This window comes from Agelaius phoeniceus, chromosome Z (genome assembly GCF_051311805.1).
Source record: "Agelaius phoeniceus isolate bAgePho1 chromosome Z, bAgePho1.hap1, whole genome shotgun sequence".
NCBI lineage: Eukaryota > Metazoa > Chordata > Aves > Passeriformes > Icteridae > Agelaius > Agelaius phoeniceus.
In genome coordinates this window covers 73,461,643-73,516,311 of record NC_135303.1, presented here as the reverse complement: position 1 = coordinate 73,516,311, position 54,669 = coordinate 73,461,643, and the positions used below count along the sequence as shown (strand labels likewise).

Sequence of the window (54,669 nt, the reverse complement as noted above, 5' to 3'; positions counted from 1 at the left end):
TCCGTCAAGAGCTCAGTATCAGTAAAACACCTTTTAAAAAACTTCCAATACTTTTCTTCACTGGATTTCCAACTCTTAGCAGGGGATCTAAAACAGTGAATATAGCAAAAAGAACATACATTGCAAAATCTTTGGCAGGTTATACTCAGTTTAAACAAAGGGTATGTACAAAATCAAAACAGATAATTATGAAATTTCTAGTAAGATCGTTCTTCCATAAATATTTGGCTAAATAATACATTATCTTGTTGAAAGATATCAAGTCAGCTGTAGTTTGAGGTTATCCTAAATGAGAGGCAATGTGTATTAAAAAGCTGTTCAATTTACAGTGATATAGGAGTCAATACCACAAAGATGTATACACATATTCATGTGCAGGAAATAGCCTTAGAAAATTAGGCAAGCATCTTGAGTTAATGACTTTTTATTAAAAAACGTGTTGTTTGATTTTGTAAAATTTTGCACACGTGGGAACGTGGACAAGCCAAATCTCAATCATAATTCCACAATAAAAATGATATAAAGAGAGTAATTAGCTAAGAAGAAGAGGTAATTAGAGATAGAAATACCATCCAAAAATATTGTATATGAAGATTTGTTGATAATTTCATTTTTTAAATAGTTTGGTAGCATTTTGGTTTCAAGCATGTTTGGCAATTACAATTGTCCTGCAGATTCAGTTCAAGCACATAAAAATGTGGGAAATTTATTCTCAAATTGCTTCTTATTTGATTGAGTAATGGAAATAATTCTGGTCTTTTAAGACCAGATCAGGATTTTACCAAGATTTTTGACTCATTACATTACTGCTGTACTTTTACCTAGCATAATTCTTAATTCTGACCATATTTGTTCTACAGAGACCATGTGCTTGATTTCTGTCTTAGATGTGTATTTTAAAATGGAAAAAAATAAGAGAAAACAAGAAAAAAACATAACAAAACAAAAGAAAAAGAAATCCAAAACCAACCAAACAACCCCCCCCACCAACAACAAAAAAACACCAAAAAACCCCCACATAGAGATGTACAGAAAAGTAGATATTTAACTTATAAGACTCACCAATACACTATAACCTATATAGACCAATTTTTAAATTATTTATTGTAAGACTATGTGTTGATTTATACCAATATATTGTTGTACTTCAGTAATAACCTGTAGCAGTTAGCCTATGTGATTAGTTCATGTGTTAACATGCTGATATTTTCAGTATACATATTGATAGACAAAACATTAAGTTTTTCTTTTTTTTTTTGCTAATTTTAAATCCCTAATTTCTTCAGAGGTTTCTTTTAATAGAACTATATTTTAATGCTTCCTTTTGTGTTACAAGTCCCTGACTTCTGGATTTGCTCTTACTCAGATATTTTGGAAGAACTGCTCCAAACTAAATCATTAAGACCCATTTCTAAAGTTAAATATTAATATATTCAGAAGATTTTAGATTTCTAAAAATGTTTTAAATGATGACCTGAAGTAGTTACTGCTATATCAGCATAAGCACCTTCTAGTATGATGCTGGCTATAGAACTTCCTAAAATGCTTTCTACTCTCACAGTGTTGATGACCATCTAGTTCTCTATCAGCTGAGCAAAGGACTACTTCAAAAGGATGATGAATAATAAGATTTTCAATATACACATTTACAGCAAACATTCCTTAATTGGAGAAATATTTTTTTTAAAAAATAGATTCATTTTGTAAGTTTCAGCAGAAATACAAAACCATGAAAAATATGTAGTATCTCTTTAGTCCCATAAATCTGAATAGCCATACAAAGCATCATTAGTTTTGCCCCTAATTAGTGCCAACATTTCTGAAGCCACCTAGCTTATGCTCCTGCTTTTGAGAAATTTAGCAAAACCAGCAAAGCCACAAAGTACATCACTCAAGTTCAAGTTTATCTAAGCAGGGGGGAATTCCAGTCTAGCATTTCTTTTTTGATCCCATGCACGTAATAATAGTAGACAGTAGAAGTGATGAAGACCTGCTGTAAAATGATAAATCCAAGGTATTTCCCCAAGAGTAAAAAATAAAGTTTTATCTATCATTGTACTTAGGAAGAAAGACTGATTGAATGGCAAGAGACAACTTGGAAGATGAATGAACTAGGGGAATTTGTTCTCATGCGGGGAATCGGTTTTGACCTGCAAAGAGTACGTGGGATTTTACTTATGAGCTTTGAAAAGTCAAAATCATCCTTTTTTTTTGTTTGTTTGTTTCATGCTTCCTCTTCAAAAGGAAGGTAAAAGGATTCTAATTATGTTAATGACTCCTATAGAGAAGACTGAAGAATTGAGAATATATGAAAACAGCACATAGTCACGTACATCAAATTAACAGATTGTAGCTTGGTGCTTAAATCCATTCTGGGAACCATCCTCACCCACGAGCATTTCCTGAGCAATTTTCTTAACTATTCTCCCAGTTAAAGGTTCAAAACAAACTCACCTGTGGTAAACAGCAGAAACACTTCTGCAGGTTTAAGATCAGGAACTGCTGACAACTTCACAATCAATCTAACAATCTCAAAGTTTTACTGTAATGCTTGGTGGTTTTTAGCATCCCTTGTGAGTACCAATGATCTAATTTAAACTGTCTTGTGTTCTCCAGAGGCCCCTCTGAGACTCTCTAATATCTGTGAGAGATATAATTCTCTGTATAGAGCATTTGACATGCTAGTCCAGTATGTTTTAGGCATGGGTCTTATAGGAATGTACCTGTGGTAGACTGTGAATGGTATGAGTGCTGTATATCAGAGAAATTCGATTATTTTAAAGTGATATTTTGTAAGAAATATTTTATTCACAGTAAGAATGCACAATGAAACTCAAGAGCAATAACCACATAGGTAATTAAAGTAAAAAGGTCTAGGGATTGGATTATGTGCTACTAATACATAATTATATAAAAAGAAATCCTTATAAATGTTAACCTTTCAATTAGAAAGTCCCTTCATCTATAAAACAGAATGTTATTGGAAGCTGTATTCTTTTACTCTGCCAAATAACAGTCTCCAACTGTTTAATGAGTAACTGTCAAGAATAAATTTCCTCCTATTAATTCATATACTATTCACATAATTCCTATGCCATATAATTCATATGCTCTTATCAACAAATTCTCTCAACAAGTCAGCAAGTAACAGACAGGATACTGATTTTTACTATCTGCTTTCATATATTATGCAGATAAAGTAATAATTTAGAATCAAACTGCATAAATTGCAAGATTTCTGAATCTCATTTTCATAGTTGAGCTTAAGACTCAATTGATGTGATGTTGGCTGGGTGATCACAAACCATATGAAGTTTACCAAGGACATGGACCAGGTTCTGCACTTGGGATGGGACAACCCTGGATGTACAGACAGACTGGGAATGAGAGGCTGGAGAGCAGTGCCATGGAAAGGAGCCCTGGGCAAGCTGATGGCAAGCTGAACATGAGCCAGCAGTGCCCTGGCAGCCAGGAGGGCAACCCGTGTCCTGTGGGGCATCAGGGACAGCATCACCAGCCAGGCAAGGGAGGGGATTGTCCTGCTCTGCTCTGCACTGGGGCAGCCTCACCTCCAGTGCTGGGGGCAGCTCTGGGTGCTCCAGTGTAAGAAGGACAGCACTGGAGAGTGTCCAGCGAGGGCATGGAGGGGTGAAGGGCACTGAGGGGAAGCAGGATGAGGAGTGGCTGAGGTCACTTGGTCTGTTCAGCCTGGAGGAGACTGAGGGGAGACACCATTGCAGTCACAACTTCCTGCTGAGGGGAAGAGGAGGGGCAGGCACTGATCTCTTATCTCTGGCAAGCTGTGACAGGACCTGAGGGAATGTCATCAAGCTGTGTCAGGAGAGGTTTAGGTTAGATATCAGGAAAAGGTTCTTCATCCAGGGGATGTTCAAGCAGTGGAACAGGCTCCTCAGGGTAGTGGTCACATCAACAAACCTGCCAGAACTTAAGAAGCATTTGGCAAGCCTCTCAGGCATGATCACACAAGGTGTGATTTTTGGGGTTGTTTTGTGTAGGGTCAGGAGTTGGACTCAGTGATCATTATGAGATCTTGTGGGCCCCTTTCAGCTCAGGATATTCTATGATTCTGTGGTTTTTAAGGGTAATCAATTCATAAAACCACTTGCATAATGTTCCATTAATTATTAAACTGAAAAAATACATAAATAATAGACTACATTCCTCTGTGGTCCAAGTTTACTGAAGTAAGTCAAGTTGTATTAGGAGACAGTACAGATCTCATTCCAAGATAGACAGGTAAACTAATTCAAATATTCCTGCTAAAAATAAATATAAACTGCTTTAAAAAAGCAGGAGAATCCCAGTACAGTTACTTGCAACTAGAATAATACAGAATATAGGAGTACTTAGGGCTTCCCACCACCTAAATTCATGCTCAGATAAGAAGTCAAGGTATAGATCTTATAAAACTCTACATCCAAGGATATGGAGCTGCTTTGTGGCCCAGTATGCATAGAATCATATAATGTGCTGAGTTGGAAGGGATCCATCAGGATAACTGATCCCAGCTCCTGGCCCTGCACAGGAAACCCCAAGAGTCACACCCATGCCTGGCAGCATTGTTGAAGCACTTCTTGAACTGTCAGGCTTGATGTTGCGACCACTTCCCAGGGGAGCCTGTCCCGGTATTATTGACATGGACTTTTGTGTTTCACAAATCTAAAGGCCGGTTTACTTATGTATGTCATTGCCAAACAAACTAACTTATGCTTTATCATTTCCTGGGTTACTGCACTGCTGTTCTCAACAGCCAGTTCTGTTGGTTACTATTTGTCACATTCTCATTTGTGAATCTGAACACTTTCTGCCTACAATTAAAGCAAAGTCTGTTACAACTAAGACTTAATTACTCTGTTTATTAAAAAGCATTTCTGCACAAAGGCACACTTTATATGGTTTGCTTGTTAATTTCAAAGAAGATTATAGGCCAAAGCAAAAATCTTAGATAGATTCAAATGGTCTTGGATTTATGTCTTCCCTGAAGTAATTGTTCCTGAGAAATGGAAGAGCTACCAAGATGCTGCTACTGTACAACTTGTATGCTTGTCCTGCTGTGACAAGGGCTATTTTGAGAGACCACTAGTTAAAAACAATATATTTTCTACCCATCATGTGAAGTAATTAGGCTGTATTGACACAGAAAATACCATAGACTGCATTAAAGGTAAGAATATAAGGTTATGTTTGAGACAACTTACGAAAGCTACAGATGAAGCCACACACCTGGAATAAACCAACAAACCACAGGTATTATGAAATTCAACTTAGATTTCCTTACTGAAGACAGCAAATGGTAAGTACATCGCAGGAATCATGTGCTGTTGCTACACATAAAGCTGATGAATTTAACCCATCTCTCTAAAACCAGTATGTGCATTCAGGGAATCTAAAACCAGTAAGTGGATTGAGGGAATCAATTGCAAGTCTACAAGAACAACAACAACAACAACAACAAACCCACCAGGGCCATTTGTCATACTCTTCATGCTGCTTATCTGTACTTTTAGCATCCTTTTGATTGATGTTTTGGTAAAGATTTCATTTGGCATTTCCTCAAAATAACTGAAAATATTTACAAACAAAACAGATCAGAATGTTTAGAACACTATATTCTCTTTCAAATGTCAATAGCAGGTGTTCTATAAATAGAAATGGAAGGTAAAATAGAAAAAGGTTACAGGCAATATATGAATTTTCTCTTTTTCTGCAGGGCTTTACCTACCCCTTGATGAATAACTTCTACCAAAGTGCAGAAACTTAAACATTCCCTTACAAGATTTCACAACTTTTTTTAAGATGGTATCTTCAACTTGTCAGGATCACAATGAATTCTCAGCTGAGTTCCAGCAGCTGTCCTTTCACATTTGTGCCATCTAAATTAATAAGTAAATTCCCATCACCACCATCTGGGGAACATGGAAAACACTGAACACTGAGAGCTGGACTCTCAGCAGGCATCTGCTGAGCCCCACTCACATTAGCCTGTGTTAAGAGTAACCCACTGATTACATATGGAGCTGTTGTTTGAACTGTTTTTTCCTCCCTTAACTGTAGCTCTCCCCAGAGACAAGGCAAAGAAATAATATATAGGCAAATATTAACCTATATTATATAGATCCTACATATACGTAGCATATAGTTCACTGGATTTCTCCAGTCTTCTGTGGTTACCTGTGGTGAACAAAGACAGGACTAGGATTCTGGTCCCATTAGTCTGTCATGTAGTGTAGTCTGGGTTTATATATGAATTTTTAATGTAATTTTTAAAGTTAATTTGTATAATAAATCTTCCTCTCTCATCATAAGTTTTAGCCTGTGTAGGGTAAGCTTTGAAATTTGCTCATACTTGGAGGTGTGATGTGCTAATCTCAAAACTATAGTTTCCCTTGTTATCTAAAAGAACAAAATACAAAACTGTTCTTTGATCACGCAGAAAAAACAAATGTAAGTATGGAAAACAGAGAAATGAGTGAGAAACAAAACCAGAAAAATAAGTACAAAACATTTAATGGAAGGATAATGCAAGAATACGTGAAAAAAAAGAAGATGAGAACAGGCCAATTAAAAATATATGACATAAACTGTGAAGAACATAAAGCAAAGAAACAAAAGGACAAAGTTAAAAAGAACAGACAAAAAAGACAAAACAAAGAAAATGCAAGTCCATAAAATAATATTGGAACCAAGGACTTAATTCTTTGCCTCTATACAGTAATTCAGTCCTATATTTTCAGAAGAATAGTCATACATTCTCAGATCTTTAGCTCTTTACTGACAGCACAACAGCCTCATTCAGGATTTTAAAAACAAATTTCAAGAAAAGCATGTGCTATATGTTTCTGAATCACTTCAGGTCCTCCCATATGCTATGTCCTTTTCCCAATCTAAGGAAGACTCATTCAAGCTTAAGATGCTTTGCTTTTTCTTTTTTCTCCTTTGAAATACATTGTCAGAAACATTGGTCTTAGTGAGTATGTCTCCCTAAACCCTACCTCTTCTGAACTCATACTTGTGTTTAATAACTCCTTGATTCTTACAGGGATATTTAATTCATTATCATACAAAGCTCAATGAAGAATTATTAGAAAGGGTTCTTTTTGTTTCCATCACCTGCAAAGAAGAAAGGAGAAGGAGGAATTAGAGGAGAAAGAAGTTGCCAGGCAGAGCCTTCATCCACATGTTTCTCAGTTTCCAAGAAATGCACCTGCCAACACAAACAGAAGGATGCTTTTCTCATTACAAATTTCTCCACATCTCAATAACCAACCACAAAGGTAAATCCAGAAGCCTACACCAGCAAACCAGCACACTCCCAATAATGACTAACAACCTTTCTACATAGGTAAAGGGATAAAATATAAGCAATCTTCAACTGAGTAAAGTTTGGAGACTTGTGCATATAATGAAGCAACACAACTGGAAATTCTGGAGTATTGGAGAGTATTTCTCAGAAGCCACCATTTCACCATACTAATATAATGTGGAGGGGGGCCATAGAGAGAATCTTTTATTTGCTTTCACATGGATGATATGTATGGTTTGGGTTTGTTTGTTTTGGATTGGGTGGGTTTTTTTGTTGTTGTTGGTTTGGGGTTTTTTGGTTGGTTGGCTGGGGTTGAGTTTTTTTAAATTTTATTTCATTTTCATATTGTATTTTTCTGAAATTCCCTAGTTTATTCAGTTCTAGTCTTCCTTAAAATTCTCCCTGCTTCAAGTGAATGTCATTGGAATAACACCAGGCAATACCATCATTGGCCCTCAAAGTTTTTCTAGATTTTTGAAAGAATAATGTAATATCTCAAAGTCAGGCAAACAAGAAAGAAAAGTCCCCATTACTGTCCTTGTATGTCACAATGCACAGCCAGATTCTCAGAAATATATGGTGTTCATCAAGAACAATTACAGGTTTTGCTCCGCGTGTTGAAAATTTTACCCATGTATTAAAAAAATGTCAATTCTGTTGGTTGATGAGCTTAATAAAAGACAATTCATGACTGATTAAGGACAAGTACAACAAAAGCATTTGGCAATATGTATTCTCATCAAGAAAGTCTTGATTTGAGGGCAGTTACTTAGAACAACAAGGCCAAAAAGAGCTCAGCTTTCCCCCGTGGAATCCCCACTGGTCAGTTGATTCAATCCAAACTGCTTTTTCATGTAAAAATGAACTAAGATTAAGTTATGGTGGTGTGCCATAATGACACTTACATGGAAAGAGCATCATTTCCCATGAGATCTAAGCTTTCATTTAAAGAAATTATGAAAATATGATTATTAAAACAAATCTTTCAAATGGGTATTTAACTAGCAGTGTAACAGTCCAGATGATAGTTCTTAACAGGATCTGACCCATTTCTGTTCATTTCAATAACACATTAATTCCAAAGTTGAGTAATGATCACTTCAAAACCTCTTCCAACCAGGTAACAAACATGACAGAATAACTGAAATTGATGTAAAATATTAGTTTGTAGGGCTACAAGATCTTTAAAATGTAGCTAGTGAATAGTTATTAGGAAGAGCAGAGGAGTAGAGATACAAACTGAACCGTAAAGGCTGTTTCACAAGGCTAAATTCAGATGACAAGTAGAAAAGATTTCAGAGCACTGTTGCTTCCAATGAGTTTACCTATTTTGAGTTGTAGTCTCATCTTCGCATAACATAAATAGAAATTTGTCAAAGTTACTAAGCCTGAGTGTCCAGTCTGATTTAGTGTCCAGACTTTCATTAGATCACTTTCTCTGAGACATTACATACATTTGGATTATTCCCTGTAACAGTACAATTCTTGTGCTATATTTACATTAGATACAGTAGCAAAGTTTTACTATCCTTGACTTTTGTTATCTGAAAATATACGTCCTTTTTTAAACGTTATTTGACTTTTACTTTTAAAAATCTTGAAAGAGAACAGTAAAAAATTTATAAAACTACTATTTATTTTAAAAATGTAAACATGTAGCCTACCTGCAAGCTTCCTCTTGTAGGCATAGTTTATGCTGTGTGCTGTTCCATTCCTGAGCTCTGGGATTGTGTGACCAGGAGGTAGGGCAGACAGTGGTAAGACCATTTCTCACACTGAATAAACCAGAGATTTTGTATAGGCCTTTTATTTCTAGAAACCACTACAGAATAGCCATGGACATGACAATGAGCACAAATTTTGCCATCTCTTCCACTTTTATAAAGTACAGGACTTTTTATAATGTTTCTGAAGATGCAGTAGAGGACCTCTGTATTGATCCAGGCTTTTTTCCTGTAGACATAAGCAAGAAGAAAAGTATTTGGGTCTGGTATTTATACTCTCAGATTCTCAAAAGACCATACTTAATTTTTTGAATTAAGTATATGTTCCCTGAATGCATAAATTACTGCAGTTTATACACTTAATATAAAAACACAAACCCCACATATTTCTCTTATTGTATTCATCAAGCACTCTCTAGACCACTATATACCAAACATTGCATTTTCTAAGTAGTAGAGCACTGATACATCTAAAGACTTTAATTACTTAAACATCCATTTGCCTAAAGCTCTATTCTCTTAGTCTCGCTCTAACAGCTCCTCACAAATCCATTGTGTTTTCTTTTTCATATCTCTTTCTATTCTTCTTTAATAACAGTAATCTTTCACTTTGAGTTTAATCTTCAGTCGATTAATAATGTACAGATTCATTGTAAGACTTTATTAAAATATTTTATTCTGCAGTCTTTTATTAAATTGTCATGAGAGTTGTGACTCTTAAGGGATTTTAATAATATCATTAAACTTAGCTTTTAATTGTTAGTTCTTACACATATCTTTTAATAATTTTGGGCTTTGTGTGTTATGACACTAAAGATATTTTTTCTTGGATTTTTAAAGACTTTTACAGGAAGATTAGTGGTCTCTTTTATCTTCCATTTCTTGGGTGGCTTTGTTTTTATGTCAGATTTTCTATGACAATAAAAAAGTAGGTAATATTAAGGCAAAAATGTATTAATTTATTGCATCGTCTACATTATTTATAGTCATTCTCTATTGCATTGACTACACTAGAGCTAAAAGTAAATAATTTGCTTTCATAATTTCATAATGAGAAACTCATCTTAACCTCTTTCATTTCAGAAATGATTTTTCCTTTCTGTAGTTTGAACATTTTCTGTGCTAATGTTTGGGTTTTTAAAGAAGGCTTTTTTGCACCCTATTAATAAGAGACAATATGTTATTAATGATACTGTGTTTTTAAAAAAATATAGAGGTGAAAGCAAAAGGTATCTGGTTCTATGGGCCTTTTTCTTAGACCTCCTTGTAATTAAATCCTATATAGTGCTGGGCAAATGCAGATAAATTTGAAAAATTTAATTGGTTACCTTCCTGAGTGTTCCCACAGATATTTTCCCACAGACTGTTCTTACAGTGTAAGCTCATGTTGGAATTACATATGTAAATATAAGTGGTAAAGAACTAGAGAAGATGGGAACATATCGTGGATTATCCCATTTTGAATTTCTTTCATTTTCTGGTTTAAAGAATGCAATAGTTATTAAGTGCCAAATATCTTACCATAATAATTTCTAGAATCCTGAAGGCATGACTTAAATATTATGAACAATCTTTTGCAACACTTACAGAGAAGGCAAGTAAAGCAGACGTAGCCATTTTTACATTTTTGCTAGCTTAAGCATGTTGTTTCATGCATTCCTAACCAAGAGCAACATGCCTGTACTGAGCTGACAGCTACAGTCTCCCTGGTGATTACATTTTATAAAAATTTGACAGCAAGCAAAGTAAGCCTTTTCCTCAGCATCTCCACTGATAATACACTGCATGGACATAAGCTTCCTAAGTTAACTTAGAAATTATTGAGACTTCTAAGACTACAGAACTTAGGAAAGTGTTCCTGTCCTCTTCACAAGTTAAACGACAGACTGTGTTTGTGGAATTGACTGATTATAAATTTATCAACACAAATACGTTTCTTTGATTTGAAGGGCATCTATATAAATTGTTTTTAGATTCAAAATGCACCTGTAGTCAAAAAACACACACTTCTAAAGGAACTGAATAATATATTTTTCTATATCTTGCTATTAAAGTAGTACTACTGAAAATACACTAACGTTTGTAAACTTTGCTACAAAATAACTTTACTTGATAAGCATTGCACTGAGCACAGGCTAAAGAGAAAGAGTGCTGGGAGCTGTGTCTGCTGGAGGACCTCCGAAGTCAGGAATACATAAAAGACTTTATGGAGTAAGTATGGAATAGTCCCTCTTGTGGCACTCCTTTCCCTAACTCCCCAGTCTTATGAAATTATTTATGAAAACGAAATGGCCATTAAAGTGGTGATTTTCAAATGAATTATTATATATTATTAAATTTTTATTTGTGATAGTTAAACAGTTTTACTCCATAGGAAGCCTGGTGCAAAAATCAAGTGCTTTATCTCCAGACACTGATCTCACCCCCATTTTCAGAGTATAAATCTGTGCACTGTCTTAAATGTCTTTAGAAAGACAGAATTTCTTTAAAAATAAAAATTTCATAGAAATGTAGAAAAGTGTATAATTTTTTGTTTTCATTTTCAATTTAACTCTAAAACTTCTAGTTTATTTTTCTGTCTTATGAAGATCATGCAGAAATACTTTCTAATTTTTTCTTCAGTATCCGGTATCTTCTTGTTTTCCTCTTCTCTCTATGTATCTGTATCTAGAGAAATGGCCTTTTTTCCTCCTAAATTTTACATATCTTTTTCCCTTTTTTTTTCCCCCTACACGGATATTTCCTCACATTTCTCAGAAATTCAGTCTCTCTTTCATAACTTATCTAGTCCATTACATTCTATACTCCCTTGAGAAATATCATCAGAAGCCAACAACCAGAGCAATAAATGGACAAAGATTACAACAAAATGGAATAAGAGAAACCCACAAGTTAAAAAAAAAAAAAACAACAATTCATCTCAGTTGATGTTTTGGAATTACCATACAGGCTAGGCAGAGAAAAGCCCGCATATACACTTTTGGTTCATTATGAGCTATGGAGCTGCAAAGAATTTGACTATAACAGGCCATGCACTTTCTGAACTTACTTCAAGGCCACCTGCCTGTGGTCTTGAGAGGATGCCATAGGAGGGAGAAACAAGTCCCTGCTTCCTGCAATCCATTAAACATCAGGAGATGAAGCTAGAGCAAGGAAAAGATACAGAAACACTAGTTCAGACAAGAAGAATCATGTCTCTCTCTTCAAGAAAGTTTTCAACATACATGCATCTGCTTTCAAGAGAGAGCATTTGTTTCCTGGTGATATATATTTTCAAACCTTGCTGTTTCTTGTTGCTTCCACTGCGTACCCTGCAACAGCCTTGGGTGGCTTAGCTTGGAGCTCTTTCCCCCATCCTCATTCCCAGGATGCCTACAAAAATCATTGTTTCTTATGCATCCCAAACTGAAATGACACTTGTCACTCCAGATACTTATCACTTATATGTTTCTCCAACATAATCCTGGGTTATGCTGATGAAGTACCATCAAATTCACCACATTCCAGAGGTCAGCCAGAACAATTATGAAAACATGGAGTTTTACAAATTACAGAATCACCATATCCACTTCCAAATGTGGACATATTGAATACACCATGTGAAGTGAAGTAAGACACTAGAACTTCAAAAATGTTCCAGATGCTGGCTGACAGACAAAACTCAGCTGTGACTCAGCTTTATACAGGGCAGATATATCACCAGGAACTAAATTCTAATCTTTCTTAAAAGCTAGTGGGACTTGGGTGCTGATTGGGACCAGAACTTCAGCCAAGACAGGTAACATAAAAGTAAACATGCTGGACTCTTTGATAGATTTATTGTTATTGTTGTTTGGTTTAGTATTAGCATTCTTTCATTACTGCTATTGCAGTAGCTCTTAATAAGACTAGAAATAGACTGAAAAAATACTACAACATTTGACTAAAATGATCCTTAAGCAACAAATAAAACACTAGCACTGGTAAAGCACAGTGTTATATTTAATTTCCCTTTACAAATTTATTTTCCCTTACCTATATAGATGTGAGGAGAAGATGTGTTCATTTTGCTTTTTACCAGTATTAAAAATATTTTTCTTGTCGTTAGGAAATGTCTTTTCTCTATATTGTAGCTGCACGATGTTCTGGCGCGAAGAATAATTTCATGCATTTGCTTCCTATAAAAGAATTAACTTAACCATGGAAAATAAAGTGATGTCCTTAAAACTATCAAACTGCAAGTTTTTCTGCACAGAATGCTGAAAATCTAGTATTATGTTTACAAAAGTAAAGTTACAATTACAAGGTCATTTTAGCTTTAACTAAGGTGATGACAGCACTTGCAAGTGCTGCAAATCCATCCAACAACCACATATCCAGTAGCTTACATTTTTGTGAAAATAGCAAAAGTCTAAAGAGAGTTTCAAAGTAGATTCATAGGCCATATCCACATTAAAATGGATATTAGGTTGTCTGTGTTACAGTAATGTTCAGTACAGCCTGAAAAGAGCTCCTCAAGCTGCCAGAGTGCCATTGATGGCATATTCAAGCTCCCTGGCAAGATGGAGGTGACTCTGTGTGATGTGTTTAATGTTGCTTTGGATTCAAGAACATTACCAAAACACAAAAAAGCTCTTATTCAGCTGCCTGAATAAATACAATTATACCAAAAGAGAGCTAAACAGCCATAGCTCCCTGGGTACAGAAAGGAACAAGACCAGCAGAAGCTGAAGCCGGCTCAGGCCATAGCTCGTGCTGGGGCAGTGCAATCCCCAGGAGACCCTGGGAAAGGGAGCTGCAGACACAGAAGGGGCACAGCCCCACAGCATTGGAGGGGCTGTGCCCACGGCTGGGAGCACTGTGAGCATCAGCCTGGTGAACTGCAACTGCACTGCAGGTGCACAGAGTTTCTCCACTCAATTATTATTTAATCTTTCCTACAAGTAACAAATACAATCTTGTTGCATCACAAACACCAAACTTTTTGTTAGAGCCCCAAAATATGAAGTATTTTTACAGACAGAAAGAAAGTCATAGTATCATAGAATATGCTGAGTTGGAAGGAACCTATCAGGACCACTGAATCTGCTCCTGGCCCTGTGCAGGACACCCCAATAATCCCACCATATGAATTGGAGTGTCGTCCAAACACTTGAACTCTGTCAGGCTTGGTGCTGTTACGCTTCCCTAGCAAGCCTGTTCCAGCGTTCACCACCCTCTGGGTGAAAAATTTTCTGATATCCAACCTAAACCTCCCCAGACTCAGCTTCATGCCATTTCCTCAAATCCTGGCACTGGTTGTGAGAGCGATGGGATAGGCACCTGCCCCTTTGCTTCCCCTCATGAGGATGTTGAAGACCACAGTGAGGTCTCCCCTCAGTGTTTTCTTCTCCAGGCTGAACACACCAGTGACCTCAGCTGCTCCTCACAAGGCTTCCCCTCCAAATCCTCCACCATTTTCGTGTCCCTCGTTGGGACACTATCTAACATTTGACTAAATTTGGTAAATATTGAGCAGCGAACCAAGTCTTTTTTAAAAAGAAAAGCGACGCCTAAGCACGCCTCTTGAAGACCGGTATGAGCTTCGGCAAACGGGAGACGGGCGGTGCCCTACGCTCCCGGGCCGCGCCGGGGCGGCTCCCAGCGGGGCGGCAGCTCCCCGGGCCCGGCCGGTCGCGGCGCTGACCCGGCCCCCTCACGGCGCGGGAGGGCTCGGGGCGCGGCGGGCGCGGGCGCGGCGCTCCCGCCCCGCGGGGGCGGTGCTGCTGACGGCGCCAGCCCCTCCAAACCTTCCGCGCCGCTCCCGGCGGGCGCCTGGCCACACGCGGCGGGTCTGGCGTCCCCGCCGGGAGCACCGGGCGGTGCATGGGCGCTCTTCCTCAGCGGGCAGGGTCGCGCTCCCCGCACTCCCCCCGCCGGCTGCGCGAAGGAGGACGGCGGAGCATGCCACCGGCGGGGCGGTTCCGCGGGGACTGACACGCTTCTAAAGGAGGGCACGCGCCAGCCCCTCCGCCTCTCCCCGCGGTAGCGGAGGCGATGCTGCAGGGCGCTCCCCGGGCTCTCCCGCAGCCGCCAGGCTATCGCCCACAGCAGCCGCGCTCGCTGCCGTGAGCGGCGCGGCTTCGGCCCGGCCGAGGCGACGAGCGGCGCGGGCCCGCACCCGTGTCCGGGGCGGCGGCGGCGGGGAAGGCGCTGCCCGCGCCCGCGGGCGGCTCCGCGCGGCGGATGCGTGTGCATGAGCGCTGCACCGAGCGGGCGCAGGAAGCGCCCCCGCTCCGCCGCTTCCATCTTCCAGGGCAGCAGGACCTCGCCGCACGGCCGCGACAGCGAACGCCGGGGCAGCGGCTCCGATAGCGCCTACCAGATCCAGAGAACCCTGGACGACTGTAAGATGGTGGGTACCCCGGGCGGGCTTGCCGTAGTTTTTTACCTTTTCCGAGCTCTCCCGGCGCAGGCAGCGGTGCCGTTCCTCCCGCCACCTTGGCTATTCCCATCACGTGCAGTTGCACTGTTTTTTAAACCGCAGTCCCCGCCGGGGTGCTGCCCTGCGCCCCAACTCGCCGCGGTTCCAAAGCGGAGCCGGGAGGTTCGAGGAGACTTGCGGGAGCCGGCTGCGGGACAGGGAGCGGAGCCGGGCGCCTGGACAGTCCTGAGGGAGCAGGAGTCCTCGCCCCAGTACACACACCGCAAAGCAGCTGGAGTTGCTTTTTTGGTAGACCCGTCCAAATCTGTACCCAGGCTTGGGCGCACTGAAGCCTGAATGGGTAAATAGTTGCCTCCAATGAATCACTGCACTACTTGCTATCTTGTGCAGCAATCGCTTGTTTGCCCTAATATCCTTAGAGCATTAGGGCATCCTATTTAAAAAATAAGGAGACCCAGAATTAGAAGCCCTGAAATGCTGTTCCTGATATATATGGTACCTGTTACCAGTCTTCCCAGAGTAGCTGGTTGCAGTTGTAAAACCTCAGGTGAAACACCTGTGTCTGTGTTATTATGGACTGTCACATTCTGGCATGAGATTTTTCCTCAGTCATGTTCAAAATGCTTGGATTCTGACACTTTCCTCCAAATCAGCACCGTATGCCCCCTTTCAGGCTTCCTGAGCTACAGTCAGCCTGACACTGGGCCCCAGAATTACTCTTCTAGCTAGTGACAGATGTAGGAAAAAAATGAAGTCACTGCTACTTTTCTGGCTAAATCTGTACCTGGCTAAATCTCTGTCCAGTAGCAATGGAGCTGCTAGTTCTATTCTGCTGGATTCTGGCAATTTTTTTTTCCTCTGGTGCTGAAAAATGTGCTGGCAGATTATCTGCTCTGATGCTTCAAGATTGGGAGCAATTCCCAGTGCATGGAGGAACAAAAGCTGCCACAGTAGCTCTATAAATATACCCAACAAGTGGATCTTAGTAGGTTCTGCCTGTTTTCTTATTCTCAACAGCATAATGTTGTTAGTTGCAGAGAAGTTTTTAGAATTGACCGATTAGAAATAAACTCTGTTTTATAGGTAGACTATCAAGTTGTGATAGGATTTGGGAGGTAAAATCAGTGTGGTTTTTTTCTTCTTCTGTGTCTCGATTTAGCAACTTATGTGTGGTTTTGTTTTCCTGGGCAGTGGTAGGGTGGCTGGATGAGTCTGTTTAAACAAGGGATGTCAGGTGAGAACTGGCAAAATGGATCTGGTGCAACCAGTTACCAGTTGCAGGATGCGACATTTTTCTTCCCATTGCAGAATAATCACACTATGACACAACACAGTATAATTTTTTTTCCTTTCCATTGCCTTCATGCATTCTCTTAAGCTACAGAATGATAAAAGTTGAAGACTTGTTTAGCAAATATTGTGCCTAGGGCATTGTTTGGTGTGTGCTTTTGGGTTTGTTTGGGAGCTGGGTGTGGGAGGGTGCAGATGTATTGAAGTGCACTTGGGTTGACTTGCTGCTTCTGAAGCAGAGGAACATATTTGCTATTCTTAAAATGAAATTTCAGAAAGCATGGTCAAAACTATTTTTGATACCAGTTCTCAGCTATACAGTTAATTGCAGTGGGATGCATCAAGGGTATGAATATAATACTGCAGAAGTGACTCTATTTCCTGAGCATGAGAATTTGAGGACTTGACTTTAAAAATTGGTAGCTCTGATAGACTCCAGGTTCTCAGTATGTTTTTATGTTGGGTATGTTGAACTTCTGGTGGTAATGATGACTGCAGAATTATGAGCAATTACTCTTGTCTGTTTTTATATAGTTTGGAATTGAGGTCAAAACACAGATAAATAAATATTCTGTTCTATTACTCTAATCCTTCCACCCCCGCCACCATGTGGAGCAAATGGTCTTATATGCATTCTTTCAGAAGACAGCAAATGCTTCATTTCTTTAAAATATCATTCCATGTACGTGATCAGTGGAACTAAACAATAATGATCTTTCCATAACACTAAAATTATCCATTTATCCAATAGAATCTGTATGTATCTGCTGGATATTGGATTTCTGTACAGGTTGTAGTGTTTTTTTAATGATTTGTTTCTTTTTCCCACATGTCCTTTAGAAAAGGTGCTTTCTGGAATTTTAACAGGAAAGTGCCTATCTGGTACATCTTCTCAGTCAGTAACAGCAGATGAGTTTTAAGTCAGAAATCTGGGTTGAAGGAAAGTGACAGAACAGAAATAATTACAAAATAAATTAGCAAAATTGCCAATTTAAAAGCAAATACTACATTCCAGTCCCTGAACATGCTGTTAATCAGGAAGCAGGAGAAGCATAGGCAGTAATTTCTGGAGATATTTTTGCCTTTCATGATAGCAAAAAATAACCTCATGCTACTAGTAAAGCAGATGGTTTTTTTGTCTGCTTAATATTTAATACTAATAACTCAAACACTTTCAGATATTAAAAGCAGAAACACTACTTTCCTACAGATGAACATTTATAGCTCACAGAAGAAGCAGCTGCCATGGAGGCTCTAGTTGTTTACTGAATCGTGTGCTCTTGATCCTGTGTGGTACGAAATTGTGAGAAGCAGGAACAAGCCCTAGATTGGGCATGTTTTTAAAAAACTGGATTGTTTTTACCAATGTAGTTAAAAATTCTCATGCATGTAAATTGTTTTTGTTTTTCAGCTTGTCCAGGAGTTCAATACCCAGGTGGCTCTCTATCGGGAGCTGGTCATTTCTATTGGGGATGTCTCAGTCACCTGTCCTTCTCTGCATGCAGAATTGCACAAAACTCGAACCCGAGGATGTGAGATGGCCTATCAGGCTCATCAAAAACTAGCAGCAATTTCTGGGTAGGAGGCAACTTATCTTTAATTAAAGCCGTATTCATGTGCAAATCTTTGTTAAGTACTACATAATGCTTTGCCTGAGAGTTTGCATTAACTTATCTTTCTGTTTCAGGCGTAGGGGTATATGACCACAAATTTTGCGGTCATATGTCTATATCCTTACAATAGCACAGTTTTGTATCAAATCCTGGTCCCCTCACTAAGAACATATCCTTCTGATTTCACTGGATGCTTTTATGTGAGACTAACAGGATTTTACTGCTTATCACTACAGATCAAGGGGGAAGTCATGCCCTCCAAGGGTGAAGTAGCAATAGCTTTCTGTCCAGTCTTTCATTGAGTATACGTAATTGAATAGTGAAGACACAACTAGCTCAGTTCAACTAGAGACTCAACAAAATTAAACCAAAATTAGGTGCAAACAGAGTGAGTGGAATACAAAAACCACTCTGAGAACTTGTGTTTACCTTCTACACGTTTTTAAACCCTTGTTTGTGTTGAAATAAGAATGAAAGCTTTGCCAGCATATAATGTTCTAATTTATTCTTTGGTATTACATTATGTACATTCCTTTCCATGGTGACAGAATGTATTATCACATACTTGAGACTATGCCTCAGTGCAAGATCAACCAGCGTGAATAGCTGTTTCCTAAAAAATGGGAATTCGTGCAGCTAATTCCATGTGGGTTCTTCACAGTATGGTGACTGGGGCATTTGTATTTATCATGTACCCCCTGAGTCATGTCTTTCTGATTACACTTTGTCAGAACTTTCTGCATCTGTCTTATCTACCATAAGCTATTTTGCACCACCAGAAAAAGAAAACACCTTTTTTTGTAGCTCTGCCCATTGAATTTCTTTTCATCACTGTAATATACAAAGAAATCTGTTATAGGCTTGGTGTATAAGGGGAGCCCGAACTAACAAACCAAACAGAAGAGGGTACTGGTTGGATATTTTAGTAGAATTGTCACTATTTTCAAGTAAGACTTTGTGCAAAGTCACTTAAGTTGGTTTTGTGACCTCTGATTTGTTCCTCAAACAAATTACATGCTTTAAAAATACTTAAGTCAGTGGGAACTTTTAAAAAAACAGCAATGACAGTACATTGAAAATGTGAAAACAAACAGTAGTGAAATTTATTCTTTTTGCTTTCAGACTCAAAAGAAAAAGTAATATGAGCTGAAATAATACATTTGAATAGCTGAACCTATTTTGTAACTTTTAAATATTTTTCCCCTGTAAAGAAAACAATTGGTACATGCTCGTTTAGAAAGTACGTGGGTTTTTTAAGCAATCATTTCGCAGCTGGAAGTCTGTCATATGCACAAAGATGTCCTGAAGGTTGTGCAGTTGCTGCGAGATTGACATTTGGCTAATCTAAAACTGTTTTAAATAACTCTGATAATACTGTGATATCCGTAACAACTGGTAGGTGTTGGAAACTATGTGGAAATTACTGGTTTGGTTTGACACACAATTTGCAGGATATGCTTTGCATCCCCACCCTTCTGTAGCTGAGGAAAGCCATATGAGACATTAACTTTTTTATGTATTTGTGAGGAAAGGTGGAAAATGAAGATTAAAAGAAAGCAAAAAAGAAATAGAAGGAGAGGAGTAATAAATAGTCTTAGACATTTAGTCTTCATTTTGGCAAAAAGACTGATATAAGCGTGTATGAAATAGGATCTGGAATAGGAATCTAATTGGATAGGAAGAAATGGTATCAGGAAGAAAAATGCTTAGGGACAGGAATGCATTAAATCATCCTTAGTATTAGTCAGGAGGATAGTGTGATGCTCAGAAACCACTGTTATTCAGCATATGGGATGAAGGCTTACTTAGTTCACTGGTTTAGTTCAAAATGCACAACACTGCACTGGGTAACATGACAAGTTCTGTCTTCCAAAACTTATTAAAGAAAATGTGTTGCTTTTCCACCCAGAAATAATAATAGCAAGTAGGTGTTTATGTTACCAGACTACAACATTTCATGAGGGAGCAGCATTCTATTAATTAAGGTCATCAGTAATGTTCAGTTAGTCTCTAAGTGATCTACCTGAGGTATTGCATGGCACTCTTACTATTGAGAAGTTGATGTCAGTGTCTTAAGAGAATACTAAGTTCATTTCTCTTGTTTGTGCTGTTTTTCTTGGAAAATTAGCAGACACCTTAATGTTATACTGTTCCTCTTTGAATATATCAGGATTTCACAGAATCATGGAATTGTTAGGGTTAGAAGGGCCTCTGGCGATCACCTGGAAATCACCTAGTCCAGCTCCTCTTGGCACTAGTGCATGTGAGACTCTTAAATACACATCTGACTTGGACAATAAGAAGAATTCACTTGTCCTACAAGACTAAGCAAGGCAACAAATAGGAAAGATGCAAAGACTTGGAAAGAAAAAAACAAAAGCAAATCCTCTATGCTGGAGAAGGGAGCTCTGGGAAGAAATCTGGAAATTGTGGAAAGGGAAGGAAATACTGAAGTGGAGATAATGCATTAGAAACTGAGCAGGATAGAAGTCATGAGGACCAAAAAATACATTGGTCATGGGCATATCATTTCTGGAATATTAGACAGACATCAGAGCAGGACAGTGATGTAATGTGAACAAGAAGAGAGGGCTGCAACTGTACCTGTAGAAAAAGGCTACACTGATATGCCAACAAAAGCAGATTCAGCTGTAGAATCAGAGGAAGTGAAAGTCACGCTTATGTTTTAAAAACTGAGAGAAAGAAAGACAAAGGAGATGATGAAAAAGAGATGAAGTAGCAAGGAAACATAAAATGTTATAAAGTCCACACTGGGTTAGACCATATCACCCCATCTAGCTCAAACCTGACAGCTGCTGGTAGCAGCTATTTCATTAAGAAATAAGCAAAGATAAAAAAACAGGTTGTGCATAGAACGATGACTTCTCTTGCCAGCACTCAGTAAATAAAGGCTGCATGTGAACAATCACTATCTGACAAATGTGATTTCTCTAAACATTAAGATCTTTTACTCAAAAAATGCTGAGATTGAATAAGGACATCTTTATGCTGTGATGTATTTAAAAACCTATGTACTAATAAAATATTACTGAAAAACAAAATTTCAAATTAAGTCTCCAACTTAATAGGGCCTCATAGATACTACATCCTCTTCTTTACTTGCTCTGATATCTTTTTCTTATAGAAGTAGTGAGATGTTACCAGAGGGGAATAAAGATTAGAAATAAAAATAATCTAAATTGAAATATCCTAATTCTAATTAATGTTCCTTTAGGAATGCAAGTCAAAGTATACCCTCCTTTCAGTGTTGGTTTTCTCAGGACTTTAGGTCAATTCCTGCTCTTACACTAAAAGTTGTTAGTGATTTTTAATGAGCTGTCTTCTGAAGAAGGTGAGTAAAGTTTCAGTCCTTTCATCACATTTTCTTCTATATAATGTAGCAGAAATTAAAAATCTCTTAAGTATTTACATTGTTCATCCTTATAGTATTAGTTGTCATGGTCAAAACTGGAGAAAGTACAGCAACAAGAAAATGAGTCAGCATGATTTTTTCCAAAGAAAAAGACAGGAAAAAATATTTGTAACCGTAAGAAGATGAGGGGGAAAAAGATGTGAATCTCTGTTATGGAAGGGAGTCTGCTTTGTGGAATGATAGAGTGCTGATCTTTTATAGTTCATCAAATGGGGTTTCATCAGCTGGTTTTATAAGTGGAGTCCACTGAGTCTGGGATGTCAACAGAGAGATAACTCAGAACTGTATTTTAAGATACACGTCTGCACAACTGTGTACACACTTTCCTAAATGTCCTTACATAGTCTCAGGCACTTGATATGCTTACATAATGTGTGCACTTGGCACACTGAGACCAGAACTGGCAGTGTCTCTGTGACAGTCTGATATATATATATGTTGGCAGTGGCTTTTTTTGCATGAAACAAAACTTGTGTGAGGAGCTCAGGGGTGCATGGCAATGTACATCTGTGTGAGCATAGCTCTAGAAGTGATTTTTCTCTGTTTTTCTAACTGGTGTTGCAAAGTCCAAAATCTAAGGAGGAATAAACCTCTCTCTACACTAGTACCTGCTGGGGCATCAGCTCTGCAGAAGAGGATCTTGGGGGTTCTGGTGAACATCAGGTTGAACATGAGCCAGTGCTGTGCCCTTGTGCAGAGAGGGCCAGCAGCCTTCTATGCTGCTTTAGGAAATATTGCCAGAAGGTCAATGGAGTTCATCATTCCTTTCTACTCAGGGCTGTTGAGGCCATGTCTGGAATACTGGGTCCAGCAATGGGCTCCCTAGTAGAAAGGAGGAAAGGACATCCAAATCAGGTCTAATCAACTACCTTAAAGATGGTTTGGCAGCATCCCACGTACAAGGCAAGGCTGCTGGTTCTGGGATTGTTTAGGTTGGAGAAGAGAAGGCTGGAAGGGGGATATTATCCATATGCATAAAAACTACCTCCTGGACTAGTGTAAAGCAGACACAGTCAGACTATTATCAGTGATAGGACATCAGGTAGAAATTGAAATACAAAGAAAAATTGATTTAAAATTTTAAATTCGTTTTTTTCCTGTGAGGCAGGTAGAATATTGGAACAGGTGCAGTGAGAGGTTCTGGAGGCTCTGTCCTTTGAAATACTGAGAATTCACCTCGTCATGGCCCTCCATAACCCTCTGTAGCTGACACTGCTTTGAGTAGGAGGAGGCTTGGGCCAATTTAGTTCTAGGCGTCCCTTCCAGCCTGTGATTAAGTAATCATAAATCTCCTTGGGAAAATTCAAAGAAAGTTTCCTTATTTGACACCCATGTGTATCTGTTACTTTTATTAAATAGTTGTTAATTTTAAGTTCCCCTAAGTTCATGAAAGGTTGAGAAAGTCAGCTAAAAATCACATCCTGATTGCAATCATTTGCACAAAAAGACTATCATAGTCTTGCTTTAAGTTTTTAATTTTATGTAATTTCTACTTTTGTTTTTCTTTGCCATCTACAGTAGGAATTCTCATGTTTTCAATAAGCACCAAATGGTAATTTTCTCAGAGCTAATTAATATTAGATTGCTTCCTAAGGCTGTTTTAAAACATTCTGCTGACACCCAATTGTGGCCAATTTTTTTATTGAACTGTCTGAATTTTCCCTGAATTACAACCCTACAAAATTATCTGCTTTCTAAAGGATTCAAACAAAAAAGATTGCCTCAAATATTTTACACATTAGGTGAGAAGAAGACTGCAGACCTATAAGTTAATGGCAGCTGTAATAAGATAGGCATAAGAGAAATAATTTTAACTGCATATGTTAAATAAAGCTCTACTGGCAGTCAGTATTAGCTGAGCAGAAACAAAGCACAGCAACACTTAGCTCAAGAGGGAAGAATTTTTATAATTGTGATTCAAAACCAACTTTATACCAGCAGTCAGAGCAACAAACCAGAGGTCTGTCCCAGCTAGATACAGATGGAGCAGCATTCATGGAGATCTCTGTCCTTTGTAGACATCTTTGCAGTCACTACCATGGTACTCCTGTCAGTGTGTGTATCACAAGTGGGGAGAGTGATAATGTCGATCATGGGGTTCTGAATCACAGGCGCTGCTGGCTATACCCAGCTCTGGGTTGGAGTTGTTAGCATTGTTTCAACTGCCAGATTAAAGTTAAGAAAAAAGGTAAGTGCTTCACAGATATTGCAGTATGATAACCAGAATGTGACCTGATTAAAGTATAGTTAAATATCAAAAGTAATGTTATGATATGTAAGAAAACAAGGAAAGTAGTCAATATTCACTGCAAGAATCAGTACTGTTCTACAGTGTAGTACCAGTAGCTTAATGCTCTCTGAAACTTGTGATTTCTTGCTAAAATGTTGCAGGTGTTTTAAATAGTAACAGCTTAAAGTTGTGACCTTAAAAATCCTGTCAAGTAAAAAATACTGACTGAGATCCTCCACTTCAGAAAACTCTTGGAAATATAAAACATCATTTTGCTCTCATGGGCTATACTAAAAGCATCTCAGTAAGTTGTTTCAATCCTGGAGCTCACAATTCTTATAATCATTTTATAGCACGTTACTTAGGAAATTGTCCTGATGATGTAACTATGACTGTCTGAAATGGGTAAAGTCAGGAAGAGTTTTGTCTGCCTTCAAAGAAGAGCTTTTCAGGATTACTAAGCATTCTTATGGTATAAAGTCTCATTGTCCCTCAACTTTGACATTCAGCTTCTGTAAAGATTTACTGGAATTTTCTTACATGCTTAAAATTTTCTTGTAGTTTTGAGCATATCAGATTCTAGAAGCAAATTATTACAGTGTTTATTCCACTTTGTTTGGCTGGCATATATTCACTGATTTCTACATCCTGAAGTGATTGCAAATGTAGTACCGTAGTCAGAAACTACACCTGTTCCAGTGACTCAAATCCTATTTTGACTAATGGGAGTTCCTGTGCATGGGAATGGGAATGTTTTGATAAACAAGCTCAGATGTGGATAGTTTAATGTACCCCTTAAGGACCATATAGTGCATGATAGTGAAGTAGGTATACCATAGCTTACTCTTTTCACAAGAGGGTAAGATGCACATGTATTGTTCTGAATAGATTCCTTGTCAAAAAATTTCTCTGATTATATAATCCATATGCATCTAAAATGATGGAAAAGGAGAGCAAAAAGATAAAACTATTTTCTGTGGAACTGAGTTAAGGTACCTTTGATTATTAAGAACAAAATATATTCACTCAATTTAAGTTTCAAGTTGAAAATGAAGTTGTTTAAGTCAGGCACCTCAAGTTCAGAAAGCAAATAATGGAAGAAAAACAAGGTTATTTACTGAGCTAGAACTCTCAAAATAGCTGACCTCTATAGACCGGCATTTTCTTTGTACCTCTGGCTTTGGAGGTGCTTTAATAGGTGTTTGGGACTTGAAGATCTAAGGTATTAATATCTCCCTTTATAGATCTGTCTTTCATAACTGCAGGCCAGATTTAGTCAGGGGCAAACAGACCTAAAAGTGGATTTATTACTCTATTATTTTTCTATGTTCAGAACAGCATTTTGAAAATTCTAGAAGTTCTATATCTGCAGTAACACAGCAAAAGTTAATTTTGACAAAGTGGAAGAGCTTATGGCAACCTGCTTAATGATAAACCTCACCAGCAGTCAGAAGGACAACATTCTTGCTTGTGCAGGATCTGACAAGATTGTTCCCAGAGGTGCTGGCAAAGCATCCTCAGAGCCTGACAACTTCGGGCCCTTCACAAAACACAGTGGCCCCTATCACTTCCTTTTAGCCAAAGCTGAAGGTGAGTCAAACTTAATTTCTAGACCACTTGCACCTGTGTCCTAGAAAAGGCATGAAAGTGAGAAAAGGGAAAAGTGAGTGCTAAAAGTCGAACAGACATTGTCTTTGTCAGTCAGTTATTTGCCCCTTTCTTCCATCTGACACTCAATTAACACATCCACAACCCCTTCCAGCGCAGTGCTGCCACTGCTGAGACACTCCAGGACTGCTGGGTAAGCCAGACAGGTAAGCCAGACTGCTTGCATGATGGGTCCCTCTAATAGCAGGGAAGCCCTGTCCCAGCCCAGCAGCCAGGGAGGCTGCCCGTGCTTGAGGATACTGCTACAAATAGTATTCTCCCTGGGAAACATAAAGCAGTGTAGGTTTTCCTCTGTGACATGACCTGAAGCTGTGAGGTAGTTGTGGAGAATTTGGGGGTACATTGCCATTGTCTAATCCAGTGGAAAGAGTATTTTGCATGAGGAATCAAAATGATGTTGAGGTCTGCTCTGTACTTGGGTTTCAAGCAGTGCCATTGCATATAAACACTGAAAACCATTAGGGAACTTCTTTTCTGATATTCTAATCCTTGCTCCCATATTTTTTTTCCTATGTTTTAAGCAGATAAAACACATAAAGACACAGGGAAACAGATAATCAGAACTCAGGTAAAGGATGACTATTCATATTATTTTATATCTTCAGCCTGGCAAACTGTACATTCACTGCACAGTACCATGGCCTAGGATCAAAGTATCCTGCAGCTTTGAGGTGGTTTCCCTTCCATTTTAACATGCCCTCTGCATTCATCACTCCCATTGTGGGTTCCTGGAAAGAAATACCAAAAACTAAGATATTACTGTAATTCAAGTCCTTCAATGGACCGTTCTCTGCTATGCATGAACAGCATTCTACTACAGTTAGATTTTAGAAGGGTTATTTCTCAAACTCTAACTCATTAATAATGGAGTATTCCAGTTATAGGTGTAAGACTATCTGTAGCAATGATTGAAATAACCAACCTGTTTCACATTCCTATTCCGAGGTATACAAACCTTTATATGAGAAAATTGGGGACTGAATTACATTGGCAGGGTCTGTTTAGAAATGCTGCAGAATCAGAGCTGATCTTTTGTAGAAAATTTGGTTTCTCTGGCTCTAACTTTGTGCCCTTCTCTTGCCCCATTTTGTCCTTTCAAAAGATCTGCTCTCATTGTTGAACATAAAAAGCTTTTCACACCTTTACTTTGCAAGTGATTTTCTTGGGGAGTAATCAGCCAGAGGATCCAGCAGTTAGGTACATCTCTAGAAACAGGAACTATGGGGATTTTGAAAAGCCCACAGAACTTAAGTGTGGACTCTGTTTTGACAGTTGCTGTTACCTCTGCTTCACTTCAGATTTTCTCATGACCTTTTCTCCTTTGTCATTCCTTTTTTCAGTGTTTCTTGCTTTTTTGCCTCATAGCCTGTCTCCAAATAGTAATGAAATGAACATCTGTTGTGCTACTGTCCCATTAACTATTTGGGAACTTCTCATGGCAGTCTTGAATGTACATATAACAAGCCTCCTGGAATCCAGTGATCTTTAGATCTGTGGCATTACTGTAGTAAACATGGCTAACAAAAATAAGAAATTTTTCAAACTCCGGTGTTTTGGGAAAAGTCTGCAAAATCTCATTCAACCTCTCACTGATGTTTCAGATGAATCACTTATTAAATAGGTGTACCAGTACTTACTATCTCTGAAAAATACTTACAATTTTACAGCATATTTGAGTCTTCCAAGGAAAAGCATTGTTTTCAAATCTTCTCTTTTATTATTGCTATAGTGTATGTAGATATTACATTTTTATCATTGTTTTCATAATTAATTTCTTCTGAAATTGATTTTAAACGTCAATTTGCTGGAATTCTAAGCCCTAACATGTAAAAGCACATAGCAACTCCTGTTGCTATGTCTTGTCATGTCACATCCCAAGTGGAATCAATTAATAAGCTCTTCTTGAGCAAAAACCAGAGTGTTACTAATTTATGTCAGTAAATAGTGCTTCACAAGGAGATCTAGAGATAAATTTTAGAAGGTATTTGAAGATAGAAGTGTAGCTGATTATGAGCCTTTCAATTGCTAATTTCTATGCCCACAAAAATTAGGAGTACCAGAGAAGCCTGCGTGGTTCAAAATTATTCAATTCAAAATAATATTCTGAATTATGTTAGACCAATCCAAAAAAACTTTTTCATTGCAGTATTTCTGAAAAAAATAATATATACTTCATACCTATCTTCACAGATGTAAATGAAAGTTGCACTTGTGCTAATCTGTAACCAGGATGGCCAAGAGGAGTGCCTTTTTTGTCCCCACTAGGCCCACTGCTTTGAGACTGTTTCAATAGCATATTTCAGTGTTTCTCTTCTGTAGGTTTCTAATGAAACACAGCTAAAGCTAGGAATTTAGTGATGAGTTTTAAGTGCTTCTTTCTTGATCATTTTCCTAAATACTGTTCGATTAAGAAATCCCACATGTCTGCAATTTTAGGTGATAGATGCTTTGCCTTTGTTCTGTTTAGCTTGGCTTAATATTGTTCTCAGAAACTTCTTCTGATTCTCACTGAATCTTACAAAGCCAGACTATGTTGACAATATGTTTATATATCTTAAGAGAAATAAAAACATGAGATAATGGAGTTATGCATTAGAAAGCCTTCAGCATGAGCTCTCAGAATTCCACATATACTGGGATTTTGCTTCTGATTTCTTGCCTCTTTTTTTGTAAGTCTTGGACTGAGAATTGCCAGTTAATGGAAATGATTTTACTAATGCTCAGTATTTCTCAACATTCTGGAACACTGCTCTTTAGTTAGAAAGGAGCCATTTTGATTCTGTGCCCCTCACTGAAATCAGCCAACAACATTGCCAAGTTAATTGTGCAGGGCCATGCAGTTAAGGGCATGTCCTTCTCACAACCCGTGTTTGATCAAGCTCTTTCAAGTGCTGCACTTCCTGCCTAGTCAACTAAGAAAAAACTTTACACTTACTGTGAGCTGCTTGGTACATGGAGGCTTGCTCTAGTGACAGTAGCAAACAGTACCTACTCTTAACAGCATCATCAGTACCTTGTGATGATCAGTCTCCAGACATGGGAGAGATCGGTTCTGTCAGGCTTCCCCCGGAAAAATTCCAACTCGTTTCAACAAGGTGTACAAAATCTGTTGTAATTTTTCTAATTGCTTTATCACTCTGTTTCTGAACAATTAATTAAATAAATGAATCTGGGCATTAAGATCTCGACACAGCATTAAATGAAGTATTCCAGTATTACCAGTTAAATGCTGTTTAAATTCATGTTTTAAAGTTAAATTATGCTGAAGTGTTGGCTGTTATTGAATTGAATTGAATTTTCTCCTTGATGGGAATATTTATAGATCTACATTTACATTTTCCATATAATTTTTAACTCTCAGAGAAATAATATACTGAATTATTTGTACATTAACATAGGAGGTCTTCTTTTCTCTTATATTCCATTTTTTATCTTGCTGTTCTTATCTTTCATAAGAGTGGTTCCATCATGAACATTTCCTGGCAGCAGATCTCATGTAAGAATTCAAACACTGGTATATTAAATTCTGTGCTCAAAGTTGTTGAAGAAACTGCTTTCCCATTTCAGGAGAAAACAAGTTTGCATTTATTGTGTGAGCAAAGAGAAGCTGACACTTCATATCTCTGTCTATCATGGCAAGACAGATCATTGCAAATGTACTGCTGGTAACCTTGGCAGCATGGCAAATGGCTGAGTGGCAAAATATTTTAAAGTGCCATGTTTATACAGCAGCTTCCAATTATTTCCAACAGTTCTGGAGTTGTTATTGTGGTGAAACAGCACTATCCACCCATATGTGTTTATAAGCTCTCCCAAAAAAAAACCCCAACACCAACAAAGTAGTGTTTGGTACTTGGGAATATTATGACAACTGCAACCGCAGTGTGTAAGACTGAGTACAGGGTGAGGCTGTGTGCTGAAGAAGCACTCCCTTCATGCAGAGTGAAGAGTCCCAGTGCACCAAAGTTGTGGACGTTCCAAAGTCTGGGCATATAATTTAGCTGCAGACCTACCCAAAGTAGTGTGTCTACAGCCTTTTGTAATTAATTTTGCATCATTCAAGACTCAGAAACAAGAAGTATGTCTGTGCAGCTGCTAACATACAATGCTGAATGCCTAAAGGAAGACTTAATGGAGAAATCCTTGTTTCCCAAGCAGAAAAAAAGGCTTTTCAAAGAGGGGAAAAAACAAAAGTAACACCAGTTCACAGAGTCATGTGGAGACCAAAGCAGGATTAAAAATCTAAGTGAAAAAGCTGCAAAGATCTTTTTGCTAGAATACTGCTTCCTGAACACATTTTATCAACAGATGGTTTTAAAAATTTCTTTCTCCATATATGAATTTAAATTCAGGAAGCTAATCTATCTCTTTTTTCTTTCTATTTCCTTCTATTTTTTTTCTTTTTTTTGACACATTCAAGTTTTCTCAGTCTCTCAGCTGTGATTTCTAACTACTCTTACAGATTTGATCTGTGAAGTATCTGGTGGAGCTGTGTGAGATTCTACTGATTCTATAACACAATTTCTTTTTCACTTCGAATACTTCTCTATGGAGGTATTTGAATTTTTCTGTAAAAAATTATAATATTTCTTTTAAAAAAGATAAAAAATACTCTGAGGTATAAGCATGATATATTCAAGCACTCCTAGCAGCATTTGATACATAAAAAATCCCAAACACCACCTTATTCTGAGCAACCTGGAAATATCTACTGTATGCACTGTTTTCCTTCTAGTTTAGAATTGTAGCAGTCACAGTATTGGTCTATTTGACCAGCAGACAAAAAAAAAAGGATTATACATTATCTATACATTATGAAAATGCATAGATTTTTTCAATAATTGTTAATGCAATATAGCTCTTATCCAAATCACAGTGAAACTTAAAGAACATCCTTCCTTCAGTTTAAATAGTTAATTAAGTGCTGTGTAATATTTTTGAGGAAAAGTAAATGCATTGTTCCTTGCCTCGTCTCATTTTAACATATCTTCACAACCATTCCAGTTTTCTCATTTTGAAATATGGAAAACCAGAAGATAATGGGTATCCAGATTATTCTTAATGCTTTATGGAATGCCTTTTGGAAAAAATATGTTGAAATTTATATTCAAAGAAGGTACTAATGACAGAAATAAAATGAAAAAAGGAAGTGTCTCAAATCTAGGAATCATCTGGTTTAGTGTCCTGAGAATGGTCAACAGCAGATGGCATCACTTGCCTGCAGCAGAGTTCCTTCTACATCCAGTATGTTTCTAGCCCATTGTGACCTAGATATCCTACAGCATCAAATACCTGAAGCACTTAACTCTCCTTCAGGCTCTCTGGAAAATTTTACCCTGTTTGTCCACACAGATCAGAACCAATTTCATAAATGACCTCACATCAGATACTAGTTTTCATACAATTTTTATGAAAAAAAATTACAACTGTACAACTGTTAATCAAAGGAACTGGATGGGCATGTAGGTATGAATCCATATATATTTTGCAGACTTTTGAAAGGTGGAGTTTATAAATCATTCATTAACAAACAGTGAGTGATTAAGGGGCATTTTAAATAACACAGAAGCTTAACTAAAGTCAAAGGGCAAATCCACGGGCAGCATGACTATCAGCTGCCTGCAGGGGATTTAAAAGAGGCTGGGCTTGAGCCTGTTGGACAGCACAAACTTATCTGTGCTTTCTCTACATTTTTATCAAATTCATTTGAGAACAACTTGTTGATGCTGACAAGGCAGCGTTCTGAATAGGAATTTCCTAGATAAGCTTACAAGTTATTGCATATAGAGCTAATGTCACTGTCTCCTTCTTGGTTAGCACAGATCTCTGCTGAAAGGTCGGTGTAATGGTTTCGATTTATCTGTTCTTCAGTATTACATAATTTGAGGCTGTGGGATTTTTTTTTTTGTTCAGCTGAGGCTAAAGCTAACAAGGCTGACTTGAGAGCCCACCCAAAGTTTTCTTTCATCTAATTGGACACCACCTTCTCAACAGGTCTGATAACCTGCAGAGAAAAAGGCCCTGTTCATCTCATATTTGACTAGTGCAGAAGTCTCCTGGATTTCTCTAAAGTAGAAGCAAGGGTCAGACAGCTGAAGGAAGGAACAATGGAGTTAGGGTGTGGTGGTCAAGCCAGGCCTTTTGGCGTTTTTTTAAATTTTATGAGAACTCAAAAGTGTAACTGAAGACACACATGCAATTTCATTTGGAATTCTGGGTACTTAAAAATATCCTGCTGGGGATTTTAAGCTTAGCTTATCTTATTTTGAGACAACAGCCAAACTCACACCCAGTTGCTTGCTCACTCACTCCTCAGCAGAATATGAGGAGAAGACAGGAAGAAGAGGAATAAGAAAGATTAGGTAGAAACAAAGACAGGCACATTGACTGTCTGTAGAGCAGGCTTGACTTGGGAAATATTATCCTAACTTAGTGCCAATTAAAATTAAAATAATTACTAATTTAAGTAATGGGACAAGAAAAGAAACATCAAGCATCAAGCTAGCACCTCTTCTGCCTGGCTTCCATGCTAAACTTCACTCCAGACTCCTCTACCCACCCCCACCCTCCTGGGCGGTATAAGTGGGATGGGAATATGGGGTTACAGTCCATAACCAATCTGCTTTGTTTCTCCTTCCTCCTCACATGTCTCCTCAGCTGCAGTGTGGGCTTCTCCACAAGCAGCAGTCCTGTCAGAAAAATCTACTCTAGCATAGGTTCTCCACAGGTGGCAGTTCCTGCAGGAACATCCATCTGCTCTGGTGTGCTCCGTGGGCTGCAGGGAAGATCTCCTCTGGCATGGAGAGCCTCCTCCTTTCTCTTACCCTGATATTCCCTCTCGTTTCTTACTCCTTTTTTTTCCCCTCACTCCTTCTCCTTGTGGCTATTTTTTCCCTTTTTGAAAATAAGTATTTTGCTCCGCAGATAGGTTCAGCCGTGTCCTGCCAAGGATCCTTTGAGGAGCTGCAGGAACTGGCTGTTTCCAGCTCAGGGAAGACCCTCACCTCATCCCACAATGGGCACCCTGTTGCCAATATCACCACCAGAAGCTTGCAATTGCATCAAATACATCTGGTATTGCCTAGAGTGGAGTTTACATGCAATCTTCTGTTTCAGTGCTGTTTTTCTCATGTACTGAGTGATTTATGATTGGGTTTGTCCTCTAGTGGAGTAGTTTGGATAGTGTTCTGGTAATTTGCCTATTGCCCTTGCTTGAGTTAGTTCAGCCATTGAAACTGACTTCTGAGGGAAGAAGTCTAGGAAATTCTGGTCTCTGATTCTGATAATTTCAAACCTTTCTCTTTTTTTTTAATGTTGTATCTAAATTGTTCTAACATGGAAATATCTAAAATGTTACCAACCTGGGAGTTAGCAGTGTCTAAAATATGAGCCACTGCATTGTGGTTTTGTTCTGCTGGTTGTATCACATATTCAGATTGACTCCATCAGCCTTACCAGAGTTACTGGAGATTTACACTGTTCTAACAAAACTAAACCTGATCATGCCTTCTGTTACTGCAAGCACTGTTGTAACTGCTTCAAAACAACAATCTGATTTAATAAGAACAGTACTGCAGTCATTTATGGGTCTGCCAGGAAGAACAAGCCCTGCTTTTTTCCTGGCTGGACTGGGTGGGGAATAGCAATTGTATCGCAGTATTACATAAGTAGAGAGCAACAAACCAACACATGGCATTGAAGCTGACAGCAGTTTGTGTACATTTTTTTTTAAATAACCCTAGCAAATGGGAGGAACACAAATAAGAACATTTTCCCAGGAACTGCTTAGAAGAAAACACCGTTGTTGGGCAACTTCTCTTCCTATATTCAAAATGAATTCGCCAGTCTTTTGTTCCTTCAAATATGTATGGTTACATGAGAAACAAATAAGCAATCTGTTTAAGATACAAAAGCATGGGCAGGGTTAGTAGGCTGTTGAACCTGAGCTGTAATCAGAGGGGCTTCTGGTACTTGGTATATAAGGGGATTAAGTGGTATCTCCTCTGCAGTGTTTGTCACACTTTGTATCCGAACAGAAGCACCACGTATCTGAGGTAAGTTTTGGTTTTCCATTTTTTCATCCTTCTACTGCTTTATATTTCTAAACTACAATGTTTCAGACACTAACTTAAAATACAGTCTACAGGGTAGTATTTGTGGACAGTTTTTCACTACTTATCAAGCCAAGTTACATTATTTTTCAAGGGAAGCACATATATAGAGCATTAGACAGAATTTGATGATTTAGTTTTCACTTCTGACTGGACAAATGTTTATTTTCCTTTGGCTTTGAAGACTGAAGGACTTCATTATATGTCTAGATAGTTTTTTTGGCTTACAGTATTTTGGAACTATTAATACTTTTATTTGGAGTTAAGCATAGAATTTGTCAAAGCAGTGCTTTTACAAAAAGGTTTACCAGACCCTTCATATATCTTAGCTACTCTTTTAACCAGAGACAGTATATCTGTCTATATTTTTTATGTTGTTGATACTTAAAGTAAAATGCTGTTCTGTTGTAAATATGTGACTAAAAGTCTTGAGTTAGACTGTAATAATTTTTCAGTTTTAGTAGTCTTATTTTTTGCTTAATTTCACTTAAATTTCACTAATTTTAGTGCAACTGTGAATGTTGGGCACCCTGTGGGAATTCAGGCAAATCTCAAGGTGTTTCTCAGTTGTAACCAACATTTTAGCAGTACAGTAAAATGATCTGTCAACTATTTTGGAGGGAAAATATTTTTTTTAATGAATCTTTACTCTTTTCCTTTGCATTTAAGGAAGAGCATTTTAATATTTTCTTCTTTGAATTTTAAAATAATTACCAAAATATCTTCATTTACTTGTCTTAATGATCCTGGGTACTATATGGTTGGTGTAAGAGCTCCCTCTATAGGTTTTATTTTAAATCTCAGTTTAGGAAAATAAAAAGGAAAGGAAATTCCACTTATTGTCAATGCTTTATAAACATACTCAGTTGAACAACATTACATGATTTTTAAAGAGCAGGATTTTATGGAAAGAAATCCATAGATTTTACCAATGGTTAAAGTATGAGAATGTAATAATATATTACAGATTTTATAACTTACTTTTGTTTTTACAAAAAAATTATACTTTTAATAGCAGCCCAATAAGCTGTGTAACTTAAGCTGCTGTTTTATGTAGGAGTAACACAGAATTTTCACTTTTGTAACTACGTGTATACCATTAACAATGAGTTGCTGGTCTGTGTCTCATGGGCAGGTGCTCAGTGCTGTGCTAGTTCTGATATATCCACGTGCACATAAGGTATTTTATGTTATAGCTCTGTTACAAACACAATTTAGCACGGCATTGTATAAGATCATGTTATATGAGGTTTCTCTTGAATAACTTAAGTGGTCTTTGTAAAAAAATGGGCTGGACTAACTGAACAGCTGACTTGAGGGAGAATATTAGAAGTTTGCATTAACTTTCCTTTGTATGTAAATATTGATTTGGTATATAACTATTAAATAATAGTTATTAATAGTTAATCATAAACATATCGTAACCAGAATTCTGAAATTTATGTCTGTACTAGTCCCCTATTCAGCATTTCTCATGACATGGCATTGTACACACAGAAATAGAAAAATTGATAATGCTTTAAAAGGAAATGTTGAGCCCTGTACACAAAATTCAGGGATTATAAAATAAATCCTCATTGGCATTCATATCAGAGCATTTGGCTTTCAGAGATGAAAATGAGGCCTATATACATATATAGAAGCAAATTGTTTGGTTGCAAACTGATGGAATTATTATGGTCATTATTACAACTAAACACTAATTAAATAGTTCGAGGCAATTAGTGAGGATAGTGGGCTGGAAAGGATTCTCATTGTATAAACTTCGCATAATATTTTTCTTGGATATCACTGCTGTTACTCTGGATTTGCAAATGAGAGAAGAATTTTGCCCATAGTCCAGTTAGAAATGTTCTATACTCTTGAGAAAACAAGAATGGGTTGGAACATGCATATATTATTGATGTTTCTAGTTCTTACTCTCATACTGTTCGTAAATAGAGTTTGCAAATAAAAACCACACTAGATTTATGACAGCAAAAAAAGTCAATTAAAATGTCTATTACTATGCTTTTGAATACTCTTCCAACTTATTTGTAAATAGGAAGCCACTAATAAATTTGAATTGGCTCATGAGTCAAGCATCTTATTTATAATTGCCACCTTCCCAGTCTTCACAATTAAAAATTCTGTCACTAAAAGCAATAATGTTTAAACGTTTTCATATTTTTGCTTTATAGGAATTTACCAGCTGCATAAGGAAAACACTGTTTCCTTACACCTGTGTGTAGACCCTGAAATAGTTTTGTCAGTGACAGCTAGAAAGGAACATCATAAATTATAAATAAACATTGCAAACAATATTCCTCTAGTAGCCATGACTTCCAAGAGGGTCTGAGGACTGCTAACTCTCTGAAATAGTGCAGAGAAAAATAGAACAGCCATATTTTTAATTTATCTAAATCTCCTACGAGGAAATTACCTTGTCACAATGTAGTGTCTAATTCTCTTAGGGACAGACCTGTAGTTAAATAATTCTAGTGCTCAGGAGAGCTAGACAGATTCAGCTTTTCTTGCATGAGAAAGAGGAGTAGAACTGTATCTCCCAATCAAAAGAGCTCTCATAATTGAACAGAAAAAGCTAATTATTACCATTTCTGGTAACTTAAATTTTTTGCAGGCCCTGCTTTGCACAAGAACATGTATGGGCAAATCCCCTTCAGGTGCAATAGACAAGCCAATGGCTTCAGGGCAGAAGAAACCTTGGTCACAGAGAAGTGTTCAGACATCTAGGAAACTTAAACAGAAACTGAATAGGCCTATGTGTCTGTTGGTGGGGCTTCAGGACTTAGGGATTGCGTGAAATAAGCAGTAAGTTTGAAGACCTAAATTTTGGACGTACATTCTAAATATGGAAAGCAAATTGAACTCTAACGTTTTTTTTTCCTTTAAAGGAAGTAACTATGTGCTCATTGAGAAAAGGGCTGAAACAGTAAGTGATACACACATTGTGGGGTGGGAAGCAGAATTGTGGTTGAACCCTTCTTGTTCTGTACTAGAGCTTTATTCTGTATTTGTGATAAGATGCAGAAAGTATCATGCATGATAATTTTTCGACAAATCAAGGCTTCACTTCAGTAGTAGAAGAGTAGATGTGGCTTAAGGGAAATAAAAGTATTATAGTCTAGCCAAAAGAAATAAAGCTGCTGGGATGGGCAGGTTTATTACCATGTAGTTTGGTGTAGTAGTAATAGACCACAGCAATTGTAACTTATGCTCCAGTTATTTTCTGCCTCTTTGATAACATCTGCTTTGTAATGGATTGGCAGGTGGAACCAATTGTCCTTTGTCTCTTCCAATTCCAGAATAATTTCTCTTCAATCTTTAGTGTGTTCTGGGGTGTTTTTTTTCTTTTTTAGCTTAATTTTTCTCTTGTTTAAGCATTGTACTATTTTCCACTTCTGTGATTCCGGCCTTAAAAAGTGATACTTAATGTCTGATTTTACAACAGGCATGAGAATTGGTTCCTGAAATGGAGGTGTAGGATTTCAGTTTTTGTTTTCAATATTGTTACTACTTTCCTGAAAAAAGTCTTGCGCATCCCATTCTCCTCACAGTGCAATATCACATCACTACTTTAAATATGGGGGGAAACAAGTTCAGGCAGAATGCGTAGAATGAGTAGGCTAAAACTGACTTGTTTCTATTGAAAGTGTCTTCAAAGTAGGGTTGATCATGCTTGATACAGGATTTGTAATCTGAACAGGGACTGTTAAAATCGCCTAGTAATCTCCTGCATCTGTGTCAGGACCAAGGGTAACTGAAATAGAATGGCAGAAGACAGCTTCAGTCTCACAGAAAATACTTATCCAAAGCATTTAAAGAGAAGATGTCTCAGTCACTTATTTACCCATTTTCTGAAAACACACACAGGAGATAATAAGGACATACAGTCTTACCAAAGACAGCTCAAGTTCAGCTATGCTAAGCCTAGAGTTTTATAGTTCTAATGTATTGTTTGTAAATACTGTTAGGTAGAAAAGGCATAATAGTTTGTGAAGCAGATTCTGGTGTGGTTGCTTGCAACAGTAAGGAAGTGGACTTTATGACCTCACATTCTTCTAGTCTCGTTCCTAACTACATTTTTCTCTTTTATTGCAGCCCGGAAGATGGTGAAATCCATCCTGAAATCTGTAGACTATATATCCAGTTACAGTGTTGCTTAGAAATGTACACAACAGAAATGCTAAAGTCCATATGTCTGCTAGGATCGCTGCAGTTTCATCGGAAAGGTACTGGATTGCTTGTTTTAGAAAAAGAACAATCTTTTGGGGCATGCCTGGATATTCATGAAAGGTGAAACACTGTCCTGGTTTTGAGTGGGGTGGAGTTAATTTTCTTCATAGTAGCCATCATGGAGTGATATTTTGGATTTACACTGGAAGCAGCATTGATAATACAGGGATTTAGTTTTAGTCATTGCTAAACCCACACGAGGTCAAGAGCCTTTTTGCTCCTCACCCCACCCCACCAAGGATGCTGAGGGGGCCCAAGAAGTTGTGAGAGGACACAACCAGGACAGCTGATTTCAGCTGACCCAAGGGATATCCCAGACCATATGGCATCATGCCTAGCATATAAAGAAGGGGAAGACGAAGAAAAGTGAGGATATCAGTGATGGCATTTGTCTTCCCAAGTCACCATGAGGTAGCCTTGTTTTCCTGGGGATGGCTGAACACCTGTCTCCTCATTGGGAGAGGTGAATAAATTCCTTGCATGGCTTTTGCTTTACGTATTAAAATTGTCTGTACCTCAACTCAGGAGTTTGCTCACTTTCACCCATTCAGTAGTCTCCCTCATCCCACTAGGGTGAGCAAGTGTGGGGCTTCATTGATGTCCAAGGTTAAATCACAACAAACACCAGACTGTAAAGTGAATTTTATATATATTATATCTATACGTAGGTTCTATAGGTATCTATAGGTAGGTCCTATAGGTATCTACAGGAACCTATCTATAGGTTCATCATCATTCTTACAGAAGTGTGTCTTATCAGGTATGTACCAGTAATGTCCTCACCATTTAAAATTCTTTTTTTAAAAAAGTAGTTCCTTAAGTTTTAGGTGTCATTAGTCAGATGAGTGGGCAAACTTAGTAATGTTATTAGACATATTTGTCAGGCAAGATCTGTTATTAATAATGTTGCTGTTACTATTAGTTTTCTTATCTCACTGCTGCTTACCTCTTACTGCTGGCTATCTCTTACTGGTTCCAGTAAATTGTTCTTATCTTAACCTGTGATCTTCACCTGTCGTGCCTCCAATTCTCAACTCCAGCCTGCCCCAACAGAAGGAGGAGGGGGAGAGTGGCCTGTGGCTTAGGAGAATATCACTGATAGCACTAAATTGCGGAGTATGATTACTAAAACACTACCATAGCAAAAGGTAGATAAATATGGTTCAAAAGATACCCACCTTTATAAAAACAAATACTAGACTTGGAAGTGAAAGGAGATGTCCTCACTTCAGTGAAAATGCATGTCTCAAGTATTTCATTCTTGATTAGGTGCCTACTGAAAGGAAGATGTAGAAATGCTGATAATTTACTGTATAGTTTACTTAGTAACCTCATTGCTCAGTGATGACACAGGTTGATTAGGGCTGTACCTGTGCTGATTGTAACTACTCTTTCCCCAGATAATATCTCATCAATAAAAAACTAGGTAAAGCAAGGAAAAGTTCTGTATGGAACTGTAATAAAGATCTTGTAATGAACCTGTTGCATTTTCTGTCATGCTAAAAGATCCTGTAACATACTTTTCATATCTACCTGTAGAATGCTGCTAAAGCCAGGGATATTTTTATTACAAAAGTAAGAATGGGAGATTTGTAAATGCTTAACTGTGGTTCTCAATTATTTTTTGAAGTCAAAAATAAGTCTATAAAACAGGAAGAGAGAGAATTAGCAGAGTCATTGTAAAACAAGATAATAGTAGCTGTTGAAATGAGTCATTGTTTTTAAGACAGATTGTACTGCATTTCCTAGCATTGGCAACAGTTGTCAAACCATCTGCTGAACTGCTGAAAGTAAATAGCTTAAAGTGACCTGAGTAACTCTGAAATGTCTTGTCTCTCCCTTTTGCTTCTGGGTGGAATTTGCATTAATAATTTAAGCTAAACATCAAACTATTCAATGTCTGAAGTTGGATTAGAGGAGGAGTTACACCTTAGTTCCTACCTTGCAGTAGGTTAACTACTGATATCTGTACTGATATCTACTAGATATCTGTTTCACAACTCACCACAGAGATCATCATGTTAGTTATTCTGGCCCTACCAAGTAGTGATTTTTGTCCTTGCCAGATAGAGTGTTTTAGAGATAAACACAGTAACTTGGCTCCAAGCTTCTGTGACATTTTTTAAAAAATACATAGGAGGCAAAAACTATATGACAGGGATGACAGGGATTCAAATAATTTGAATACCTAATAGACAATAGCTTCTTTTGTATTAAATATTTAGTATTGGCAACACCTAGAAGTATTGCAAGGGCATCATACAATGATGGAAATTCCAGTCCTGTGTTAATTGTTTTTTCACCATGAAGGTAGCTGCATGCTAGACAGGCACCCAGAGGGGCTGTGAAATATCCATTCTTGGAGATGCTGATGACTCAAATAGTCCTGAGCAGTCTGATGCAAGCTAGCCCTGCTTTCAGTGGGATGTTCCACTAGATGACTTTACAACTTATTTGTTCTATGTTCTGACAGAACATACCATTTTCAGAGGAGCATTCTGAACCCATACTTTTCATTGATTTCTTTACTTACAGAGAATGATAGTTTAGTGTAGGCAAAGTGCATAAATTTATCTCTAGGAAGGAAAGAGAAAATAACTTCACCATTATAAAATATATTGTGATGCTGCTGTGTTTTTTGTTTCTCCACTTGTTTAGTTTTTCACAGTTTTTCATCTGAGTGACCATATGAAAAAAAGTTTCTTGTGTACAAAGAGTACTGCCCTTAACTTTCGCTTAACCTGTAAATGTGCATGTCTGGTGTTCTTGTTCTGTCTTGAAGCTAATTTCTGTGGGTAATATTTTCCATGTGGATGTAGTATTTCCCTTCTCTAGCCCTCTTACTTGCCAGACAATTTGTATGTTAGGTTTTTAAACCTCCCATGAGATTTCACCAATTCATGTTCTAACTCAGGACACAGCAGAGATTCAAGTAGAATGACCTGCAGACTGTTCTCAGCAACCTGTGGCTTATAAATAGTAATGTAGGTATTGGTATCTTGATCAAAATTTATCAAATAAGCTACAGAACTGGTAAAACTAAGGCAGTTTGCTAATGCTGATGTTCTTTTCCTAAGAGAAACTCAGCTAGCAGAAAAAAAGATTTCTTACTAGGAAAGATATTCTTTTAAGGAAACACCATATAAAAATTTGAAGGTCTGAGCTCAGGGTCTTTGACTGCCTTTCACAGCACATATCTTCTCATATCTCCTTATCTTTCTTTTCAGCTGAACAAATATTCCTTTATTTGCTGTATATATATATAAATCTTCCTGTACAGAAATTCCTTGCATGGTTACAGTGTTTTAGAATAAATTACTGCTGTTATAGAACTGCTACTAGAAAAGTCAGATAGTCTGTTATTTCTTTGAGATGTAACAGCCACGGTGGGGCCAAAAGCCATAAATATTTGCAGCTATGTTATGCAGTAAGTAAACTGAGGTAAGTGCTCTTCAATAATTTTTCTTTGTAAGATGGCTACACTACAAAAGCCTATTGTTGAGAATGTATTCAGCAGTTCAGCATTCAGAAAGTTTGCAAAGAGCACAAGGAATCATGCGTAAGTATCTTTATTTCAAGTGTTTTGTAGTTACTTTGTCTGGCTACCTGATAATTTATTCTATTACTCCTCCTTTCCATAATGCCAGGAGTTCTGGCTAACTAATACACATATAAGTACTTACGTGGGCATACATCTCTCTTTTATCCTAATTGTTTAGTGTCATATATTTTATTTATTGGACATCATGAAGAAAAAATAACAGTTATTGAGATGTGTGAGTCCCACCTGACATGTATAAACAACAGATGAGGGCAGAATGATACCAGCACAAACCAAAGTACAGGTACCTGTATAGTCATGCAAAAAAGGCAAGAATTGAGTCTTACAGGAAAATCAAGCATGCATACTACTTGTGTTTCATGTAAGAAATTCATATAGTTAATTATTGTATTTCCAGTGTTTGTTTTGTGATAAAAATATGTATTTTCTTAAAATAGTACCTAAAAGTGATAGCTTATTTTACAAACTACAAAAATAAACCCCTGGTTCAGTGGAGAGATTTTTTGCTTTTTGGCTTCGTTTAAATGACATGCTTTTTAGAGTTTTGAAGGGGAAAGGAAGGATTATTTAATGGTTGTGCTACAATCTCAGTGTTCTATTTAAAGACTGGTAGTTATGTATTATTACTTACACATATCACTTATGCAAGGAGGGTTAAGATGCAGGAGTGTAGAAGAGCACACAGGTATGGAGAAACAAAATCAAGAGACACCCATTCTTATGTGCACCCTATGAAGAAGTGAAGGAATGGGACAAGAACAGCCATGGAAGGAGGGTAACACAACTTTCATCATAAAATTGTTGTTCCTATTGCATTTTCTTTAATAATAGTATTTCCAGTGAGACAGTCTCCAAGTTCTGCAGGTCCTGAGTGTAAATGGAGAATTAAATTCCTCAGGCTGTTAGCCATACTTGTCAAATACCTTTTTTTACTTCCTGCACAATTCTTTCCTATTCCCCTTTCTAGATTTTCCTGCTCATGCACTTTAGCTGTGATAGATAGTTAGTGCATTTATCCTTAACTGCCAGGTTAGAAACCTGATGTAAACACTGCTCTCTTTTTGAGAGAGGGGTTCTCTCAGCTTTGTTAGTCTGGTATGCCACCCAAAGATCTAAGTTCCTCTGCAGTGAAATACTGAGGGGACTTTTTTTTTTTTGTCTTTTCTTTTTTTTCATTCATCACAGTTCTGTGCGAATTAGGTGATGACTAAGAGTAGGTGCCTAGGGTTACATGAGGAAAACTAACACAGAGATCACCACAGAAGCAATAAGGGGCACAAAAGGTGAGACACATAAAACCAGATGATGCATGTAACCTTACTGAACTGACAGTTTTCTGCCCTCTTATTTATCCATACTCAAGTTTGATCCTCAGCATTATTTAACTAAATTGATTTAATTTCATATCAAAAGCATTTCCTGCTTCTTACAGTAAAAAAAACCAAACTGAATTACTGATGAGAAAAGAAATAATGTATCATTGCAACTAAAATTATTAAAAATCTTTCCACTGACTACATTGAAAGTAAAATTAAGGGTTCATATCAATTTTTTGAAGTATCTATGACAGAAGATATCTTTACCAGTGACTGTAAGGATTTAGAAGCTTTAGTTTCCCTATAGGCTGTGACCAGGGTAGAAGTGTTAAGCCTGAGTCATACATTATTCAAGCAAAGCCTTTATTATTAGCTGACTCTTCAAGTGCTTTCAAGAGACTGAGCAAATGATCTGAAATTCAAGAAAGGCTTCATGAATTGCTCACAATACAACAGAATTACTGGTAATCTTTTTCCAGGTAAAAAGAGATCTGTGTAGTTCATTCTGCTAAATCTGCAAGAGCTTGTCTTTGTGCTGATGAAAAGAACATTACGGTCTCTGCTTCTGTTCTCAAGCTGAGAAAAAGAACCTTTACTATTATTTCATCTAGTGTTGTTACTGTTTCCATTGAGACACCTTTCACATCCCTGAAGAATACATCTCTCCAGCATGTCACCAAAGGTCAGGTCAGGGTTCCACCATAACACTTAAAGATAATGGAACAATCTCCATACCCTGTTTCATGAGTAATGCCTTCTGATATCAGTGGCACATAAGATGGTTTACCTGAAACCTTTTTAGTGAAAAAGTAATATGTGAGATATTGGTAACATTATGTTGTGTTATGGACTTCTTGTGATGGGAAAAAATAATGAAGCTTATATGATTGAACAATGAAAACTGTACCATAAGAATCACCTTAAAATAACAGCATAAGCTGCAGTTAAGGACAAGAAAAATTTCAAAGTTAAACCTACAGGATGGTTCAGAGTATAAAACATGTAATCTGTGAAGCAGGTTTAGTCTGCTCTTCCACAAGCAATTGAATAATCTTTCAGCATAACAGTTTGTAACCAACAGAAAGGTTTTGGTGTCTTTCTCTCTGTTTCCCCTCCCTTATAATTCACTACTTCTTCATTTCCACTGCTTTTGGAAAAGGAGTAATATGATCATCCTTCTTTGGAACTTGATCCTGGACATGTAGGGTTTTTGACTGACCTCACATAAACAACTTCATCAGAAAACATCACATTTTACTTTTCCTTTTGTTGGGGTAATCTATCATTTCAATTGTGGTTTACAGAAGTATTTGACAAAGCATAAGTTAGCAGTGGATGCCAGTAAGCAGCAAAGAAGGGACACAGGAGATGCTTTCATGGAGGCTAAATTTGTTATGGTCGCGTCATGCACTCTTTAGGATTCATTTAGGTAACTATGGGCTTCCTATTGGATTTGAAGAGCATTAAAACATAAACAAGTATCCTCTGTAACATAAGCAGCATCTAGTTTGAGACACGTAGCTAAGAATAACTTTTTTTCTTTCTTTTTTTCAAGGAAATAATTTACCAGAATGAAACTATTTAGATAACTTACTGGATCTTAAGATAACATTAAAAAAATGTTATCTTATGATCCAGGAAGTTCTATATTTTAAGGAACAAGTTTAGCTCCCTGATAGCAGGGATATGCATTTGTGATGTGGAAGAGCAGTATACCATGGTCTGCAGTTTTGGCCTCTAGAGTCCCAGAAAAATGGCCTGAATGACCACGACTCTATTCGCTGTTCTTGTTCTTCATGTGCTTTGTCAAACCTTACAGGAACTACTCAGATTTGTACTGATGTCAAAACTTTTCCAGTTGCAACAATTGTGAAATGAAAAAACATTTCCTATGCAACTTTTTGTACTACTGGTTTAAATGTTGACAGTCTGGGATGCACTCCAGTGTGAATTTTCTTCTGTATTTGGTGCCAGAATTGTTCTTGCCACTACAGACAAGAAATGCTGTCAGGTAGTCCAAAGGAGATTTGCAGGTTTACCAAAATAATCTTCTAATGGTTAACTTTCTTGAATGCTCCATTATCATGATCCAGTCCTTTATCCCATTCTCTTCCTCACAAAAGCCCTGGAAGATCTGTCATGAAGCACCCCCCTTCAATTTCAACACTATATTTAATTTTCATACAGGGAGTATGAATTAGGTATGTGTCAACACAGAAATTCAGAATGTAATGCATTTGGGCTGTGGGGGGTGGCAGCTTTATATTGCTGTTAAATCATAAAGTACAAAATTTCACATTTTTGTCTTTGGTCTTCCCTCAGTATTGCTGTAGTACTTGAAGACAAGGATTGCAGTGTTCTTTAGTGTCAGACTTTTGAAGTTGTTTCCAGAGTGTGTGTTGTAGTTTCCTCACTTATTTTGTTCTGTTTTGTCTTCTGGCTGTTACTTTGTGTTCCATGAGAGCCACTGGAATTTAATTGAACCCTTTTAAGTTGGTAAGGGTAACATATGGCAGCACTGATTTCTACCTTGGCGTGGTCTGCTCTACTTCTGAACAGTTCTTACTCAGAGTTTGCATCTGAGCAGTCTTTTTCTCCATTTGTATTGTGCAAAGTCAAGTTCAAAGCATCAATTAGATATTGATGTATCTGTATTAATCAATAAATAATAGGCATACATGTTTTGTTTAAATATTTTAAAGGAAAAGAACCTTGTGGCCCACCCAAGATCTTAGATACTAAAGTGGAGGAGAGTTCTGAAGTACCTATTTTAGAAGACACATCATTATCACCAACAGATATTCAACAGCATCTATGGCAGGTTTCCACAGATATTGAAAACACTGAAGGGTATGTGTAGTACCTCATTCCTAAACAAACAAATTTCTTTCTAGGATTTATTTATTTTTTATTTTAATTTGACAGCCAGTGTTGCTACTATGAAAATTATAAATAAATTAAATAACCTGTTAACTTTTCTGGTACATTTAACAGAGTTTTTGATTTTGTGAAATACACCTGAAATATGCCAGACTCCAGTTATGCATTTCAAAATCAAAACCAAAGAATCTAATTAATTTCAGTTAGTTCCACCCATAGTTTTAAATTTAGAAGTTTTAGGAGGGGAAGGGGAATGTTGTAGTGGTATTATCTTACTCTCTTAACTATGCAGTTGAAATACAAAAATGAGACCCTTTACTAGAGAATAATCCTGATGGCCAACATTTCTTTGCAAAAGTCCTATTTTGAGGCTTTGTATACTAAGTTGCAGCTGAGATTTGAATTGTTAACATGCTCATTTGCATAAAGCCAAGTTCTGTCCTACTGGGCCATAGTGTGGAGAATAAACAGTGCAATTTTTTATGCACTAATGATTATACTAATCATGCTGCTGCATTTCTGAGAACCATTTTATGTGTAGAAGAATGAAGCAAGACCATACTGGATTTAAATCCTGAAAGCATTAAGACTTTACCAGCCTGTAGGTCTGCCATCTGTGTGCTAAATGGAAACTCTTTGGAAATTTCTGGCCTCTTTCAAAATGTATCAAAACGTGATTTGCTTATGGAGATGATGTGTTGTTATCATATTTTCCATCATCTGCCTTCTAGAAAATCTAATGCCAGAGTCCTCCCAAGGAGGTGAGAATGATAGCCCTATTCCTAAAATTTTCATTTAATGTGCAGTGTTAAGTACCAAGGGTTAGTTGCATATGTTGTAATTTTCTTCTGAACAGTGAAACACATTCATGGTGCAAGCTACAAAATGCTGATAAGGGGTATGAAGGTTATATTAGTACTAGGTAATATTAATTTTAAGACATATTGTGTATTTTGCCTCTAGGGTCACATTGTGCCCCCAGAGGCTTTTAATGTTAAGTACTCAAGTGCCAGAATAGGTCATAAATTTGAACTAGGAAGTTAGTATCAGACTTTTATAAAAGTGCTCCCCTCTTAATTTCATTGCTCTTTCTTTTGGTATGCATCTTTTGAGACATGTATGTAAACCAAATGCTTGCTCAATAGATTTTTGTGTTTATTGCTCCATTGTTTTTGCATATAAAACTGAGCCATACCCCATGCAGTCTCCAATTGTTGTTCCATTGTATCTTTTTAAACTGTTGTATCCACAGAGATATGAGAGAAATGAAAAACCTTTTAAGTAAACTCAGGGAGACTATGCCTTTACCATTGAAAAATCAAGGTAAGTTTTGAATTTTCTTTATTTAATACAAATTAAGATAATTTAAGGGTTTTCCTTTCTTTATATACAAAAAAAATATGCAGTCCTTTTATGGAAACTACAAAAAGAAAAATCTAGGTAAAATCTCTTCCCTGCTGATTTAGTGGAGCCAGAATCTAGTATGTGATTTTGGCCTCTTGACTTTCACATGAGATATTCTGGAATTTATAGATACAGTATCTGTAGATAAAATAATAGACTTTTCCTGGTGATACAAAGGCAGGAGCAGAACTACTTCGCAGTTACTGGAGTCCTTCTTTCTCAAAGGTAATGAAGGTGCAATTTGCACAGACTATGACAGGGATCCTTGGATCCTTCTGAGTGATGAGATTTGCTTCACCTCTACAAGGCTTATAGCTTCTGTGACCTGACATTGACTTTCTGTAGAAAAGCTACTTGCCCTGAGTCTGCCACCAGGCTGCTTTTCCCACAGACAGCTATCAGGTATCCCGTAGAAATGCACAGGTGGGGAGGGTCTCCATCCTATGCATGTATTTAGCAATGGGCCTTCATTTTGTTGGCATGTTAAATACTCCACATCTACAGGCACACTCTCTTTTTTTGTGAGAACAGCAGTAAGATAATAATTTTTCTTTTTGATTTCTTCTTGATAATGGGTGTTCCTTAAATGTGGTGCAGTCTTTGCACAGTGGCAGCTGATGAAATGTATTGAATGTGTCCTAGATCTTATCCCAAGTAACTAAGCAGCCTGGCATTCAGCATAATATGCTAAGAGATGAATATAGAATGATTGTATTCATTATTCAAGTAAGATTTCATGGTAGGAGAGCTTGATTGAAAACTATGTTGAAAGGTAAAAGGGAATCACTAGTGATACAGACGTACCATTGTATAGACTGGAAGAGTGATGAAAGGTCCAGGCTTAGTCTAGAAGAAAAGAGTGTGCTGGAAATAAGGAAGGGAAAGACAAATTGGGGGCATATAATGCATAGAGAAACCTGAATTTAGAACAGAGATAAAGGCATACAGAATTCTTTGTTGCCTGGTGTCAACACTGCCCTTCAACAATGACCAGAAAATCACTGCCCCTGTGCAGCAGGATAGGAAGCATCACAGGGTTTTAAAACTCAGAGATATGCCCCAGGATCAGGTAATCATCATCATTATTATGGAGATCCTGTTAATTAGGATTTTAAGACTCTCTTGTAAGACTCTCATGTCTTCATGAGAAGTCTCAAAATTCAGGTTATTATTTTCTCTGTGCTCTATGGGATCTACCACGGAAAGGGTTGTCAAGCATTGGAATGAATGCCCAGGGAGGTGGTGGAGATGTTCAGGAAAGGACTGTACCTGGCACTTAGTGCCATGTTCTGGAGATGTGGTGCTGATCAGTTACAGGTTGGACTCAATCTTAGACACATAAATGATTCTGTGATTGTGTAGGTGCTGCTAGGACACATAAATGATAAAATCTCTTTTCTGTGCATGTGTGTACTTGCTTGTGTTAAAACGTGGGGTTTTTCATCACAGATGATAGCAGCCTCCTAAACTTGACTCCCTATCCACTGGTAAGAAGACGGAAGCGAAGATTCTTTGGATTGTGTTGTCTTGTCTCAAGTTAGAAGATTAGGCACAGAAGCACCATGGAAACCATGACTTTGATTAAACCACTATTATTTGACCACTGAAAAGATGAAAGCGGCTAATCTTGATTATAAATTATATTTTCTACACTAGGCTATTCATTTTTGTCTTCTGCCCCATCCCCCTTTTCAAATAAGAGTTTTAATACTTTCAAATTATGGTGGTCAAAAAATGGCTGTGGAATAGATCTAGCATATTTAAAACTTTTTAAAGTATGTTTTGCATGCTTACTTTCAATCACTCAAAGAAGACACATGAATTATGATTCATATATAATTTTAGAGGATTTTTTTAATTGTTTGAGCTGCAGCTAAAAGTTTGTGTGTAGTACAGTACTCTTACTAGTATCATATTAAAATCATACTATAACAGTCTTTAAGCATAGCAGAACATTTGATCATTCTCTCACAGTCTTTAAGCATAGGAAACTATTTAAGAGCAAAACTATTAAAGTTCTAAGACATTCAAACAGTATTGTAACAGAATTTGTACAAAATCTCCAGTTGCTTTTTTTGTGCTCTCATTCATATTTTGTCTTCCACTGTATCTCAACTTCAAAGCTTTATAGAAAAATATCTTAATTTATGATAAAAAAATCATATATGAAAATAGATAGGACTTGTAAATACAGAGAAATCATAATATCTATAAACTGTACAATGCTTAGAAGCAACAAATTCCATTTTCAGGCAATAGTATATCTACAAGCTTTTGAAAAAAATAAATAATTTATTGAAGGAAGGTGTATTAAAATAAACAATGTAAAACACAACGCCAACCCATTTTGTTGCCAGTAGAATTCAAAGCATGGTGTCTGCATATCAAGTATTGATCTTATAAGGCATGCCAAAATTATCTCAGACTGTAAGATACTAAACGTTTTACATTGTTAATAAAGTTTTTTATTTAAATTAAATGTTGTCTTGTTTCTAGTTGTATTGCCAGACTATGTATTTTTTTCTAATTTTGTTGTCAGAGTACTACAAAAATTTGTGACAATATTTCCATTTCAACAAGAATATTTACAAAGAGAGATTAAAAAAATATGCATGACTAAATTCTTTAAATAGCACCAAAAAAGGTAACTTCAATGTATTTGAAGATGTCAAGTCATGAACTATTCTTAGGCATATATATTCCGAAGCATCTGAAATGGGGAGATTCCTACACACACAAACTTGTGCTTGTGAGAGCAAACGTTTTTAAGAAGAATGGAATTGAAGTCCACAGCACAATGTTTTTCTGAGTTAATTCCTTAAAGTTTTCTGCACATTTCTCATGAACCTTGTGCTCAGTAATCAGAGCTGTTGTCCTTAACATTCAGCACTAGCATGTCTTCATGAGAAGTCTCAAAGCAATAGACTCACTCTATGATTCCATCCCCACAGATACACTAGATTTTGCAACTGCTAGAACTTTGGAAAAACAACTCCTGGTGTCTAATAACTATCAAAAATACTGACTGCAAAACTGATCAGTAGTTACAATTAACCAATTAATTTTTTTTCAGCATAAGTGAAAAAGAAAGACATTAATGCCAAAAAAAGTGTATGAATTCAAGACTGAATGTACAGTGATGCCATAAGAAAGGAGGAAAGAAAATTTTATACAAGATTTCTTTAAAAGTCCTGTTTTTTGATACACACAGAGAATCAGATGGGCAGATAAAGCAGTGACCTTGTCTAATTCATTACCTGCCCATATATCATCACAAGGAATTTCATATGCCAAGTTACATGACAGCTCATATCTCCGTGTTTTAACCACAGATATTACAATGGAATATACATTAGTGAGACAAATGTATAAACATCTTAATATTACTAAACTCTTGACATCAGTCATATCACAGTAAGTTCCCTAACTTCAGTGAGAAGTATCACATTCTGTGATAGACTTGGACATGTTGTCTTCAAAGCCCTTTGAGACTGCAGTATATTAAAATGTACAATGATATACATCCTTGTACCTTTTGTTATTCTGGAAACTTTGGCAGTGTTTCTTCTTCCTCAGCTAAAGACTGCTAAAATGGCAGTCTTTGTTCATTTTGAAGCCTTTCTATAATTCTAAGCAATCTAGCATCTTACCTGAAGCCTTTTGTATTGCTACTAATCCTAATTAGAGACATGCTGTAATTCCCAAGCTTTATAGCCACTTAAGGGTGAATGGAAGTTCTCCTAACAGATAGTGACATGAACCAAGTCCTGGTAAGTATCTGAACTGATGTCAAGGGATAAAAATTGGTTTACTTAGGAATGTAGTGGATTATCTTTTACTACTTGAAAGGAAATAAAACTTTTTAAGCCCCAGAACATGATGTCAGTAAAAGAAAGATAAAAGTTAATGATATTACTACATTTTAGTTTAATGGAATACAGCAATGTAGGATCAGAGTTTGAAAGCTCCCTCAACGAAATGATACACAAACTATTATTTACTTTCCAAGTACTTTGAAATACTTCACTTTAAACTCCTAAACGTGTGGAAACAAGCAATTCAGGGAGAATACTGAGGGAGAAGAGAATACTTTCTGAATCCTTCTTGGAGTTTGAACATTTTATTTGAAAGTGTTATGAGTTAAAGGCACCATAATTACTTTGCAGGGTAGGTACTTTCAGGAAGCAAGTAAAAATTCCTCTTCCCACCAAATATGTTGTTTCACCAACTCTTTTTTTTTTTTTTATTAAAACTGTGCAGTTCCAGCTTTTCAAATTCTTTATAGCCACCTTCCACTGGTAGCACATATTTTTCACAGATATTTCATGTGAAAAAGATACCATTTTTTTAATGTGAAAAAAAATATTTCATGTGTCATAAATTACCAATCTAAGAAATCAAATATCTATGTACACTGTAAGGTCTACATTTTTCAGAGCAGAATCAAGATACAAGCTTCCAGCAGTAGACAGCACACTCACACATGCGGCAGGTTGCATGTTAATTTACCCAAAATGAGAACTTACCCTGCAAAATCAGCATGTTAATTTACATAATAGGTCCATTATATCCAATACAACTCAGAAAATCTGTGTCAGAGAATGGGAGAAATACAATAACCAACTTCCATCCCATCTGAGGAATAAATATACAGTGGTGCATTAAATGCCTATTGGTCTCACATCCGTGTAATGGTGAAATTCCTTATTACCTCTGTAAGAGATACCATACCTATTGTCCAGCTTCATGGACAAGAAGCAAGAGAAGCTAAAGATACATCTTCTGCTTGTACTTAGTCGTAAGTTACTCCAGTCAATGAGGAGACTTGTAGCAGTATTTTGGGAAGATTGTGGTCCTGTTTAAGTTCTAGTACCTTGAAGGCACTGACTGACATGCAGGAAAAGTTACCCTTTAACAAGGGTACAATCAACCTTCAGCACTATCAACCTTTTCTGCTTCAAAAAGAACTGAGCTGGGCTAAATATAGGTGGGCAGGACATATTTTCTAGGGATCATGGTGTGGCAAAAGCTGTAATAATGACTTTTAACTGTTCTACAGCTGAATAATTCATCTCAAATCCAAAACTGTTTTCCCTGAGATTCTGTTTTCTTGTAGCAGTTTTACAAAAGTATCCCCAGCCATGTTTGAAGAGGTATACCTTTATTCTTTAATTGGCGGTTGTACCCTCTAATGCAGTGTTTGGTTTTTTCAACTTAGGCTGTTCCCAGCATATGCATAATCTGCTGTCCAGATCTAGCCTCATGTTGCCAGTTTTAGACATTTTCCACCCTGAACTCACTTGGCTTTGAACTTCCAGTCTCCATCTCACTAGTACTTTGAGCCTTTACCTTATTTTGTGTCCTCTCTAAAATTCCTTGATTGGTATTTCTCTCACTTCCATTTTTTAAAAATGTATTAAGTGCTAGTAGTAATGGGAATTCTAGTGTCCAAGAGAGCCCCTGTTTCTATTTGTCCAGTCTGTTGCTGTCTAATGCAATGGGTCATTTGACCCATTATATGTACTCAGGTCCCTCTTCCAGAAATTATTTCTAGCTCTTCTGGGACTGCAGTTCTTTGACGAAAACAAAGTTTCTACCAATTTTCAGCCTAAATCTACTCCTGGACAATTAATAACATATACAATGTGTTTCTCCCAGGTCAACTTTATTCTTTGTTAAAATTCTCTGATGGTCAAAATTCTGCCATGATATTTTATAAACTATTATGCTAGATTAAAACCTCAGGAAAATACAAAGTACAGACAAATACGGATTAATCATTCCTTTACAGTACACTTTCTCAGTGGGACAAATATTTAGCTTACACAGAAAACTAAACCACATCTTGAGTACATCTTGCTGAAGTTTAAATGAACGCTACCAAACAGCCTTTTTCAGATTTCTCTCCTTTATTGCTAGGTTTCTTTATTCTTGCACCTCTTTTGTTTTCTGCTACCACCACCTCATTTCGTGTTTTTACCTAAATTCATCTTCACAGACTGTTATACTAGAACTTCTTGTGAGCAGTATAAATGTGCTGGCATTCTTACTACAGAAGCATTTTTGACATATTTTTCTCTATTCACCCTTATTATTACTTACTGTGATTTGCATCTTAGAATTTCTGTTAATGCCTTTCTCAGGTACTACTGCCATGGGGCAGAGGTGTTGTAGTAAGAGGCAACAAGTGTGTGTTTGCCCAAGAGAGTCTGTGATGTGGTAATTTTCACAAGGTAAGATAAGTTGGCTGCCCAAGACATGGCAATGTCAGTAAAACCTTTTAGCAGCTTCAACACTGGCTCTACTGTGGAGACTTCAGAGCACAACTGAATCATCAGTTCAGTGAAAAAGTTTGGCATGTGTGACATTTTGTTTTGCATACATAGAGTTTGTGTCCTTTTTTGACTGGGGAGCGATGACGTGAGGAATTGCAAAAGATGATCTAAAAATACATCCCAGGAGTTCCTAGAACTGATTGTTACATGAAACAGATAACAAGCACCATGTCAGGTTCATTACTCACGATACTTTTCAGAGGGGCCTGCAGCTATGACATTCTTTCCTGCTGTCAACTAAAAAAGCACTGAGTAAATACAGAGTTCAATATGCATTATCTCAGCAGCTTAAAGAACAAGCCTGTAAATGTTATTAGTCCATTCCAAGTTCACAGCTAGATGCTGCAGTTTTTTTCTATCCATAATTGCGTTATTGCAATTCTGAGCTATGATTCTTCACTATGACTTATTTTTGAAAGGAAAAAGAAGCCAAAACCTTACAGTTATAAAGCTGTATAATAATACTGCATCACAAAGAATTTATTTTTCTTTTTATTCCACCACTTGAGTACCTATGGCTAAGACTTTTTGTTTGTCCATCATTTATGCTCCCTTGCAGAGTGCACAAGAACCAACACATACCATTGAAGAGAATACAACAGAGGAAGTATCTGACTAAACTGCAGGAAATATTCAGGAAGGAGTCCTAAAAACAACACAAGTTGACACTACCAAATGACTAAATCTTTAAAGTAATATTCCTACAAATTTCAATGGTAGTAGAGCATGTTGTGGTAACACCGTTCCCTTTTTGCCCAACCTGGAAATTAAACTTGAGATCTTTTTATTAAGGAGGTAATATAAAAGGGGATCTTTACTTGAAGGCCTTCAGGAGCAGTTATGGAAAGATATCCACAAAAGCCCACCCCACCCCACAGGGGTGAGTACATTTTTATAGGTTTTAGGAAATTAGCATAACTGATAAAAAGCACCAATTAGGAGGACAAGTGATGACACAATTCCCCCCAGGTCAAGCCCCTCCTCTGGAGCCCCTCTTCAGCACTAGTTTTACTTTTTCCATGAGAATGTATCTCAAAGAGTTGTTCTCAGCCTTGGTTCACAGGAAGAACCAAGATAGTACCTTATACCTGTCGGGGCTTGGAGCTCTGGAATTTGTTTTATCCTTCTGCTTAGGGAAAG

The 54,669-nt window shown here is 37.4% G+C and overlaps 1 protein-coding gene and 1 long non-coding RNA gene across 2 annotated transcripts; one reads left to right on the top strand and one right to left on the bottom strand.

The window, feature by feature from the left end:
- Window positions 1–8,888: 8,888 nt before the first annotated feature.
- On the bottom strand, window positions 8,889–15,671 carry LOC143691967 (uncharacterized). Its single transcript, XR_013179788.1, has 3 exons — window positions 15,458–15,671; window positions 12,098–12,191; window positions 8,889–9,277 (listed from the first exon to the last, which is right to left on the bottom strand). It is a non-coding gene; the product is annotated as an uncharacterized LOC143691967 (long non-coding RNA).
- On the top strand, window positions 14,758–49,673 carry RGS7BP (regulator of G protein signaling 7 binding protein). Its single transcript, XM_054651539.2, has 6 exons — window positions 14,758–15,421; window positions 18,153–18,319; window positions 37,898–38,028; window positions 45,613–45,760; window positions 47,043–47,113; window positions 48,644–49,673. Exons 1-6 carry the CDS (start codon window positions 15,263–15,265, stop codon window positions 48,733–48,735), a joined length of 768 nt encoding a protein of 255 aa, XP_054507514.1. The 5' UTR covers window positions 14,758–15,262; the 3' UTR covers window positions 48,736–49,673.
- Window positions 49,674–54,669: the final 4,996 nt, after the last annotated feature.

Excerpts from the sequence above, each read along its gene's own strand:
- RGS7BP (XM_054651539.2), top strand. The coding sequence starts at position 15,263 with ATGAGCGCTGCACCGAGCGGGCGCAGGAAGCGCCCCCGCTCCGCCGCT. Across the intron at positions 15,422-18,152 it reads CCCTGGACGACTGTAAGATG|CTTGTCCAGGAGTTCAATAC; the intron begins GTGGGTACCCCG and ends TTTGTTTTTCAG. Across the intron at positions 18,320-37,897 it reads AAACTAGCAGCAATTTCTGG|CCCGGAAGATGGTGAAATCC; the intron begins GTAGGAGGCAAC and ends CTTTTATTGCAG.